Source organism: Molothrus aeneus, chromosome 12 (assembly GCF_037042795.1).
Source record: "Molothrus aeneus isolate 106 chromosome 12, BPBGC_Maene_1.0, whole genome shotgun sequence".
Lineage (NCBI taxonomy): Eukaryota > Metazoa > Chordata > Aves > Passeriformes > Icteridae > Molothrus > Molothrus aeneus.
Genome location: NC_089657.1, coordinates 21,181,328 through 21,242,275, shown reverse-complemented (window position 1 = coordinate 21,242,275; position 60,948 = coordinate 21,181,328). Strand labels below are relative to the sequence as shown.

General features: G+C 44.5%; 2 protein-coding genes across 5 annotated transcripts; both read left to right on the top strand.

Moving 5' to 3' along the window:
- Positions 1-10,953: 10,953 nt before the first annotated feature.
- On the top strand, positions 10,954-37,300 carry SUSD3 (sushi domain containing 3). The gene is made up of 5 exons (XM_066558079.1): positions 10,954-11,061; positions 24,324-24,512; positions 26,807-26,954; positions 30,202-30,369; positions 36,908-37,300. Exons 1-5 carry the CDS (start codon positions 10,977-10,979, stop codon positions 37,119-37,121), a joined length of 804 nt encoding a protein of 267 aa, XP_066414176.1. The 5' UTR covers positions 10,954-10,976; the 3' UTR covers positions 37,122-37,300.
- Positions 37,301-42,047: 4,747 nt separating this feature from the next.
- Positions 42,048-58,754, top strand: CARD19 (caspase recruitment domain family member 19). 4 transcript variants are annotated; one of them, XM_066558073.1, is made up of 6 exons: positions 42,048-42,139; positions 47,387-47,529; positions 49,394-49,547; positions 52,951-53,010; positions 54,604-54,675; positions 58,577-58,754. In XM_066558073.1, the coding sequence occupies exons 1-6, from the start codon at positions 42,121-42,123 to the stop codon at positions 58,648-58,650; spliced, it is 522 nt and encodes a 173-aa protein (XP_066414170.1). In that variant the 5' UTR covers positions 42,048-42,120; the 3' UTR covers positions 58,651-58,754. The 4 variants fall into 4 exon arrangements, with proteins under 4 accessions (XP_066414170.1, XP_066414168.1, XP_066414171.1 ...); XM_066558071.1 differs by lacking the exon at positions 58,577-58,754 and adding an exon at positions 55,386-57,948; XM_066558072.1 differs by lacking the exons at positions 42,048-42,139; positions 58,577-58,754 and adding exons at positions 44,563-44,655; positions 55,386-57,948.
- The last annotated feature ends 2,194 nt before the right edge of the window (positions 58,755-60,948 follow it).

The window sequence follows — 60,948 nt, the reverse complement described above, 5'->3', positions numbered from 1 at the left end:
TCTTCTTAGCTCAGCCTGCTTCTGTGCAGAGGGTTAGCACAGGGATTAAGCATCCCATAAATACTACATATGCCTTCGTATTAGTGCATAAATAAGATTTAAGCCACTAATAGCCCCTTTCTAGCTCTTCATAGAGCTGAATTATATATGCTGGCCATGATAAGACCTGAGAAAAAAATTTAATATGTGGCTGCAGCAGTTAAGTTCAACCAGGGGACTGAATTTTGATTAAGTGGGGATTAAAAGTACAATACCCATAGCTGCGGTGTCCTGAGCACATTTCACAAAATATGCCAAAATCTCACAATAAGCCAAAAACCTTCTCAGTGCATGAGGGATGTGGCCTGTGGAGCTGCACCAACAAATCTCCACTCTGCTGCTTGCAACCATGAACTAAAACCCACCAGGTCCTTCTGACTCTGCCTGTCAGGTCAACGCACTGGACCCTACCTGCCAGATAGACACAACATTCTTGCTCTGAGCATGGCTGGTGCAGAATTAAACCAAGCTGTGGTGCTCTGGGCTCTCAGGCACTGCAGGATGCCAAAGTTCTGCTGTGTTTGGGAGCTAAACCTCACAAATCTTGAGAGAGCTTTCTTGGTCCTTCCTGTCAACAGCTGGATAAACCTTTTCTTTGCTTCTCCAGGAGCTGCTGTCTCTCTCCAAGGTGCCCATCATCTCTCGCCTGAATTAAACTGATGTCTGTCATTTTTTCCTGCATTTTTTTTCTGTAAATTGGCAATCACAGATAAAGGGTTTGAACAACCCTGGATTTCTTTCAGGAAGATTTCATTAACAAATCAATTAGCTGTATTTAATCTCATTCCCACAAATTTTTCATTCTGAGTGTTTATTTATTAATTTTCCTATTAAAATGTGGTGTTATGCCTTCAGAAAGAAGAGCTGGTAAAGGCAAAAATACAAAGAACTGGCAAGGGAAAAAGGCAGTGACAGAGCAGACAGATGGGGCCAATATCCAATTATTTATTTCTTTCCTAGAGGTGAGATGCTTGTTGGTGAGTGGCTTATTTTGTAGATGGTGAGAAAGTGAAGTGATCAGGATGACAAATGACATTGAACTACAACTCTGAGAAACACAGCATTCCAGAAATTATCTGGATCCAGTTGATTCACCTACATCATCTCCACCTACATTTGAGCCTTTGGTACTGTACAAGCAATACCTGAGCTCTACCGCTGTCATCTTTGAGCTTGGACAAGACTCACTGTCAACACCAAGACTACACAAAATCAAACCAGTCAGTTAAGAGGTTTTATTTGAAATCAATGTCTCCATTCAAAATCATGAAGAAGGAAGTTGTGTTTTTGCTAAATGATGTGTGACCTTTTAATATCTCTGGCCCCAAATTGCTCACGGGTATCTAAAGGATCAGGGGTATTGTGTCCAGGGTCCATCAGGGTCAAAGTCGGCATGGACAAATCTACTAAGAAACAGGAAAATTGGGAAATCTGCTGTGTCTGCTGCAGACCATCAGCACCAGGGAATCTGGGCCAGGTTTTCACAGAGGCAAATGGGACTGATCCATTCAGATGGACTATTTATTGTTCGCCTTAATATCTTATAAAAAGGCTAGATTTCAGTGTGCTCATTTGGTTTACTCATCTTCCAGCCTCTGTTGGCTATGATGGGTTACACAGGGTTCATTGACTGAGGGTTTAGGAGAACTAGTGCCACCATATCAATGCCTGGTTGTGATCAAATAAGGGTTTTTGCTAAATCATAGAATCACAGTATCGTTTGGATTGGAAGGGACTTTAAGATCATCTTGTTCCACCTCCTACCATGGGCAGGGACATCTACTATCCCAGGGTATTCCAAGCCCCAGTGCCCAACCTGGCCTTGGACTCTCACAGGGATGGGGCAGCCACAGATTCTATGGGCATCCTGCGCCTGGGCCTCACCACCTTCACCGGGAAGAATTAATTTATTTCTTAAATCTGAACCCCATGAGTCCTCACGAGGTGAGCACAATCATATACATGTGTGTAAAACTGCCTCTAAAGGTGATGCAAGGGAGGGAATGTGAATCCCTGATCTTTTTTTTGTTGTGTTTTCATGGAATTCCTTGTCACTGACAGATGCTCACAGCTTCTTGAGAGAGAAAGTTAACAAAGCTGTGAGTTTCTTGTTTGATGCTGAAGCTGCTCAGAGAGATAAAATACAGTAGAGCAGTGAAAATGAGGGATATGTTTTTATGTCCATTATAAGCATCTTCAGAGATGGAACAAAGTAGTCACTGTGTGCTGGAGCACACTGGGACTGTGTGTATGTCCTTCTCCAACACTGATGTGGAGATGAGGCTTGTGGATTTGGGAGAGCACACAGCTTAGCCAGGTGAGGAACCTGTCTCCAAAGCAGATGTGAAGGAACATGTGTGACTGCCAGCTGCCTGATGCTCAAAGATATCCCAAGCTAGAGATGGCCTGCCCTTTAATAACCCCTTAGAGGATTTTTGACCTAGAACTTAGCCAATGATATTTTTCACTGTAAATTCTTTTTTCTTTTTTTTTTTTTTTTAATATCCATAATAGCTTGTGTCAAAGAATTCTGTACCTAAACCCCACTTTGGCTAGAAAGCTTCTTCCCTGTTTTGAAGCTGTAGTGCTGGCACCTTCCAGGTCTAGCCTGGGAAGCAGCACTGAACAGCTTCCCTGTAACCTTCCTCAGGACCCTGAGGTTGCACAGAACTCTCCTGCATGTTCCCAGGTGTCTCTTTCTGTAACTAAAGAGTCTGTTTCTTTGTTCCTTGCTGGGTAGCTCTGATCACATTTGTTTCCCCTCCTTGAGTCTCTTTTCTTTGGCCACACAGGACATGAGGTGGGTCAAGGGCAGATGCTGGGGCAGGGAATTTTTTTTCTCACATTTCTGTCCCAGACTGTTTATATCTGGGGCAAAGAATACTTGAATATTCTCTCTTTTCAGCATCTTGTGCCATTTTGACTGTCTTGAACAATAGTGATGTGCCAGGGCTTTGCTGGTGGGCAATACTTCCCTTGTTCAGTCCCTCAAGCCAGCTGGAAGAAGAAATACTAACCAATATCAGTCCAGTCTGTTTTGAAGTTGATGCTGGACATGTGTACGCATATCCTTCAATCACTGCCCTTTGCTAAATGAGCAAACTAACAATGTTGCAGAGCATCTGTGCAATTAGATTTGAATGCACCACTTAGAGACCTTGACAAATCCATTATGTGAACTGAAAAGTGCAAAAGGTTAAAATAAAAATTGCTTAATAGAATTGCAACAATATAGTATTTGCAGGGATCCCCGTGGCAGGGAGGAATGATGAGGAGGACTCCATCTTATCATAAGGCTAATTAATTACTTTATAATACTATATTATCCTATATTATATTACACTATATTACATTACATCTAAACTGAATCTGCCAAGCACTCAACTGCACACAACTGCACAGCATCTCGTGACTGTCAGCCAACAGTCCTGACACACACTCACTTGGCCCTGATAGGCCAAGGAAACAAAACACCATCACTTTGGGTAAACAATCTCCATATTGCATTCTACTTTTACACAAACACAGGCACAGCAAATGAGATAAAAATAATTTTTCCTTTCTCTGAGGTTCAGAGAATGTGAAACCCAGAAATATTCTTGGGAAGAATTGTGCCTTGCTTTTCTCTGTGAAGAGAAATGTGGCGACACAACAATCCATTTAAAATTTCACAGAGGAAATGCAGAGCTGGGAAAAGTACTGAGCATCCACCATAAAATAAAAGAAATCTTTATTTGCTAGAATGGACACTGGGCAGCTCCTTGGCTGGTGTAAATGGGTGGATTTCATTACAGCTCACTGTTAAATTAGCTGAGGATCCAACCATATAGCTTTGTTTGATCTATAAGCATTTCTGCTTCCTACTAAGATTGAGATAATCAGCGATTTACAGCACAGCTTTTGCTGTCCCTAGATGCACAGGAAACTTGAGCAGGATGTCCGCTCCATATTTGGAGCCAAGACCCAGCAGGTTTGCATTGGTCTTGGCTTGCAAATAGTTAATGTTCTCCCTCTACGGTGAATTTCCTGCCATTTCTCCTAGCACAAAGAAAACCTGACACTACAGTATTATTCCAATGGCTGCTAATTTTTTTTTGCGTGAGAGATCAATTTTGTGTCAAATTTGTGGCAGGTTAGCAATTCTTCCCTGATTTCTGAAGTATGCAGTAGGTTTAGGATAATAATGCATTTCTGTAAGTCTGTAATGAAATTGTCACTCAGGAACAGCACACTAACGCTTTACTATGCTCCTTAGAGAATGCTTCCTTTTGCTGTTTTGAAGGGATAAAAGCAAATCTAATATGCACCTCATGCAAGGGTCTAAAGCACTTGCTGGTGTCACATGAGCTCAATCCTCTTCTGAGTTATGCAGATCAGATCCCCAGATTTGATCACATGTGCCAACTTCACCACACCAACCTTACCAAGGCACCGTGGTTCAGGACAGGTTCTGAGCCGGTTTCACCAAGTGAGTGGTGTTTCTCTGAAATGAGGGAAATTTACTTGATATTCACCAGGGTATAGAGCAATAGGACAAGGGGAAGCAACTGTAAACTGAAGGAGGGCAATGTTAGACTGGATATTAGGAATAAATTCTTTACTAGAAGGGTGGTGAGGCCCTTGCACAGGCTCCCCAGAGAATCTGTGGCTGCCCCGTTCCTGGGAGTGTCCAAGGCCAGGTTGGATGGGTCTTGAAGCAGCCTGGGCTAGTGGAAGGTGTCCCTGGCAAATGTAGGGGGTGGAACTGGATGGATTTTAGGATCCCCCTAATCATTCTGTTTCTGTTTACTTGAGATTTATAAAATATAAAGCTCATCTCTGGTAGAGAATGACCAGGTATAGAATCAATATCCTGACATTTGTAAAAAGTAGATATTAGGAGAAGGAAATTAATAAATTAATTTGTAAGGCCATGTCTGCTTAACTGGAATCGTGCTGATTAGCCCCAAACAATGCTGGAGGAGATAGCTTTTGTGAGTGTTCACAGCAACATTATATCTTGGACTGAAGACACAAATGGTTGTTCTCAGAGTGTTTTGTTTTTCCAAGCTACTGACAAACAGAATGTGTATTGATGCCACTTGGCCTGTCACACTGTATTTATTCATTTCTATAAAAGAAGGAACAAAAATGTTCCCTCCTCAAATTAGTTTAGCATTTTCAGGCTCGGATGGGATATATCTGCTGTGTTTTTCTATACTATGGCACTGGACTGCACTTAATGGTAATACAAGAAAATAGTTCCTGGCTGCGGCCCCAAGCTGAATCCACCATCTCCCTAACACCTACTAGAAATAAGGAAAACACGCTGGAGTTTGCAGCAAGCAAGCAGGTCACGTGTAATCAGCCATGAGCCATCTTTACATGAGCACAGCAGAGCTCTGTGCCACTGATAACCCAGGGGAGTCACTGGAAGAGCCAAAATGGAGCTGGGCATGGGCATACAGCGTGTCCTTGGCAGAAAGGACTCTCCAGGTCCCTGCATGCAGTATTCCCTGGTACAGGACTATGGAGGAATAGAATGTAAGAAAATAAAGATGATAGTGCAGAAGGTAGTTTCACACCTGAGGAGTTGCAGCTGTACTAATCACCAAAGATTAGGAACAGGCCTGCCCTTAATAGGCCACAGTTGTGTCCAATAAGAAGACAAGTGCTACAAAAGAGTGGGTTAGCTGGTTGAGGAGAGAGATGGAGTTTGTTAGTTGTGTTGTGAAGGAGTTGGTGCTGTGGGGAGATGCCTATGAAAAATCACTGAGGAGGTATGGGAGCTTCACAATATGATGACAACAGTTGGTGGCCCTGATATGATTCTGACATGATCCTGTGGTGATTCAGGTAGTGAGCTGTAGAGAGAACAGTAAGGAGGGGATCCTGTGGTGGTTTGGGAAAAAGGACTTAAATATTAAGCAATGTGATCCCAAGGTGATTCAGGATGACGAATGCAGGCCTAAGAGAAATAAGATGGTGGAGTCAGGCAGACCAAGAGCCTGAGAGCCTAAAAATCCAGATGAGCTATAGCCAGGCAGACCTGGGAGCCTAGAAGTTGGGACAATGTATGGGATACCACCTCCAAGAAGAAGAGTGCTGGATATGAGGAGCAGACGCTACACACTTTGCTTATTTGGTGCATTGGAGCAAGCCCCATGCCCCCTGCCAAGGTATGGCCGCTGTCCAGAGGGGACCCAGGACAGTGCCAGGTTCCCCCTGAATGGCAGTGTGTGTAGCAGGACACAACGGGAAAGTTGCTACTACATGAGCAGACAATATGTAAGAGAAGTTTTCTAAAACCGTATAGTGGCCATCTCCACAGTAGCCTGATGTGATTCAGGATTGGGCTGTAGGGCGAGGTGCAGACGGAGATGGAGCCCAGCGTAGCACTGAGAGCAGCTGGGGATGCTGCCTGGTCTGGGTCTGACAAATTTTGACACCTGGAGTGCAGGTGAGCTGCTAGAGACACAATGAGAAATAACATATGGTTTGCTAAGTTGCTGCTACATGAGCACTGGAACAAAAGCAATGAGGAACTCTGAGAGGCAGAGCCAGAGCTGCACAGACAACATGTAAGAGAAGCCCTCTAAAATTGTATAGTGGCCATCTCCACTGTAACCCGATGTGATTGGGGATGGGCTGTAGGGCGAGCTGGAGATGGAGCCCAGCGTAGCACTGAGAGCAGCAGGGGAGGCTGCCTGCTCTGGGCCCGACAGATTTCGACACCTGCAGCACAGGTAGGCGGGGGACACAATGGGAAATAACATATCAAGTGAAGAATAGGTTGTTTTATCTACATGGGAAACAGAGCAGGGCAAGAGAGGCTTGCAGTGGCCAACTAATACAACAAAGAACTGTAAAAGGAAGAAGAAAATTATTAAAAGAGCAGTTGGAGCTGGGGACAGAGTAGCTCTATCATTCAGTATGGTGTATTCGTTTGCTGATGAAACATATGCATTTTGTTTGTGAATTGCAACTATTAATCTTCGATTAGGCATAAGTGTAAAAGTTTATATTCCATAAGCCTAAGTACACTTGACAGATACTGGATCGATGTTGTTCAAATTGTATAGCTATTGATAAAACTATGTAACTGTTGGTTTGTTACTATCCTAATACATAGCCTTTAACTTATTCTTGTGATTGCCTTATAAGTTGTACAGCTATTGATATTGTCAATATTCTAGAAGTGTAAGAGTTTCTGATAATATGAAATGTAAGTTTGAGTAATAAATCAAGGTCAGCACACAGACACGTTCCAGAGTTAAACAGAAATTACACAAAAGATGATTGTACTGGGTTTACTATCTTTTGCAAAGGGCCCTGCAAAAGACAGTAAACACAACATTAGTTTATGAAAAGCCTTAGGTTGATGTTCTTGCTGTGACATGTTGCCTGAACATTTGTATACTGTTAGTCCTAAGTGAGATATGTGAATATGTTATAATATCAATTTACTCAAACATATCTTTCCAGAGATGTTGCAACTTTGTAATTAAAAGAAAAGGGGGAATTGTGGAGGGATGGAATGTAAGAAAATATAGTGCAGAAGGTAGTCTCATACCTGGGGAGTTGCAGCTGTACTAATCACCAAAGATTAGGAACAGGCCACAGCTGTGTCCAATAAGATGATGAGTGCTACAAAAGAGTGGGTTAGCTGGTTGAGGAGAGAGATGGAGTTTGTTGGCTCCACTGTGAAGAAGGAGTCAGTGCTGTGAGGAGATGCCCACGAGAAATCACTGAGGAGGTATGGGAGCGTCACAATATGATGATAACACAGGACCAGGTTGGTTTCTTCCACACTGGAGAGCATCACTCCTCCCTGCTGAGAGAAGCCACACTTTATTCCCACATCTATCATAAAATCACAGAATAGTTTGGATGGGCAGTAACCTTAAAGCCCACCTCATTCCACTCCCTGCCTTGAGTGCTGTGTCCAGTTCTGGGCCCCCCAGTTTAGGAAGGACATGGAGGGGCTGAAGCGTGTCCAGAGAAAGGCAACAAGGCTGGTGAGGGGTCTGGAACACAAGTCCTGTGAGGTCCAGTTGAGAGAGCTGGGGTTGTTGATCCTGGAGGAGGCTTATCAGTCCTCATCACTCTCTACAACTCTCTGACAGGAGAGTGTAGCCAGGTGGGGGCTGGGCTTTTCTCCCAGGCAATCAACATGAGGATAAGATGACACAGCCTTAAGCTGCACCAGGGGAAGTTTAGGCTTAACATAAAGAAAAGATTGTTCACAGAAAGAGTGCTTTGGCATTGGAAATGGCTGCCCAGGAAGGTGGTGGAGTCACCATCCCTGGAGATGGGTAAGACAAGACTGGACGTGCCACTCGGTGCCATGGTATGGTTGACAAGGTGGTGTTAGGTCATAGGTTGGACTAGGTCATCTCAAAGGTATTTCCAGTCTAGTTAATCCTGTGATACTGTGAGTGAAACTTACAGCTGGGAGAGGAGGAAGAGGAAAAGTCGGGGGCAGAGTGAAGCCATCTCCCTGGGCCGGCAGCACACCACTGATCCAGTAATGGCAACAGAACTGACAACCCACCAGATCATCTCATGTCACTTCTAAAGGTCACACTTTTCTTTCAGCAATCTAATTGTTGAGTTTTTAGCTATCACACCTGTGCATGTGTGATCTAACTAAACAGAAGCTGAGGCTGAGAACTAATATTCTCCTTTTCAAGAGTTACAGAACAAGCAACAGAGTCTGCCGAAGGCTCTGAGCAGCGTAGGTAAACCCGGGAGTCGCTGCCTGGGTCTGAGGGGCTGATGCTCAGCTGAGCCAGCCTCAGCTCCTGAGGCTCAGAGAAGAAGGGAGTGGCAGCAGGGCCAGCCAGGAGAGGAGAAAGGGGATCAGCTTGCTGCTGCTGGAGGGCTGGAAAGCTGCCATCACCGGGCTGGGATCTGGGAGCATGTCCTTGTTTGGGTGGGCAGTGAGTGGCAGGCAGTCCACGTCTGGTGCCTGCAGCTGTCCAGGCAGCTTTGCTGGGGACTGTCACTTCAGTAGTCTTGTGCCCTTGGCATGCCTCGGGCTAACTGATAACTAGGATTAAAAGAAAGGCAATGTCTTAGGGCAGTTTAGTGAACTCCAACAGTTAAATAATCCCTAAGAAAAAGCAGCAAGTGTCTGGCTGAGGCTGCATGGCTTCCCCTAATGCTCAAGGTGAAACCAGCAGTATTAAAAATTATGAAAGCACTCACCTGCAGCTAGGGAGGTGCGTGATGTTCTGGGGTGTCATGCCACAGGGCTGCCTGTGGTGTTCCAGGACATGTGGAGCAAAACCAGTGCTGTTGCTGATTTGCTTACAAAGCAAATCTGAATGCTGCCATGAGGTGAGTGGAATTCAGGTGCTGCTGCTTAATTTTCTTCTGTAAGTGCCTGTAAGGAAAGATTTGACTTGCTTGTGTACACTTGTGTTCAACTTGAAATTGTAACAGCAGCTGCAGGGGTAGTGGCTTACAGAAAAAACTACTTCTCTGTCTTTGGTATTCCTCTGGTTTCACCGGACTTGACTGGAGGAGCTTCAGTTTCTTTTTGACTTAGATTGATTAATATTTGGCATTACTAGAAATACAAATCTAATTCATAAGCTGCTGCAGCATTTTCAAAAATGCTGGCGTTTTGCTATAATGTGACCAAGCATTGCTTTATGAGTGTGGTTTAGTGGTAGAAATGGAAATAGCAGTCCCTTATATCTGCAATATTCCTGAGGCCTCTCTGTCAGGTAAACTCATAGGAAAGAGTGCTATGGACAGCAGCACACTGAGCTGTCACCATTTCATGTGGGCATGATCTTGCTCTATTTGACATTTCCAGAAGAGCCTTAAGAGGTTTTTTAGTGTATTTGGATTTCGAGTACCTTGGAATTCAATCTCTCTAATCTGTTCCTGCAGACTATTTTTTCCTTCTAATTCCAGGTGAAAAAAAAAAAAATGAGAAGGTATAACAAGTGGAGAGAGTGTGAATAGCTGCAGTGCTTGGTGTGGGCCCCAGACTATAGGCTCAGCACCAACATACAGAGCTTCTTCAGCAGAGCCAGTTGTTACTCCTCTTGTTTTCTGTGGACACACAGTGCAGACCATTAAAGGCCTCTTTTGGATCCACTGCCAGTGTTAGCAAATCAAGGATGTCAGCAAACACTGCTGAGACCCAGACTCACTGTGGTAATGCTGCAAGGGCAGTACGTGGCAGGGGAGACATGGCCAGGATGTGACAAGCACAAAATGACACACACAGCATGCACAAGGCACTTGGGCTTTGCCAAGTAGCCTGTGCATGTTTGTGTGTGCCACCCAGCCCCGGATAGGATGATGGATCTGGGAACCATTCAGTGGGCTTACTTGCAGATCCCAGTGAAAACAAGCACAACTTTGTAGACCATAAACTGGATGTATGTGAGAGATTCTGCTCCTGGAATATAACCACATAAAGATCAGTATACAGTGTTTGCTAGACTAGACCCATGAAAACCAGACTGAGGTACCTGAGGCTCTGCAGGCTTTGAGCACCAGCCTGGCTGCATCGGGGGCTGATGGCAGGCAGTGGAGGAGGACAAGCAGAGGGTAGGTTAGGCAGGGCGGGCAGCGAGGGCCAGGCAGTCTCTGCCCGTCCGCGCCTGGCCGCTCGTGGGGCGCCGCGCGGGCCGGGGAAGGGCCAGGACAAAGCCCGGGGCCGTCAGGGGACGGCGCTATCCCCGGCCGCGAAGCTCCGGCGGCGGCCCGGCTGCGCCAGCCCCGAGTGGCCCCTCCTCTCGCCCCGCTGCCCCTCCTCCCCCGCCCCGCGGCTGTCGCGGAGGGGCCGCGGGGCGGGCGCCCGGCGGGGCTCGACGGGATGGGCCGTGCCGCGCTGCTCCCCCCGGCCCGGCCCCGGCGGAGGGCGGGCGGGTGTGGGTGCGGTGCACCTGCCGGGCGGCTCGGCGCGGCGGGGCTCGGCGGCGCTCGGCAGAGCCATGCCGGCCGCCAGCACACCCGGGCTGGACACGCCGCGCACCTCTGCGCTAGGGCGGGACAGCGGCGGCCCCCGCGCATACACAGGTACGAGCGTGGTCCCGCGTCGTTCCTCGCGCAAGTTCCCTCCTGCGTCGCAGCAGAGGGGAGGGAGGATGTCAGCGGGAGTAGCGCCAGACTCCAGTCAGGGTGCAGGATCCCTTCCGCGTAGGGATGCGGGGTGTGCAGGATGCGGTATCCCTGGACAGAGGTGTTGTATGTCCCCGGGGAGGGACGCGGGAGACCCCAGCCGGGGCTGCATTACCTTCCCACTCAGCTCCGGACCCCCGCGCCGGGCAGGGGCCCCTCCCGTCCCACTCCGTGCCGCCTCCGGCCGGTCCCTGCAGCTGCTCAGTGCGGAGGGGATGGTGATCCGCACCCTGAAGTTCTCGGGCACGCCTCGAGACGGGTGTCCCGGAGCCACCCCGGCACGGGGTGTCCCGGCAGGTCCCGGCGACCCTTGACAGCTCTCCCGGGGCTACACTCGGGAAGCCGAGCGGGGCCAGTGCTGGACCGCGGGTCGGGCGGAGGGGCCGAGTACCGCCGGGGCTGCTACACAGCAGCCGCACTCCAGAGCCGTCCGAGCGGCTCACCCGGGGGCTGCCGGGGCCCTGGGGAGGGTGATTGCTCCCAGAGAGGAGGCGCTGCGGTTCAATGATAGAAGTTTGGGGTTCAGTCGCTGGGATGGCCCCGGTACGGGGGACGAGTGCATAGGGGCAGAAGGGAGTGCTGGTTCTCAGAGACATCCCTCCTGGGTGTGTATCACCGGGCTGGGAAGGAAATTAAGATATCAGTGTTTTAATGGAATATGTTAATACATTTCTCATTGGTGGAATGAGAAACCAAGCAAAGCTTTTTCCTTCTTATCTTTCTGTTCCCTGGAGTTTTCTTACTCAATTCAATTACATAGACCATAACATCCTTTCAAAACCTCTTTGGCTTAAGTGGGTTCAATAATTTGGAGGTAATGTGAGGTGAGGGAGGGTCTGAACTGGTGGGACATGTTTGCTGCACAGGGCTGTGGCATTGGTGGGTGTCTGGGCCTGGAGGGAGCAGAACCATGGTCTGGACCTGCTGGCCCGGGCAGCAGGAGATGCATATTCCCAGCCACAGCCACCTCTGCAGTCCAGGACCAAGGTGAGATGGAAGGATGCTAGAGCTTGGTGCAGCTGCCGTGACCTGCTGATTGTGGGGGTTTCTTCCTCTTTTCTTCAGATCACAGAGTAGATGGGCTTTTCCCTGGCTTCAATGCAAGCAGAGCTGAGTGCTGCTGAAATCCAAAGACCTCCTTCTCATGTGCAGCCTGTCCTCTCATATCCTTGCAATTTATTTGGCTCGTGAAGTTCTAACAGACTTCATTAATGACCTGAATTTGTTGTGCCTATGGAAATTGGCAAATGTATTTTAGCTACTAGCTAAATGCTAGTAGCAATGCTTTAAATTGTATCTTCTGAATGTGCTTGACTGTTTAATTTGAATTTAATATAGAGGTTAATTTGAAAATGCAAAACAAGTTCTGGAAAATGGGCTTAGAGAATTAACTCAAACCCAAGTGTAGACCCTGTTGCTCTAGTCTGATAGTGTTGCTAATTACTGACTTTTCTCTTATTTAAAATAATGTATATTTAGCTGCTTTTATGTGTTGTGTCAAAGTCTTGTGGGGCTGGGTTTGCCAACACTAAAAGGAGTTTTGGAAGTGGCATGTCCTGTGTTACGCTCAGCTTTTCTGTTTCTGTGTAGGTTAATCTTGCTTTGCATAGATCTGTGACAAAACAGCGAGGAATGCTAATCTGCCAAAAACTATTTGCTGTTCAAATTAGAAATCCACCCTCAATTAATCCCTTGGATATCTATAGACCTGGCACCTCTGAGCCATGTCTCCAGCCAGAACAAAAAAGACCATTTTTTCCAAGCCAACTAGACCAAAACTGTGGAGCAGGAGTTCTCAGTAAGGTGCTAAACTGGAATATGCTGGGTGAGGGCTTGGCTGTGCTGCACTGGCTGTAGGACCAGCAGTGATGTTTGAGCACCCAGGGCTTTGCCAGACCTTACCTAGGTGTCGACTCTTCACCCTCTCTGTTGCTTCATGGGGGTTTTCCATGGTGCATTTCCACCTTCGCAAAAAAAACATTTGGAACTATTGAGTTAGGTGGATGTACTGGTTGCAACCCTAAGCAGTTTAGATAGCTAAAACGATGGCTACTTATATAATTTTAAATTAAACTCTTGTTCATCTAAATGTGACCATGTTATTTATACATCAATGTTTGCTGCCAATTGTTGCACAGTATACAGTATCTTTCATTGCATCCTGTCCTTATTGGTGATCCTTTTTGATGTTGACTACCCCCTTACATTATTTCAGACCATGAGCAATAAGGTGATAATAAAGACTTGCGCAAATAAACTCCCTCACATGTTCCTTCTGAGAGGATGAAAAAAATGTGGCAGGATTTCCATTTGAATTAACGCATGAATGAGAGAGAAATTAAAGGAAGTTCCTTAGTACAGCCCTGATGCCTGTAGTATTTAGAGGTCTTAGAGCTTCCTGACTCACAGCTGTGAGATTCAAACACCCTGCACTTTTCCTGGTCTTGCCTTCTTTTGAAGGACTCACAGGGATCCCACCCTCTGATTGGGGAGGGTCAGCAGTATGCTTCCCTGAGGAACTGTGGGAGCCTGGCTTACCCCGAGGGAAGGTCAGCAAATGTGTAGGGGAAGAGCACAACAGAGGTCTGGAGCTGAGAAGAAGCCTTCTGTACTGTGGCTGTTGTGTTGTCACAGCAGCGTTTACAGTGTCACTGCCGTGCTGTGGTAGTGTTCTGTGGACACTCATCAACCAGTGCTTGCCAGGCTCAGTAAATTCTCTGGAAAAGCCTCTGAGATTCTGAAAGGCTTGTGTTAGGTGACCTAAGCACTCTCCTGCCCTGTGGGAATTGCCATGGCTGCTGTTGTCAGCCTGTGCCACTGAGATACTGGTGCCCCTGAAGCTGCCCAGATTATACTGGGGTCTTTTGGGTGAAACACGAAAAAGAGAGAGAAGCACAAAGGCATATCATTATTTTTAGTCCTTACGTTGCTGAAGTGGGAGGCTCTGGCCCTCCAGTTATCCAGGATGCTACCTTTTTTTTGCTGTGGTTCCTCTCATTCCTTAATACCCTCCTGTAGCTCTTTCAGACCAGGTAGCATGTACTTCTGCCAACACAGAGATGCATTGACAACACATCAGTGCAGCCACAGACAGAGAAACAATTAATGCAGGATCTGGCAGAAACACTCATTATGACAGGTTTTTAATTAGTAGGTCTCACTGCTAGGCTGTTGTCAGCTGTTCTGCCTTGTTCTTCCACTTTCCAGGGAAGGGGAGAGGTTTTGTGAGGTGGGAAATGCTGCAGGCTGCAGTGAATGCTCTATTCAGACCCAATTGTGGAAGGAATTATCTAGCAGACACCACTGAAAGAAAGGGATGGGGTCTCTTGCTTAGAACAGATAGAAGTTGCAGTTTGCTGGAGGATAGGGGCAGGACAGCATGTTTTGGCTCAGTTGTAGCCTGGATGTTGGTGGCCATGGTGGGATGCCGGTACCAGGGTGGGTGTACCTATGGTGTGACTTAAGCTGTCTGTTCTTTTGTTGTAAGCAACTTTATTTTTTCTGGAGTTTCCTTGGCAGTGCAGAAACTGAAATTATGTTACTAAGAACTTACAGTTGCTCTTCCAGGACAGCAAAAACAAAGTTGTTCTTGGAAGCCAGGAGCGCTGCTGCTCTGCAGTATGGCCACATAGAATTTTATCACCTTGTCCCTGCGATCCTCAGATGTGGTTCCGTTTTTAGGCTGCAGAAGAAAACCTGGATCCCAAATTTCTATTTCCACAGGGCAGAAAGTGATACAACTTGTCATTTCCCCAGGGTTATTTCTCCTTTCTTGTTTATCCATGAGCTCAAAGTCAAACTTTGTATTAAGTAATGTAAAAGAAGTGACAGTTGCAGAATGTCTGCTAATCAGCTTTATCTCCTGTACTGCAAGGAGTTAATAATCTGGATGGTTAGGCATTTGCACCAGGCATTGATACTGCTTTGAGGGAAGGATTTTTGTGCTCGTCATTAAACCATTAGAACAGTACAAAATTGAGAAGGAAGAGAGCTTCTGGGTTTTCTGAGTCCTCCACAGTGCAAGATTATTCCCTCTTGGGAATAGTGGTATTCTATACACTATTCTCTATACACTGGAGAAGTGGTATTCTCCAAAGCTTTGTCCTAGCTACTCTGAAATTACCTAGGCTAGAGAGACAGACTATTAGTAGACATCTGAATTTCAGCTAATGAATGAGGTGAGCTGAATGCTTTGGATCCAAAACATTGAAATTTAAAAAATCACAAGTCAGTCTTAAAACACAGAAGCACCCCAATGACAGTGGATAACCCAGCATTTTCTGGGTGGTGTGGTCTATCTTAAAGGGCAAAACTGCTGCCAGTTTTGCTGTTCCCACTGTGTCAGAGCCAAGACATCCTTGGACCTTTCCCCTAGAAAAGCAGAGCATCCCCAAACATCACTGCAACTCTACAGCAAAGAGATTTATAACTATGATAGAATCGGCGTGATTTTGCTTACTAATCATGATTGCCACTGACTTTTTATGTGCACTGTAGAGTCTTGCCTTCAATATTATGATGAAGACAAGCCAACACATAGGAGAATTGTCAGTTTTTGTTTAGGCATTTTATTGACTCGCTGTCTTTGAAATGCAGCTGCAGATGAGCAACCATGTTATTCTAAAGAACAGTTTTGACTGGCCGAGTGGATCAGGATTGGCAGAGAGGTGATTTTGCAGTCTGCATGAACGTCTGCCTCTCATTTGGTTGTCAGATGACAGAGAGAAATGCAGAAGTTGCAGAATGAGCAACTGCTCCCTAAAATAAATCAATTCCTGTGTCTGCTGAGGGTCTCAGGGATGGGAGTTGAGCTGATGCCTGGATTACAAATGAGCCTTTGCAGCAGAGCACAGCCCCTGTGGCCCAGCAGCATCTTTAGGGGGGTCAGTAGCTGCTTGGGGGGGCAGCAGTCACAGCTACCTCAGCCCAGATTGGAGTGGTGGTGGCTGGTAGAAGCAGTGTTGGGGAAAGGGATGGGTTAACTGCTTGCCTTTCCTCCAATAGACCTGGAGAGATGATTCCATTGTTATTTCTGGGATGCAATAAAGCCAGTCACAAGGCAGCTCGTGTATTCCAGACTCCTAAGCAGAGTAGCTTTGATTGGGAATGAATTTGAGGAGAGGTCAAAATGGGGACAGAAGTTGAGTAGGGTGAAGGGATGGTGTACAAAATTCCCTGAGTGCATGTGTGGGCTGGGAACAGTGTGTAGGAGGATGATTTGGCCTGTGGGAGCTCAAAGAGCTGCAAAGGGCAAGTTTTGGGGTCTGATTTTTTCCTGTTCAGAAGAGCAGAAATCTGTGCCTTCATGTAAAAGCAGAATTACACCCAGGAAGGTTTCTGCTTACGGCCACAGTTATTTTTAAGATCTTTGCTAGTTGATTTGGGTCAAAAGAGGCATCTGGACTGGACACAGGGGTTCTACTTTGCTCTAAGAAGTGGTGCCCCACAAAACCAGGGGCAGTTTTGCACAGGCAGGAGAGCTCTGGTGCCCATTCTTCTTAATACCTGCAGAAATTTAGATTAGGACTAAGGTTTTGATTAATTTTAATCTGTTTCAGCCCAGAAGCTGAATTCTCACGTGTAGCCCCGAGTTCCCTAGCTATGTACAAAGGAAGGGCAGGACATGGGGCTGCCGTCCTCTGCTCTCTCGAGCTGTTTGTCATTCTGTGCATAACTCACCTGCAGTCCTTGACTTTTTAAATGGGAAAAAGCAAACACAATGCACTGGTTCCCTGTCCTTATACTGGCATTCTTGTCTGTCTTGGTGCCATCTTGCAGCAATTCCTGTGTGCAGGGAGGATGAAAGCAGGTGTGTATATTGACTTGTGCTGTTAATTGTTGCTGTGCCTGAGCAGTTCCTGGCAGGATGCTGCATGGCTCTCACCCAGCAGTTTGCAGGTTGCTCTGGTGGCCGTGGCCAAGCTGCTGGCTGCATGTCTCTCGGCGCGAAGCCCAGAACAGGAAAGCCAAACTCTGTCAGGAAAAGAACCAACCAGGGGAGAAGAAAAATAAAAAAATTATAAAGCCACAGAGATGGGTTTTAAATCTGGCTCTTGGTTTCTCAGCCCATGAATGACTTCTGTCACCATAATAAAAGGCATGATATTGCTAACTTTTTCAGACTGGTGTCTGAAAAACCAATTATTCACAGAAATTCTTGTTGACAGTTGTGGATGCTAGGTCACAGCTCTGTGGTGTGCATTTTGCAGCTTAAGACAGCAAACCAAGGACAGGATTAGCTTCAGATTGCTCTTGGGAAAGACTTAGGGAAGGTAAAGTGGGCCAGCCAGGGGGAGGGAATGCAGGTAAGGTCTGTATCATCCCGGCTTGTTTTGCTTAACAGGGTGGTTGGAAATTCCCCGTGAAAAACAACGAACCTGTATTCCCTCATCTGTTTTAAACCAGGAAAGTGGTTGCAAAGATAAAAGGTTGAAAAGTTTCTATATTCTTTACAGATCAGTTCTTTGTGGAAATGCAATTCCTATGTTTTAAGCTTTTTGGCAAAAATTAAAATATGACCATCAAGTAGCATGCAGATCTGGTCCACCTAAAATTTCACATTGGGGGTGGATTTTTAATGACTGAACTGTTTTTTGTCCAGCTCTGGGGCCTTCCTCCTTGAGAACTTTTTTGGTCAAGTAGGTCAGTGCAGTGTGGCCCCAGCCATCCATAGAGGTTATGCCCAGTCTGGCAAGTGTCGTGCAGAAGCAAGAGGCCACCGGCCACATCGTCCAGGCACATCTGCTCTTATCAGCCCTGTTCAGTGCCCCAGCACGTGCCTGTTGCTGTGCACAAGCCAGATCAAAGAGTTGGTGAAGGCAGATAACCCAGAGCCAAGCAAGACAAATATGCAGCCAGGCTGAGCTCTGTGTCTTGCAGCACCCAGGGCAGTGGAGGAGAGTGGAGCACGTTGAGGGTGGGCAGTGGGCAGGCAGGGATGCTGCCCTTCCTCCAGGGATGCTGCAGGAGGCTTCCCATGGGGCAGCACACAACCTCTGTCCTGTCCACTTTTCTGGTGGGGCATCCTTCATCCTTCCTCTATCCATGGCTCCTAACAGAGATGTGCTTTCCCTGTGGAAATACATCTGGGGTTTCTTTTGGCTTCTTCAGTTGCTGGCTTTCCAACTAGCGGATCACTTTGCACCCTCTGCAGAAATGTTACAATTGTTTATTGAATGAGAGATTATTCATTAGTAGTGGGAAAAAATAATGGTGAATGTTGAAATTATAAAAATCCAGACTTCACTGGCCCAATGAAGGACACCAGCAAGGATGTGCCCACCAAAACCTGTCTGAGAACAGAGGGCTCTGGTGGCAGAGGTAAAGTGCACACTTGCCCTGGGACTCGCATGTCTTGCAAGTCCCATGGTGACCTGAAAGAATAGTGAGGCCCTGGCACAAGTTGCCCAGAGCAGCTGGGGCTGCCCCTTGGATTCCTGGATCCAAGACCAGGTGGACAGGGCTTGGAGCAACCTGGGATAGTGGAAGGTGTCCCTGCCCATAGAAGGGGATGGAATGGGATGAGCTTTAAGGGTCCTTCCAACACACACCATTCTGTGATTCCATGAAAGCAATGCTGCCCAAAATGTGATGGATGTGGGAGTCTCAGCACCTGAGCCCTTGCATGTTGTAAATTACATGTGCCGAAAAATCAGTTTTACCTACTAAACAGACAACAGAATAAAATTAAGGAAGTGGGTAGGAGTGAGCCTGAGGTATCTGCTATAACAGGGGTAGGAGCAGAGAGCTTATTTGAGCATGGATTTCTGAACACAGAAGTAAACTCTCTTCAAATACCTTTTTGCTCTTTTTGCTCTCCTTCTTAATTGCATGGAAATTACGTATTAATGGGAGAACTAGCTTTTCTGAAAAAAAAGCTTTTTTACAAATGTTTTTACAAATGTTTAATGGTGGCCTGTAAGAATCATCAGATATTGGGTTCCCTCTATCACACTTTAAAAATAGTTTGATCAATAGAAACACGCAATGTTTTATGGGGAATATTTTCATTCAGAAATGCTAATATGAGGCAGGTGCCAGAACCGCATATTAATAAGCTGCATTTCTTTTTTCAGGTAATGTGCTGTGACAGATGTGTTCCTTAGGTACCTGCAAGTTTTACCCTGTGCGGTTGTCTAGATGTTCCTCTATGTGACTGACCCAGAGGAACAGTCCTGTGGCTGCTGTTCAGTTCTTGCAGGTCTCCATCAGAATTTGGGGTGTGAAGCTCCTGGAGCAGTGGTGGCTAAGCCTGACCCTGCGTCCTTGCAGTGATGGGTGTGCAGAGGCCTGTGTTTTGGTGCATGTGGTCTGTGCCACACCTGAACCACCAAAGCTTCCCCCAGGGAATAATTTCTTAGAGCCATACCTGTGTGTTGGAAGGCAGACAGATCTGTAAGAGCTTTCCCACATGTTCACAGCAGCTGCCCAGGGATTGCAGCACAGCTGGGGACCTTGGTTAATCTCTGCAGCTTCTATAGCCTGGGTCTCACCCCGCTCTCTTACTGTAAGTCTGGTATCATGCTTATACTAACTTCTTTAAAAGCCATGCCAGCATCTGGATTTTCTCGTGGGAGGATCAGATCTTGGTGGCCGTTTGTTGGTTTAAAAGCCCAGCCCCGGCAGCACTTGAGGCCAGCTCTGCAAGGAAGCAAAGGCATGGTGGTGAGGAGACCAATGCCAGGGCCAGACAGTTTCACTCTATGCAAGATGCTTTGCTACATCTGCTTTATTTCATATTTCACTTCTAGCTGCTTTTCTTTTGCTTTTTAACACAGCGAGCTCTTGAGAGCTCTTCTTTGAGATTGCTGTGGATGCTTAACATGCCTGTGATTTCAGGGACACCAGTTTCTGAGGTGTGCTTCTCTAGGAAAAGAGACTTACAGCAATAATATTGGTGTGTTTATTTTCTACAGAGTTGATAGAGCCTAGTGGTCTCTTTTTTTCTGGCATCTAGTTATTCCAGCATATTTTAGTGGTATCAATTCCCAACAGTAAGCAATATAAAGGGGTAACCTTTGTGTCTCTGGGAATAATGAGCCAAAGACATGGATCGCTCTCTTTCTGCACAGACAGCAAGTGGCAGCCTTGCTAGCATGCTTCCAGGTAATTACTTGTGTAGTTTAGATAATTTTGGTAGATACTTATGCAATGTATTTGATTTTACTCACTGTTTTGCTGTGGAAGGAGCACAGGAAATGTTTACCAGGCAGGCATGCCTAGGTTGCTCTCTCATTTCTTTTTCTTATCAGCAAAACATGAACCCACAGCTTGCTGACAGTGAAACCATATGTTTCCTCTTTTTGACAAATCAGTTTTGCAATACAGATAATCCTGGCTGTACACGAGAAGAGATATTTTGAATTATTTTAATTTTTACGTTACTCTCTATTTTTCACTGCCTGGAAATTATGTATGTGTTTATTTCTGAACCCAGAGGTTGGGTGCATTAAGAGTTATGGAGAACACTATGCTTTAGTGTCTGTCTTACTTTGAGGACAGTTATTTGTCATATGCAATAACCTGTTTGTTGTAGCCAGTGCAATTCTGCACTGCCAGACAGCAGCATCAGATTCAGAGATTTTCTGAACACTGGATATCCTCTCAGCATGAGGCCAAGCTCAGAATTGCGTTTGTATAAATCAGTTCCTGCTCTACAAAAAGCTGCAGAAATAGCTGCAGAAACTGGAATCATAGAACTGTAGACAGGAGGTTTTGGGTTGGAAGGAACCTTAAAGCCCATCCAGTGCCACCCCTGCCATGGCAGGGACACCTTCAGCTGGGACACTGTCCCAGGCTGCTCCAAGCCCCAATGTCCAACCTGGCCTTGGACACTGCCAGGGATCCAGGGGCAGCCACAGCTGCTCTGGGCACCCTGTGCCGGGGCCTGCCCACCCTAACAGACAGGAATTTCTTTCCAATATCCCATCTAAATCTACCCTGTTTCAGCCATTCCTCCTTGTCCTGTCCCTGCAGGCCCTTTTCTAAAGCCCCCCTCCAGCTCTCTTGTAGGCCCTTTAGCCACTACAAGGGGCTCTAAGTTCTCCCCTGAGCCTTCTCCAGGCTGAACAATGCCACTGCTTCCACCCTGTCTCCAGAGCAGAGGGCCTCCAGCTCTCTAATTAGGGGATTTATTCAATTTTACAGTTTTTCATTTTTACATTTCTGGGTGCCAGTTATGCAAACCAAGACCTGAACATAACATTGTCTAGATATTTATAAAAGAAATACAAATTTAAATGTTAATCTGGTCAGCACAAATGTTTGTGTTTTACCAGGCAGCAATGCAGCCTCAGACACCAGTCTCAGTTGAAAACAAAAATATAATTAATTCTAACAATAAAAACAATAATAAAATTCTTGATTGTAGTAGATTTAGTCTGATAAACGTGCCTGAAGAGTATTCAAAAAAGAAGTCTATATGGAACATCTGCTTATGTAAGTATAAGGACGGAAGCTTACTTAAACATGATTCTTTGGAGATGTAAGGGTAAAATTAGCCCAGCAGAAAAGTGAATGCCATGGCTAACTACAAAAACATTACAGGTGAAAGAAGTGAAGGACACTAGAGCTTGCAGGAAAGTTTTCCAAAAGCATTTTTAGAAGATAATTGATGATTAAAATTAGGGCAAATTTTATGCAGAGAAGCTGAATCTCAGCTTGGTTGAAATTTCAAAAGGTCATTCTGGCAAAGTTCCATCTGGGCATTTCAATAAATGCATTTGTGAAAAGCAAAAAGCAGTGACACATTTAAGTGTTTGGCTTTAGTGGGAAGAAGTGGTATTGAAAGTTCTTAAAAGAAGAACAGCATTTCTCTTCTGCAGAAGTGCAGGTACATGAAGTTGTTGATGAACTTTCAGCTCAGGTACAGAAGGTTTTGGATGTGTAACTCTCATTGAGAGGCACCTCTGTAGTTCCAGCCCCAAATACATTCATATGAGAATGATCATCTGGGCATGATCCATGATGCTGTTGCAGCCCAGGGCAAAGCATGGAAATACCCACATTTTCAGGGGATGCTGGCTAGTAGACATTTCTGTAGAGCTCAAGTGGAGCAAAAATAATTTAAAGCCCACAGCTGAGGAATGGTGCTGACAAGGTCACTGCCATTCAGAGGTTTGATGTCTTGGCAGACACCATCTTGGACAAGGACGGGGCAGGGAAGGTTCAAAACACTCCAGCAGCTACAGCTGCACGTCTTACTCGGGATGGTCAGTGCTGGATTAAATGAAATATGTCTTGAAAGAAAGGATCCAGTGCCAAATTATTTGTTCTTTGGAGAACAAAGAGTGAACAATGAGTCCAGGTAAACTGGCAGGTATACTGAATGCCTCTGCTGAGGCCGCATGTTGTGGCCCAGCAGGTGTGCATCAAGTCCAATTCAGCTCCAATTACTTTTTGCATCTTGTGCAGCTACAAGAGTCACCAATTAGTGAACTCTAAGAAATGTGGACTGATCTCTAAAAATAGCCTTGAAATTGTAAAATGAGAAAAAAAACCAAAACCAAACAATTATATGTAAAATCTTTATTTTACAGATTAGGACAATGTTTTCTCATGGTAAACCACAGAGTGATTAAAATAAAAAGAAAAGCCCAAACTCATAACAGTCATTTGGAGTGAGAAGGAAAATTGTCCAACTCATCCTGTATGCTCCAGGAATGGGATGTGGGCGGGAAGAGGTGAAGAGAAATCAGTCCTATAGAAAATATTTGCTCTCATTGAGGCCAATTTCTGCCTTAGTAAGAGGCTGAAAGAAGTGGCAAAACAAACAGAAATAATCAGCATGGAATTAAAGAGCTATGGTTTTAAAAGCTAGTGTTTGCTGCATATTTACTCAGTAGATTAGCTTAGTAATTGTCACTGGGACTTCTGTTTGGTCTTTTGCTGAGATTCCTTTGGGTTTTTTTTCCAGGGACAGGGAATTTAAGAGCATGAATTGGAGATAGATAGGTGGGACACCTGCCTGCTGTGGTATGATTTAGGGGCTTAATGACAATAATGACATGGGGGGAGTTTTAGCATTCAAAATAAAATACGTTTGCCAACAACATGTGGTTCTGTCAGGATGTTCTCAGGGAGGCTGAGAACTTCTTTTTGCCTGTAGACGTGCTTTTAATATTTTTGTATGTGTCATCATAGTGCTTGCAGCACTATGCCTCTGAGTTTTCTCAAGTCTTTGGAAAGCCAGTGAAAAATAGGGAACTTGGGTTCTAATGCAGAAGCAGTGCTGGTATTCTGTAAATGTTAAAAATATCCGAGTTTCTAGATTCTGTCAAAGCACAGACCCAGAAAAGTATTCTGTACAGACCCAGAAAAAGTATTTGTTACCTTTGAAGTTATCTAGATGTTATATGGTTTTTTAATCATCTCTCATTGAAAGTTTTGTTTAAAATTACTGTGAACAAGGAATGTTGTGACAATAAAACTTAGTGTATGAAGTTAATGGCTAACATTAGGTGGCCAAGAGGAGAACTGCTCCACAGCTCAGAGAGCAGCTGTATAAACAACAAAGCAATAGAAAAGCGGAATGAACAAAAATGTATTAAAAATTAATGAATTACTGAAAAGCAGAGTTTGTAACTCAAAAAGTGAGATAAGTTATATGTATATGTCTTTCTATGCTCTTCCCTGTGGTTTTGACCCTGCTGACCCCTTTCAGCCAAGCCAAACAGACATGCAGTGCTTGTAAAGATAAGAAGTTTCAGTCAGATCATGCCAAGATACTACCAAGTAGGCTGAACTGCATGATCAGTCCAGTAAATCTTGTGTGCAGGAAGACACGTAATGAATACTCCCAGCCAGCCTGAGTACTAAATGAATCAGAATCTAACAATACAGGGATCCATAGGGGACCGTGCCACTCAGAAATTACTTTTTATTAGTGTTTTTAGTGTTCAACATGTTCCAGTCTGAGCAGATAATGTCACAACATCAGTTGCTTTGTGCTGGGGATGAGGGCAGGGGAGCAGTTGAATGGCACTGATGGAGGGTAGCCGTGGGCTGATGCTTGGCAGAGCAGCCAGCATTGGCCGCCCCGAGGTCTGGTATTTGTTTTGACCATTAACTGTGACTGATTTACAGTCTGGTGTCAGTGAAACCTCAGTGGATGGCTTCGCTGTTGGCAACGGCGCTGCATTGTGTCTGTGTTTGCTCTGCAGGGCAGTGCAGCCACCTCCTCTCGCCGCAGCTCGGCTCGCTGCAGGTCCTTCATGGCAACGGCACCGAGGTGGGAACAGTGGTCACCTTCCAGTGCTCCGCCGAGCACCAGCTGGAGGGAGCGGCCATCGTCACCTGTGTTTGGGAAGGGAACAGCACGCAGTGGACAGCCGGAGTGCCCTCCTGCAAGCGTAAGGTTCTTCCCAAACCGTGCCCCTCCCTCTGGGATGCAGTGCGTTCCTTTTGCCCTGCCTATCCTGCAATGTTAGGATTCTTCCTAGATACCTGTGCAAAGAAAAATACAAATTCAATTTTCTTCAAAGTTGCCCCACTGATGGTAATTCCACTCCATATATGTTCTGACATGCCATTATCATGACACACAGAAAAGACTCTGTTGGATTCGTCCCTGATCTCATGTCACTGGTAGCACCTGGAATAACTGTACCTCTAGCTAAAAGCTGTATGCTTCTTTAGAGAATGTATGGGTGACTTGGTTTAGAGACAAATTTAGGAGAAAAACACTCTGGAATGAGTGTTTCCTCTGAAAAATAGGGTTCCAACAATCCCTTTCCACCAATAAGAAATTAATAGTAGTGGCTGAAAGTGAAAAAACCCAACCGTTTATTGACAAACAGATTGCCCACACGGCACGGGAGAAAAAGTAAATAAATGCTAGATATTGAACTGTCAGACCTTAACACACACACCCTCCTGCCCCGGAAAAAAAAAAAAAAACAACAAAATGCCAGAGCAAGATAAAAACCCACAACGGCCAGCAGGTGGGTGGGGAGAAAGATGACACCAGCTCCTGTCTCAGAGAAAAAACCAAAAGGTTCACGCAGCAGCTGGCGCAAACAGATGGGAACCTGGTGAATCTCTGTTGTTGGTCCCCTGGTGAAGCAGGTGTGCTTTCCCTGCCCGGCTCGGGCTTTTTCCCGGGTCTGGGGCCAAAAAGGAGCAGCCCCTCCCTCCGGCCGGGCCCAGCCAATTTCTTCTCCTGGCACTTGTTCTCACTGATCTTGGATCAAAACCAAACTGTCCAATTCACCTCGAAAAGCAGCTGAAGGATTGCTGCTGCAGCCTCTCCAAGGCCCAAAAAAAGCAAAGAAAAAAACCAAACAAATTTCTGCCTGGGCTAACAAAAAAACCCCAAACTAGCCAAGCAAAAGCCAGACTGCACCACACTCCCGGATGCTGGGGCAGTGAGGCTTTGAAAAAGCCCAGCAAAGGGCCCCAGTGCTCCCCCTTCCCTCGGACCCATGTTAAAGACACAGCATTCATATTGGGGCATAAAGCAGAGAATCAGGGAATAGACCATCATCATAAATCACCCCAACACTATGGGAATGACCAACTGATGTGCAAACATATTTGCGGACCTTTTATCTCCTGGCAGTCTTTTCTGACAATGTATTTGCTGTAAAAGAAGCACAGTGATATTTTTTGAACAATTCTTGGTTGTTGCAGCTGCACGGGAAATTTACCATATAGATAAATAGTGTCTGAATGACAACACCATTAACTATCTTTTAGCTGCGTTTCTGCTTATTTATTCTAAGGTTGCTAATAGTTTGACCAGAAGTAGACCCAAGGAAAACTTGGTACCTCTGAGCTTTGAGGTGCCTCAGACCTTGTATAATTTCAAATCCCCAGTGGATACATTGCTCTTACAGACACTTAGTACTCTCTCCCACACTCAGCTATTCTTACCTCTTCTTTGGAGATCCCATAAAAGAAAAAATGAGAGAAATCATTCCCCCAATTCCCCCAGAGGCTGCAGAAATATAATGCTTTGTGTGGAGGTCAGCTGAACCGTTTGTGATGCTGGTCATTGTGACATTGGGAGAACTAGCTGAGTTTTGAAGCAAGACATGCTTACTGCTCCAAGTGAGTTGGCAGAGATCTGCATTAGCTGTGCCACATCACATTCCTACTCCTCCTTTTGTCTGGATGACTCGCTTCCAGCATCAGATCCTTGTGAACACTCAGCCCTGCACATCACTTCTTCCATCCCGTATCCTTCCCCAAACAGAGGAAGACCTGTTTGCTGCTTGCCAAAGAGGATGTAATTACATGGAACTGTCCTTGCTCTAAATGGCTTCTTTAATCCCATTTACCTGTGTTAGTATTCGTTTCTGTAGCTTCAGTCCTTGTTAATAAAGAGTTTGCAGCTCATCTGCAGACTTGTGCTTTTAAGCTACTGCAGTGCTAAGGGCACTGTGTTTAATTAATTGCAGTGGTGAAATGCTTGTGAACAATTCATTAGTAACTTATAAACATGAGATTTTTACATAGTCCAGTTTGAGGCTTGCATAGGTCAAAGCTGAAGCCAAGATTCTCTGGTATCTTGACACATAGTAATGTGGAAGTCCTCACTGAGCAGAAGTGTGAAGCCAGCAGGCTTCAGCATGGTTTAATGAAAATGTGAAAGATAAATTTATGGTCTGATCTTAGAAACCATTCTGTGTTTGCTTTGTTGCAGCCATATCAAAATACGAGACTTTTGGCTTTAAGGTCGCAGTAATTGCCTCCATTGTGAGCTGTGCTGTCATTCTGCTGATGTCCATGGCTTTCTTAACTTGCTGTCTGATCAAATGTGCAAAGAAAAGTGAGAGGAGAAGAACTCAAAGGTATGTCAAGATGACAGTTTTAATAACTGTGTAAGAGTGTACATCATATGGACCCCATTGCTGTGATAACAAGTGCTTCAAAGGATTTGCTGCTTGCAGCACTGCAATGATGTTAATTACTTGAAATCCTTAATTTGTAGGTCAGGCTTTAGGCGTAGAAGGACTTGGAATTCCAGAGTACTTAGATACCTGATGCCTGTTAGTAACAGATAACCTCAACAGGCCTAGGCAGATCTGGATTTACCCAGGATTATGCAGAAGCTGAACACACAAGTCTTATTTTCTGGCACAGCATTTCTCTTCTCAAGTTATTGAAGATTGGCAATGTTTCCCCTTCTTCTCTATTTCTTTCCTTTTTCCCTTTCTTTCTTTGAAAACTGCTGGGAAATGGAATCTCCCTGTGTCAGAGCCATCCAAGGCCTCACCATGTGCTGAGCATCCTCAAAGCTGTCCCAGCATAGGGCTGGAAGAACAGAGGATTTTGTCTTCTGGCTTGGAGCACAAATTGGTGGATTATAAACAGGAATAGGAAAAAGTCAAATTTTCAATCAAGTTCATTATAAAAACTCAGTGTGGATAGTGTCAGCAGGAGCGTATTTGCCTGTAGGCTGGAGCCAGGCTACTGGTGCTCACGAGAGCACCCACCTACAGTCACTGCTGCAGAAAGCTTTCCACAGGAACTTGGTTTACCTCTCACTTTTCTTGCTGGTTACTCCCACCAGGCCCTCCAGTGGAGTGGAGGGAGACTGGGGAAGACAGTAGTGAAGGGTTCTATGCTGAGCTGTGATTTATCTGAAGCTGTGTGGGAACCAGCTGAAGGGGGAACTTCTGTCATTTGAAATCCAAGTGTAGCCAAAATAGAGATTTTCTGTTTCTCTTAAAAGACTTTTTTGTGTCAAAAAATGAAAGTCTTTAGTGTCAGTCATAATATTCAGGTTTTTACTGGTAGCATGAAATAAATTACTTTGAAATGAAAGGTTAATTGACATTTTTGGAATTGCCACTTTTCTTTTTGATAAGACTATTCATATCACAGTCCTTGTTATTCATTTATTTTAAATGAAGTTTTGTAAAAACTAGCCATTCTCATTATTTTGATGACTTGATATTTTTCCTCTTACAAAAGAAAAGCCCTTCACACTGGACATAATGACCTGATTCTGTCATCAGGCTGTAAAATTATTCCTTTTGCTGAGACCTTCTGAGTTCCCTGCTCCCCTGTGCTTCTTTCCCTGTCTCCTGAAGGAGCTGCTCCATCCCATTGGCAACAGAGTCCAGCTCCAAGGGGAAACCTGGGGGCACTGTAGGCATTGTGTATCTTATCCCTTCTGTCAGAAAGAATTGAAGTCATGTCCAAACTGTCCGTGTCATGGGAGAAAAAGTGACATAACCCTCTGTGAAACTTGTCAGGTGGAGTGGCAGCATCTCTGTTGGCCATGGAGGTGGAAAAGTGGATTGACTTCTGAATGCAGAAATCATTAATCTGACAAAAAGCTGCAGGCTTGATAACTTGAAACAAAATGAGAACTCTTGGGGAGGAAATAATGAAGTAAGTGTCTCTTAGACCAGATCTGAAAGATGAGGTAATCTCTACCTATGGAGCAGAGAGGATCTCCTCGCCTTGCCTGTAACTCTGAGGTCTGCATGTCTGCTTCTTTTGGCTCTTAGTTGGTCAACTGAGAGATCATCTCTGCCTGCAAACCTGCCTTGCATGATGTCTAGTGATCTTTGAAGTGCCATCTTGTGTTTAATAGAATCATAGAATCATTAGGATTGGAAAAGACCCTTAAGGTGAACTGTCAACACAGCACTAACACCATGTTCACAGCTAAACTGCCACATCACATGTGTTGTGAAGAGAAAAGGGACAAAGGCTGCTGAAAGTCCTCCCACCATTCAGCCTCCTCATCGATCTTGTCCACTGAGGAAGCATGGCTGCTGTTTTCTTTGGAAAGAGCAGGATTGCATCCCAAGAAGACAGAAATGGCACCAAAATCAGCGTCACCAGTTCTCACAATTTGATCTTCTCCCATCAGCCAGTGAAAGTGTCTGTGATTCTCTTTGTCTTGGACTTCTTTTAAAAACAAGAAAAGAAATGGTGGATTTTTTTTTTCTCACCTCAGAGTTGCAGAGAGCAGCATGAAAACAGCTCTGAACATTTCCAAAAAAGAATTCTGACATTGAGGGAATATGCCCTCACTGTTATGCCTTAACAAATGCAACACTACCTGTCTCCTTCATTTTTAAGTCAATGTCTTTGCAACCTGCCTGGTGATTTTGGAAACATTAAGAATAGCAGTGATGCAAAAAGTCACAGAAAATAATTTTTTTCCTGAAATAATTTATCCCATAAAATGGAGAGGATATGAAGTCTTTTCACACATAACAGGTTGTGGCCTGATGTCACTGTTGAAGGTCCATTAGAGCACTGAGACATCATCCCACCCTTATATAAGTTTTCTTACTACATGTAGTCTGGAAAAACACTGACTCAAATGGACATAATTCTTGGAGGTTTATTTCTTTCAACTATCCATTGGTGCTCATAAGAAAATCGTTCTCGTTTTCTTGTTTGTTTGGTTGGGTTTTTTTTTTTTTTTTGAGGATTGCTGGACAGTACTTAAAATAACACTATTTTGCACAATAATATTTATGCTATTGAAGAACTCCCTATCTTAGGGTGTTATTTAAATCTCTACAAGTTTGGCTTACACATGAAGTTCAGCACGTGTTTAAGTGCTTTTTTCAGTAAACTCGTGTCACAGACACGTTTTATGAAAAATCCTTTCCTTAGGATTTTTTCTCCTGAGAAGCTGAGAGACCTCAGGAACAAAATGTAAACAATGATTATCTGCTGCTGTGGAATGCAACAGGTGGATCTTTGATTGGTCTCATGTGGTTGTTTCTAATTAATGGCCAATCAAAGTCCAGCTGTCTGGACTGTCTCAGTCAGTCACAAGCCTTTGTTATCATTCCTTTTCTATTCTTAGCTAGCCTTCTGATGAAATCTTTTCTTCTATTCTTGTAATATAGTTTTAATATAATATATATAGCATAAAAAAATAAATCAGCCTTCTGAAACATGGAGTCAGATCCTTGTCTCTTCCCTGGTCCTGGACCCCTGCGAACACCACCACAAACCTGGAATGAGATTTAAGCTCTAGAGACTCAGGTCTGTGGTCAGATAACAGCTCAGCTGTACAGCCATATATAACAATACTGTTTCTACTGCTTGGTATATTCACAGAGAAATGCAGCTGTGGTACCAGCTGAAGACTGAAGAACTAGAGCACATGCAAGCTGCTTACTTTGGTTTTAAGGGAAGGAACAGTAACAACAATAATAAGAAACTCAGGATTCCTTCTGTATTTGGTGACATGACTAAGATGGTATATGATAACCAAGGCTTCTACAGGTAAGGCTGTTAAAATAAAGTAGGTTTGAATGAGCTGATGGGATCCTGGCTAAACACTAACCAGAGCTAAAACCAGCTATGAGAGCAGGTATATCAGTCTGTGCACCCTTAGCCAAAAGTCTGGCTGTTTTGGGTATGGAGAGTGGGCACTGCTTCTCATCAGAGATGGAAGTGTCATTAAAGGTGATTCTAAATAAAACTGTCCTGGAATTGCTCTTGGAACGGATGTGACCCTTCCTTATTTACACCTTATTCTCTTTTTCCACTCAAGTAAGAGCTGTTTAATCAAGTACTTTCAAGCAATTTCTATTCTTTAATTCTGTAAAATGAATAGACATGAAAGGTGAGATGTGGGAATTCTACTGACAGATTTCATGAAGACAACAAATGGCCTGTCAGTTTTGTATTTCACTTGCAAGTTGTTTTTTTAGTGTAACAAATTAGGCTAAGTTTCCTCATCCTGTGTTCATCTGGCTTACTGGGAACAGGAGAACAATGCAGGTACTGGGGAGGTGCAAACGTGGAGCTGGGCTGTGCTGGGAGGACTGGAATGAAAGGACACGTTACCTGTCTGGGTGATTGCTGTAGTACCATTTCCCCTCCAGTGTGAGGTGGGAATGTTGGCAGCCTGTGCCTGGAGGAAATCTCTAAACCTGGGTGCGTGTTGCTGCAGTGGTGAAGCTGTTACAGTATTGATTGTCCAAAGAAGTAAATACAGGCATGTGGCATGTTTGAAAAACAGCAGCAAAACTCAGGGTGGGCAGTCCCAAAGGAAAGATTCCATATATTTCTGCATATCCATGGTCAAGAACCAAAAGAGAATTTAACCAAGACTCCTCAGGGAAGGTTCAGGCTTGACATGAGTAGCCATTTGTGTACCAAGAGGGTGGTCAGACCCTGGAACAGAGTCCTGGAGCAGGTCAGTGTTGGTGGCCCAAACTGGCATTGCTCAAGGAGCATTTGGACAATGCCCTTAGTAATGAGGTTTAGTTTTTGGTCAGCCCTAAAGGGGTCAGGCGGTTGGACCCAATGATCCTTTTGAATCCCTTCCAACTGAAATATTTCAGTCTAGTCTAGTCTAGTGTAGTCTATCAGCACCCTATCCCTATTCTATCCTACCCTATCCTCTTCTTGTGTTAAAGTTTCAGACATTTGGAGGAATTGCCCAATGCATCATGAGATCTCTGAGCACAGCAGCAATCCTGCTTGGTTTTTCTAGGCAGGAGCTGTCTGAAGAGGCAGGGGATGAATCCTCTCCTCCCTGCCTTTTCCAGGGCTGTGGTACATGCTGTTTTCTGCAACCCAGCCATGGGAAGTGGCTCTGCAGCCCACTTAGAAGGGGAAGTTGAGATGAGTGCTGCCCATGTCTGACAAGGGAGTGGGTGGAGGCCTGAAAAATTCAGTCATTTTTATGATAGCTTTCTCTCTTTTCTTGAAGAAACTGTTCTGCTTCATATTCTTGTAGCATATGAAGTATCTGGAAGAGTAAGAACTCTTCCACCCTTGAAGAAGACTCTGTTGAGTATATCTTAATTTATTTTTGACTAGAAAAGCATGTAGGTTGTGCTACTTTTCAGACTTAATTGAATGGATTTTGAGATTAACATTTTGATTCAGTACTTGAGGGTCAAAATACTGTAAGAAGAGATAAAATAAAAAGCTGATTCTTTTAGGTAAGGCAATATAATATAAAAAATCAATTCTTTCAGGCAGGTAAGGTATTAACAAATGCAGGTTTACAAAACAAATAAAGGTTTACAGACAAATTTAAGATTAAAACACTCTAATCAGTTAAAGAGGGGCCTTAGTATGCTGACAAGATAATTTTCGCTGCAGTGAGGTGACACAATGTGGGTGCAGAGTGCTGATGTGCAGAGCTTATAAATAACAGAGAAGCCCAGCTGTGTGACTGTAGGGGATCCACTGTGCTGTTCTGGACCTGGCTGCCACAAAATGAGAACTTTCTCCCCTCATGTTTGAAGCATATCACAAACATTGTGAATATGCAGTTTTGCAGGAAAACATTGGATTTTAGTGGCAACTGCTTTAATTATAATGATTCTCATTCTGACTGCTTTTCTGGTTGAACAAATTGCTTTAAAATGATAAGAAATATGTGTACAAATACCCGGGATCATTAACTACAGAGTGCTGTCACTCCAGATGCTACCTCTTTCATTTGGATGTAAAGAATCATAATGAGGTGGATGGATGAACATACCAATTTTTAGCAGAAAAAGGTCTTATATGCATGAGCTGCAAGTATTTACAGCGTATTTGCTCCATTATATTATTGAAAACACTAAATAATGTTGAGCAGGGAAAAACAAGTTACAGATCATGGTGCTGCTCGGAGGGAGGTGTTTCCCCTGCGTTGCTTCTTAGAAGTTCAGAGCAGCAGAGATAGCAGTTTTCTCTGTAGTGCAGAGGTTTGAGCCAGATTAGCTGAAAACAAGGGTCTGTGTCTACGGAAGGGAGATTAGCTGCAGCCCTGGGCCACGTAGTTAGAGGAGAACAATGCCCATGAGCCTCCAAAGCAGTCCTCAGGGCAGAGGGCTTGTCAGCATGTTGGGAATGGCTCTCAGAGCCTGACTGCAAGATGTACCAGGATGTGTTATTTTTGAGTCAATTATTTTATGATGAAGAATAATGCCTGACCCTGCAGTAACTGTTCTCTGGAGCACTTGCTTGGGCACCCACCACCCGAGACAAACAGCTCTCTGCCTTCCCAGCAAGCAGCAATGTGGGAGAGCTAGGATCAGGCATCTGCCCAAGAAGACAGGTTGTCCTCTGCCACATGACCGGCACAGGGTAAAATATCAGTAAAGAAAAACTTAATGGCAGCTGTCCTTCCTCTGTGCCAGCTGCTAGTAGTGTTTGAGAGATGGAATGAAGATCACTGAGACGTTATGTTAAAGAAATGGGTGTCCAAAAGAAGAGTGGGGTCAGCTTAATGCTGGAGGGGCCTATGCTCACCCACTGCTCACGGTCAGCTGTAGCTGCTCCCCAGGTGAAGGTATTTCAGGGTTTGACAACCATTTCTGTGAGGAATTCTTTCCCAATATCCAACCTAAACCTCCCCCAAAATGACAGAGCTTAAAAAGTGCCTTCAGTTTTCAGCAAGGACGCAAAGCTTCACAGCAAACTAGTGCAACAGCCTCAGCAGAGCTGTTGCTGTAGGAATACAGCGTGAGGAAATGCAAATAAGCAATTGCTCTGATAAACATCATTGCCAGTTTTTAAATTTGTAAAGAATTGTCCTGTCCACTGCTGTAATGTACATCAATAAAATTGTAAGCATCCATTCAGGAAGAGAGCTGTCCTGTGCTTGTTTAAGTAGTTTGTAGCATTTACATTTGTTCTGGAAGTGAAGCCATCAGTTCCATAAAAAGCACGAGGAAATGCAAGTGTTCTGTGCCAGAAATGGGATCCTGAATCCAACTGGAACCACTTTAGTTCTGACAAAATATGCACAACCTAGTCTAACATTGTGAGAGCAAACAGTAAACCCTTCTGGCATGAAGAGACATTAAAGAATCAGGCACTCCTCTTTTGGAACCTATTTATATATCTGCATGTGTAGAAGATACTGTCCCAGGAGCAGCACAGATAGCAAGTGTAAAGAAATTGCTGAGAGCTCATTTCAGTTTGCATCATCTTCCTAGTGATGGTCAGAAATAGCCACACCTTGGCTCTGTTGCTCTGCTTTTCAGTGTAAAAGTCCTGTAACCTGTCCTGGAATAGATACTCCCTTGACTCAAGGGATGTGCTGATTTTTTGTAAGGGAGAATTGATGATCCAGCATTTTCCATCCTCAGGAGAGCTGAATGTAGCTGTACACTAACTCCTTTTCATTCTCTGCCAGCTAAGATGACAACAAGAAAAAAAAGTAGTCCAGCTCAAAAATGCAATCTAAAGAGAATCAAAGAAATTTGGTGTGGTTTTTTGTCTAGCATGGAAACATTTGGAAGAAGTTGGACATTTCAAATTTGGACTGCTTAGAGGTGAATTATTTTTCACAGCTCAAGTCAAGTTACAAAACATTCTCTGTGAAGTAGTTGATCTGACTGCAGAAGCTAGTCAAGTGGAAAAGCCCATGTCTCAGTAGGGTTAAAGTCCTCCTTTCAGCTATTCACACAGCTGGAACATATTACCAAGAAGAAAAAATCCTTCTGCAGAGAAGCAGGCTGGTATATTCTCCCACAGAAGATATTTTTAGTTGCTGAAATTTTTGTACCAGAGACCTTTCTGACTACAAGATGCTTTACCATTCTACCTGGCAAAAAGCAAATAAGGACAATCCAACAACAAAGAATTCCAACTGAAAAGATTTTGTAAAAAATCACAAAGCCAGCATGCTATTAGGAGAGGCAGCTCAGCATTTTCAGCATCACTGTGGGGTTTAATGCTGCATCGCATAGAGCATTCACTGATACAATTGTATGGAATTGATACAGTTCCCTACACAAAATGTTTGATTGCATGGCACCATGAAGAGAAGACACCAGCATAGGAGAGGGGCAGATTTCCTTTCCCTGCTTTTCCCTGCTTTTGCCCATGACTGGTCCAGCCTTGAGCTTCTCTGTTCATGGAGTTATTCTTTTTTTACCTCTTGTTTTTCCTGTGCTCTGTGTTCCCCGCCACCACCTTTTAGAGGCTCAGATCTTCCCAGTACCTTTCAACATGCAGGTTTCAAAGAAAGCTGAGACAGGGGAAGTGAGCTGTGGTTTCACCTTGGGGCCCTGTTAGAAGGGTAGGATAAACTGGCTTTTAAGTTACACCCATTTCAGAATTTCAGTCTTAATTGTCATTGCAAGAGCTAGAAAGGGGCATGTACAGCAACATGTGCTTTCAATAGAGCTGCTATTATTGTTTTCATAATGCTTTCCTGATTACCCCAGGGTCTTGTACAAAGCCACTAGGCATACAGCAAGAAAAAAATCCCCTCCCATCCCCTAGTATAAAAGCTGTTTTGAGAGGCAGTACCAGCACCAGGCAGCTTTGTGGCTGCGTTCTCACACATCTCGGATGTCCTGTTAACAGTGTTTTCCCTCCAGCAAGGAGCATCTCTCAAGTCACACAGAAGAATATTCTTGTGAATCCTCTAAGTCCCATTGACAAATGCTGTGATGGCTATTCTTCTCCCCTGATGGGAGTTCTAAATTTTATCTGTCAGATACAGTCTGTCCTTGTCAAATGCATCATGCACTTGGCTGTGCAGTGCCCAGGGCAGGTTTGTATAGCCAGGTAAGGGTGCAGAGAAGGGTTCTAATCCCTTGCTGTGGTGTTTTGAAGTAGCTCAGTTGGGAACTGGAGTTAAGGAAAGTTGAAGTGCTTGAAAAAACAGTCACGCTTATTCAGGACAAAGTACAGAGCTTCCAAGGATGAGAGGAGAGCAAACTGAAGACTGTGTCTGACTGAAGGTCATGCACACATAGCAAAGCCCACTGCATGCACAGTTGTCCCTTGGTGACACTGCAACCCGCTTAATAGCTCTTCTCATCCTCTGCTGAGGTGAAACCTCACTGCCTTTACTGTCCCTCTGATGTCCTCAGGGTTTAATCTATTGCAGGGAAGAGAGGTGCCTACTGTCTTACCCTACACTTATAGAATCACATAATGATGAAATGGTTTGGATGGAAAGGGGCCTTAAAGACTATCCCATTCCCCCCCTTGCTGTGGGCAGGGACACCTTCCACTAGACCAGGGTGCTCCAAGCCCCATCCAGCCTGGCCTTGGACACTTCCAGGGATAGAGCAGCCACAGCTACTCTGGGCACCCTGTGCTAGCAGATGTCAATGAAAGCTTAATAGTTCCTGTAATGGGAGGAATGGGTTGCTAAGCCAGGAGTACATTTCTTCTCCAAGTACAGTTTTAGCCAGTGTGGGTTCCTGAGTGGTGGACTATGGGTAATAGAAGTGTTTCACAACATAGAGATTTATAGGGAAAAACATCAGAGGGGGATGACTTCTGCCCAGGTGGACTGGATTTATTGCTCTATAACCAGCACACCTAGACTTGAGCTATAATCCTGGCAGAACAATTTGCAAAGACTTTTTTTTCAAAGGCTGTTTTGCTGGCCCAGGCAAAGCTTTTTTCCAGTCCTTCTCTGTGTGCTGCTTTGATTTGATTTTTATTTTGACCTTTGACTACCAACTCAAGAAGATGGAACCAAGTTCCTTATACTATTAAAAAAAATAAATAAGTGCACAACAGCAGGTATGTCAGAAAATTTTCTTTTGGCAGCGAGGTGTGCAGCATTACCCCATGTAGCTTCTGTTCCCTGATGGCAGGTCACAGTGGTGCTCAGTGCTCAGTTGGTACCCAGCAAAAAGGTACTTGAGGTCTTGTTGAGGTTTTACAGAGACACAATTATTTGCCCCACTGCTGCCAATTGGTTTTGATGCTGGGAGAAGCAATTTTTCATGTTACAGCACAAGTCATTTGCAAAACACCTGATGTGCCAATAAAATGCACAAATTCTGTACCTTCACCAGAATTAATGAAACAGAAATAACTTTACCCTTTGTGCTTACAGGTCCCAGGAAGAGCAGACTTGGGATGTCGTCGTTCCTGGGTGTTGCAAAGACAACAGTCACCTGCTGAAGGTAGCCAAGAGCAGTGGTGCACCTGGGGCACACACGGTACCGAGACACAACACTGCACTGCAGACGGTGAACTCCGTACACGTTGTTGAAGTCTACAGTCATAAGGATAGTTACAACAAACCAACCTGTCAGATACCTGGATAGCTGGTGTCTCAAATGCAACTGCTTCTCTGGACCAAAATGAAATGTTGATAGAAATATGTGCCTTAAAGACAACACAGAAAGTTCATTATTCATATGAACTGTAAGTTTTCTATATTCCAAGATGGTTATTTAAGAGAAATGCTTCAAGGTCTGATACAAATAAAGATATGAATATTGGGGCTGTCAGTCCAGAGCTGTTCTCTGTGGTGTGCTGTGCAGTGTGACCATGGCAAAAGCATAATGCCCTTCTGCACAGTTAGAGGGGTGGTACCCAGTTTGCATATTTGCCTCATATGAAGTTGCTGATAATAACTACACACCCCTCAGATTCCAATCTTCTCTGAATCAGTGGGTTTTTTAAGAATTTAGAAAGAAAAGTCCCCCATATTTTTACAAAGTAGCATGATAGAACTACAAAAAATTTGTTTTTAATTAAGTTCTGCATTGTTTTGTATCAGAAAGGTCTTTAGTTCATCTGCTCTGTGTTTAGAGACCATGTGAGACTGGGTGCAGCAGAGGCCCCTCTGCAGGTCTGCCAGCCTGTGGGAGAGGAGATGGCACATGGAGGGATGTGGTGTCATGCTGTGGCACACCTTGGGGCCCCCACCAGTGACCTCCTGTAGCTTCTACTGGTGTCCCAATGCAAGAGCAGTTGGTGTGCAGGTGGGGACAGCAGTGCAGCCTTCCTGGAGCAGCCAGCTCGGGATCACTGCAGCATCATCCCTATGAGACCTCTCTAAATAAAGGGCTGAGGTAGCTTTTGAAAGCCTGCCTTCTTTTCCTGTTGTTCATCTGTACATCATGTGGGGAAAAAAGGTGGGTTTTTTTCTTCTTTTGTCTTTTTTGAATAGTTAAGTAACAGATACAGTGCTTTTTCTACTGTTTATATGCAAATAGATGTATATACTACTTATAGTTCTTTTTGTTCCAGTTGAAGCCTTACTTAATACTGTCATCAGCCGTCTGTTTAATGGGTATCATCACATCTCTCTCGTGGGTAGAAACATGACCTTATAGCAGGCTGCAGTAATTGTTTTATGGTATATTCCCTTGGTATGAATCAGGTATCATCTCACAACCTGCAGTTCTGAAGCTTCAGTTTTGAAATTCAAATTACTGTAGCTTGCTGGCAAATGCCCTCTTCTATCCTGGCCATACTCTGCAGAGATCAAAAACACGTGCTTGAAACTCAGTAAGATGAAAGTTGCAGCAAAAGACTTTTTTCTTGTTTCTAATAAGCTCAGTTCTACTGTAGGTTGCACCAAGGTGCATCCTGCAACACACTTCTCACTATGCACTGCAAAAAGGAGAATGGATGCACTTCCCATCACTCCACCCAATTACATTCTCAATTCATCCAATTAGTACTAGCTAGTGTTTATCACGATATAGTTGTGCTGTGAACTATTCTGCCTGCAGTTTTCAGTTGCCTGTCAGACCCAGACAGCTTCTCTACCCAGCAGTGTGGGCAGCAGTTCAAGGGAGATGGTTCTGTCCTTCTGCTCTGCTAGGATCTCATCCGAAGCTCTGTGTCCAGCTCTGGGGCCCCAGCATAGGAAGGACATGGAGGTGCTGGAGAGAGTCCAGAGGAGGCCCAGGAGCTGCTCCAAGGGCTGGAGCCCCTCTGCTCTGAAGCCAGGCTAGGAGAGCTGGGGGTGCTCACCTGGAGAGGAGAAGGCTCCAGGGCCACCTCAGAGCCTCTTCCAGGGCCTAAAGGGGCTCCAGGAGAGCTGGAGAGGAACTGAGGACAAAGGGGAATGGTTCCCCACTGCCAGAAGGTTAGATGAGATACAGGAAAGAAATTCTTGTCTGAGAGGGTGGTGAGGGCCTGGCCCTTAGAAAATGGAAAAGGGCAAATTTAATAAGGGGAGAGAAGAGAACCTCAAAAGTACCAGAATGGGAGGCTTTCTCTGATCCCCTGAAGTGTAGAGCAAATGGTTAAACAAGTCCTTCACAAAGAAGATACAGCTCAGCCTAGGATTAAAAAGAGTTATAGGCATGGGAGGGAGGTGTTCTGCCCTACTGGCAATATTATGCTTAAGGTACACATGTGAAGGGTGGCCAAGATATCCTTGATCCTGCCTCTCTGTAGCTCTTTTGAATTTCCTTCCTCTTTCCATCTCTATGATTATGCTCACAGAATTCCATTATTTAGTTCTAGTGTTTTAATTTCATTATTTGGCTTTAAAATGCAATAATATGACTGCAAGTGAAATAAATTCCCTGTTGGGATGTTTGGGTCAACACTTTGTGTGAGGAGACAGCCTCTCTCCTGTTCTGCATGAGGAGAAGCTGAGTAATGTTGGATGGGACAAAAAGTGCACCCTTGAGCTGCCAAGGATGCTGGCAGCCATGGGAAGCACCCCAGAAGGCAGGTAAATTCACTGTCCCTGTGCCAGAGCTAAATGACTGTCATTTATTTGGGCAGCTAATGCAAGAGGCAGCAAAGTTACACCAAGATAAGGAAGCAACACCCAAACTGTTTGTGAAAGATTTGTGGCTTGGCTTCCTCTGGGACTGTGCTTAGTTCTGATGGCTGCACCCCCTGGAGTTAGCTTTATTGCTCGTGCAAATATAATTTATTGTCAGAAGGGAAGTAAGTGCTGTGCAGGAAGGAGACAAAAACAACTGAGACTCTAAAATAGACATTTAAAACCTTATAACCCTTAAATGTTTGCTGGCCAGTGATTCCAGCTGGATTCAAGCTCCTATTTCTGCTACAGAACACTTGCATTTCCTTGTGCATTTTGTAAAACTGATGACTTGCACACTGCTCACAGAGGTCTTTCCCACAGGACTTAAGCTGTATCTATGAGCTGGAATCTGCAGTGGCCTCTAACCTGTTGCAGCACGGGCAGATGGTTGGTTGCTGAAACCTTCCTGAAGTGCCCCCACGAGTAAGCGCTCCACCAAGCACACAGCAAATACCACACTCACACGCAGCAGCTGCTTATGTGAGACAGCGGAGGCAGGAAGGTTCTTTGTATAGGTTTCCAGTGGTAGCTTATTTCACCTACACTCTGAAAGGGTCCAGGGACAAACACAGGGAGATGTAGAGGGTCCAGGACCACCTACTGTTACAAAGGGGCAGAGCCAACAGCAACAAGCATCTGCCCCTGCTGCAACAATTACCTGACAGTGTGAGCGGGGAAGAAGATTACAGTGACCAAAAGGGAAACACAAGCGTAAACAGACAGGGGTACAGACAAACGAGGGTACAAAGAACAAAGAAACTGCTAGAACCTGTTAACCACATATGGTTAACAGGCAGTTGAACAGCCAATGGGCCAACAGGGGGTGTGGCACTGAGGTTGACTGACAGCATGTCACAGGAGTCCATGGGAGAGGTTGAAGTCCAGTGGACATTCTTCCAGGGCATAGGTGCAGGAAGTCCCCTAGCAGGTCCACAGGCCTCCACAATTCCCCTTTATTTATTAAAAAGGCCTCTCCTATGGATTTCTGTAAACATTTAACTAAAGAGGAAAACATAAACAAGACTATGACTATAACTAAAATCCCCAAAATCCCTTTTACAAAAGATAAAGGCATCCACCCATCTGAGCAGACCATCACACTGCAGCAGCTCTCCATCAAGGATGACCCAAGAACTCTAAGGGACCTACACTAACCCATGCCCAGGGCTTTACTTCACACAGGCTGCACACCATCCTCTCATTCATTCCTGGCTGTGGGGGTCAGATGAGGCCCAGAGCTGGCACAGGGATGACTTCCATGTGAAGATGTGTACCCGAAGTGGCTTTGTTCCCTTCCCAAAGCTCTGCAGAATGTCAGTTTGCCAAATCTGTCAACTGTTTATTTACACACCTATTTTAAGAGGAGGATGCTCTAACAACTTTATTTGCTTCCTATCTTCAAAGAATTCAATTTTTTGGTTTTTTTGTAAAAATAATTAGCTGAGTATTTTTTTCATGGGTACAATTTGATTTGTGCTTTAGATAAGGAGCCAAGTGCAGTATTGAACATGTTTGTGAAGCTGGTTGTTCATTCTCCAGAATCTGTGCAGTATTTACCAGGACTATGTGTGATCAGTATACACTTTTTCTACATGCCCATTATTCTCTTGTGCCAGGAATGAGATACACAATTTTTTCATTATCTGCATCATCTTCTTGTTTTACTTACGCTGTTAAAATTTCCAATGATAGGGTAGCATAGAGCAGAACCAGGGGTGTGTAATTCACCAGGTACAAGGTGAATATACAGGAAGTTAAAACTGACCAGGGGTTTCCAGACCTGTGGATGCTCCAGGCTATCATAGAATATCCTGAGCTTAAATGGACCCTGAGGGATCATCCAGTCCAACCCCTGGCCCTTCCAGACACCCCAACAATCCCACCCTAGGCATCCCTAGGAGCACTGTCCAAACACTCCTGGAGCTCTGGCAGCCTCGGAGCCATGCCCATTCCCTGGGGAGCCTGGGCAGTGCCCAGCACCCTCTGGGGGAAGTTTCATCCAAGTCAGTTCTGTTCCCATTTCACGGTTTGGCTTAACTGGTTAGGAATAAAGAGCTGGGAATTTGCAGCACAGCTTCTGCTTTTGTGTTTGGAGTCAGATAATTCTTTTCTTCATCTCCTTCTAGCCAACAAAGTAATCATACCAATAATCATACTCTGACTATATAAATAAGATTGGAAAATATCCCATTTTATATGCAAAGCAACTCTAGAAATTATTAGCATACACACAAAAAGCCTTCATAACTCTGAGCAAACAAACATCTTGGTTTTCAGAGCTAATTATACGTCCCCTAAAATCATCAGCAAATTGCTGCTGACTCCGAGGGACAGAGGAGCAGCCGCCCATCGCTCCCGGCGGAGCTCTGCCGGCTGTCACAACTGGACTCGCTCCCTCCCTCTTTTACTTTCGCTTCTCCCAGTTGCCCGTGACCTCCGCTTATCCCATCAAGGAGAATTGCACTGCGGCCGCCCCGCGTGGGACGTGTGCCGGGCACGGCACACACCCACCCTAAAACCGATGGATGATGTTCTACAGAAGCTGTAAGTGCACATTTGTAGCGAGGAATTTGGGCAAAACAAGGGTCTGAAAGGTGCAAATCTGTGGGAACAGGAGTTCAGAGACAGAGGGGCAGTGGCTCTGACGGGAGTGGCCAACCCGTCACTGCCTTCACGTTTTTCCCCCTTCTTAGAGCTTTTTTTTTTTTGTAAATTATTGACTGAAACTTACTGAAGGGAGCCTAGTGCGCTATCTGACCTTGTTAAGAAATACTTGATTGTATTTTCTTAAGCACAAAGAAAGACTGTTAGAGGAACTGCTTGCGCTATCTAGATTTAATTTGTTGCTAAAGAGATTCAGTCCTCTGGCAGTGGGAAAACAACAAAGCGTATTGTGATCCAACAGTTAACAGATAAAACACTACATGATAATGTTGCCAGGACAAGGGTGTTATTTAGTAAGTAAAATAGTTCACTTAAATAAACAAATCGGTCGCTTTAGCGGGGGGAAACAGTACTGGCTTTTGAGATTAGCTAAGCAGGAAATCAGTCTGCTGGGAAAAGAAACGTTGTGCAGGTCACTTCGCATGGCCACTAAATGCGGAGGCAGAACTCTGAAATGAATTAGAGTTTTGGAAGGGCACTGGGCTCTGTCAGGCAGCGGGGGTTCGCGGCGTGCCGCTCTCTCCGCAGCGGGGTGAGGGACGCGATGCGGCTTCCCCACCCGGCTGCGCGCTGTGGCTGTCACGGGTTGTGACTGTCACCATGGGAGGGCGTTCGGGACCAGCCCCAGCCTGGTCCTTCCCTCCCTAGGAGCACGGGCACGGCGGCGGCCTCTGCTGTGGACGTGTGGCTCCGCCAGGATCTGTCTGTGCAAAGCGAACCTGACAGCGATCCTGCTGCAGAGGTCTTGCGTGCCACCGGCATGAGGAGGAGATATGTTTAACCTCTGCTTCTTGTGTATTTATCTGAGTTTGCAGGACAAAAATATCTCCAGGCAGTGTGGCACTGTATATCGCAGCATTCCTGAGGGATTGATTTTCGTTTCCACTTCACTCACTGTGCTTTGAATCACTGTGTGCTGAAAAACATTTAGATTTATATTAGAGATTTCAGTCTATATCGCACTAAGATGACCAGGTTTTCTGTTTAGTGGTTTAGATTCTAGTAGTTTCAAAAGTTCTAAAAGCTTTTAAATTTAAAACTTCCAAAATTTCTAAAAGCTTCCAGGGAAACTTTTTAGTAGAGCACAAAATGCAGTGAATTCACAGAGGTATAAAGGGGTCATAAAAACAAATCCTCAGCATGACATTCTCCCACTGCTTCTTAGTATTAGGCAACCCCTCTTGCTGTAATGTTTTAATATGCATATGGAAGTGAATTGTAGAATACAAGAATGGTTTGGATTGGAAGGGACCTTAAAGATAATTTTGTTCCAAACCCCTGCCAGGGGGAGGGGCGCTTTCCACTGTGCCAGGTAGCTGAGCCCCATCCAAAATGATGTTAAAATATATCACAAAAGGAATTACAAAATTCCAAGTTACTTTTCACAAGATTTCTGTTTCTTTACTTAAATACATTGCCAAAAATCACACCAATGCAGGTGTGATCAAGGTCTCCATGTGCAATAATAATAATAATAATAATAATAATAATAATAATAATAATAATTTTAAAATGCATTTTCATGCTGTTAGGAAGATCTGGATTCCGGAGGGTAAATAGGATAAACTCAGGATGTATATACTCTACTAATCTTCTCAAGGATATGCACCGTGAATGTCACAGCAATTGACAATGCTTCAATCCTCTGCAGCATTTATCCCTAGCAAGGCATATTCTCTTCCATTCCTTGCTAGGTAATTAATTGTTGATGAAATTTGGGACAAATAGCAGGTTTTACATCCACAGATTTGCTTGTACTTTTTCACTCACAAAGTTAACTATCCCAACTAATTACATGCTTCACTGAAACTCTTTCTATGAGAGAAATTGTCCCTGCTCCTTGGGCTTGAGTCACTACCTGCCCAATGTACCTTACGTGTCCAGCTGCACTTAAATGCGTGTTGTGCTGCAGCACAAGGAAAATATAAATTCTACATGGATGTTGTGAAGATGTAGACATGGTATTTTGGACACTGTAATTTCTTCTGGAAAAGGAAATCGCGGCTTTACCAATCATGCATTAATTGTTTAAAAACTTGTGGCTGTGCAAGTGTAAATTCATGCTTCTACACGGGACGGGCTGGTGAGCACAGACGTTTGAAGAAATGTTTTACCTCGGAGGTCAAGGCGATGGGAACGCCGGTGTGGCCTACGGGGGCGCTCAGGGGGGACCTGCCCCGGTACCGCCCCAGTACCGCCCCGGCTGCCCCCAGCCCTGCGCTCCGCTTCCCCCGCTCCGCGCTTCCCCCGCCGCCTCCGGGCCCGGGAGGCGGTGCCCTGCGCGGGCCGCCCCACCCCGCCCCGCCCCGCCCCGTCCCGGCCTGGCAGGAAGGCCGAAGGCCGCCGTCCGAAGGCCGCAGCCCGCGGGCCGGGCGGGGCCGGGGCTGCCATGGCCGGTGAGTGCAGGGTCCGGGGATTCTCGGCGGATTGGTGAGCGCCGCTGCGCTCCCAGGCCCGGCCGGAGCCTCCGGGGCCGCAGCGCCGATGTCGCGGTGTCCCCGCGCCCCGAAGCGGTCCCGCCAGCGCGGTGGCCCCGGCGGTTCGGTGCGCGGCCGCGGCCCGGCCGTGGGTCGGGCTGACCGCCCCGGGGCATGGGCCGGCCCGGCCCGGCCCGGGCAGCGCTGCTGGGCCTCGCACGGGCGGGCCGTGGGACGGCGGGCGGGGCGGGGCCGGGCGCGGGGCTCGAGGCAGCAGGGGCGTGCGGAGCCCCAGCCTGGCGTGTCCGGTGTAGCCGGGCAGTGCCACGTTTCACACCCTGGCACACTGGCTGCCTGTTGTGTGGCAGCGAAGTCTGCTGTTTACTCCTAGCCTCCATCCAGCTCGCTGGTACTGTGCCTCTACACCTGGGGAGCACACAGGTTAGTTTTCCTGGTGACTCCGGTTGTTTTAGCCGTCTTTTGGAGCTTGGAGGATTGAGACTGTGTGTAACCTAATGTCGCACTCTAGTATCAAATGCTTTTTAATATTTTGCTCACTGCAGTTGTTGAAGTCTACAATTCCCTGATGGGTGGGTGTAGCCAGGTGGGTGTCAGTCTCTTCCCAAGCACCAAGTGACAGGATGAGAGGTAACAGTCTCAGGTTGCACACGGGGAGGTTTAGGTTGGATATTAAGGAAAATTCGTTCATTGAAAGGATTGCCCAGGCCTGGTATGGGTTGCCCATGCCTGGTACGGGCTGCCCGGGGCAGTGGTGGAGTCATCGTCCCTGGAAATGTTCAAGAAACATATGGATGTGACACTCCATGACTCCATGGTTTAGTGCTGAACATGGTGATGATGCTGGATTAATGGTTGGACTCAAAAGTCTTAAGGTTGTTTTCCAGCCTAAATGATTCTGTGATTCTCTTGACTTGCTGTCAGAGTCCCTTGACTTCTGGTAACTTGCCAGTAGCACGTGGCAGTGGGCGACAGTAGCAGAGGAGGGTGGCATCTTGTTTTTCACCTCTCTGTCATCCTTTCAGCCCAGAGGAACAGACCAGTTGCTCTTCATGGGTGCATTTGGTAACCAGTGCCATCTGATCTTCTCAAGACCATTTCTCTGCAGCCAGTCTTCTTAAATCCTTGCCATTCCTTTCTTGTGATCTTGAAAGGGAAGAGGCAAAACTAAATTAGTGTTAAGCTAACATTTTGTTGAGAGAGTCTTTTTCCTCTTTCCTGAAATGCTTCTGAAAGGAGTTCTTACGGACACGTACAAATGGTTTGATCATCAGATCCAAACCATCCAGGTTTTAGTTGCCAGCTTTTCTGTATATTTATGAAAATCACCCAGGAATTTTACAGGAAGTAGCAACTCGTGTTTGCACTGCACAGCAGATGCTACTGAGCTTTCTGGAATGGATGTTTGCAAGTTCAAGAGAACATCAGAGGGCTGCACTGGTTTTCATGTCTGTTGTATTTAAATTTATCTCCTTAATGATCCTGTTTGTTTGCTTGATAAACTTAAGACGGCTTTTAAGGGGAAAACAAACCAAAGATGAAACCATAATAAAGATACAGTGATGTCAGAGACAGTGTCCAGAGTCCTTATGTAAATATTGTTGGACTTATTAATTGGGAGTGTGTACCTGCCTGACTAAAGGTGATTGGAAGCTCCCAGGGCCTGGGTGTGGATGAGAGTGCTTGCATGTTGCAGCGGGGCAGGGAAGGGCTGATCTCGGCCTATAAATTTGCAATGCAGCTGTATTTATTAATTTACTGTGATAAATATGAAGTGGCAGTGCAACTCCTTAAGGCCCTGTGGCTTTATCCAGAAAGGCAGTGAATGTAGATCATGAAGAAATGTAGGCAGGGGATGGTGAAAAAATCCTGTTTGATGTTTCTTGTACAGAAAGCAACATGAGGGTTTTATGCTAAAAATAGTTAAGCAGAAACAAAATTACAAAGGGGTTTTTAGCAACCAATGTAACTTGAAAGTTCTAGTTTGTGTTGTGCCAGTGGCGCTAGTGACAGCTTTCAGGAGCCACACACCTCAGCACAGGCATATAAAGCAGAGTGCTTTATATGGGTTTGTCCAGCGTTCTGGCTGCTGCCAGGGTCTGGCATATCCCTTCCTCTGTTGGGAATTGTGTCTGACAAACTCCCTGTTTGAAGAACTTAAGAAAGGGTGTCCCTGATGTTTTTTTCTGCAGGTGCTCTAGCAGAGACAGTCTGGCACCTTATGGTCATGTATGATAAGTTTTTTTATGAGCCTTATTATTTCCAAGAGCAGAATGACAGCGTCCCATTGGATGGGAGTAGCATCTTGCAGGTGCCTTAAATGTCATAGTCTGATTTCATAAGTGATAGAGTATTTATCTGCAGTAATTCATTAACTTTAAGGCTGTGTTTGATTAAATATCCTTCAGAGCTTGACTTCTAAATGATTTATAGCCTTCTCCCTTTGGAAGGAGAGAGGCAGTAGGAGTGACCAGCCAGAAGTTCTGATTTGGGTAATTTCAAATGGATGAGTCTTTGAAAGCACATGGCAGTGTTATGTTTCCCTAACAGATAGTTCAGCTTGCTAATATTAGGTGGTGGTGATAATTTTATTTTAGCTATTTAATCACTGGTAGTGAAATGAAATGTATGGAATTTAAAATTGGCTTATTAATTAATTGCATTGGTTTCTTCTGTGTTATTTTATCTTTAGATCAGTCGTATTGTCATCGGCTGCAGCATGACATGTATTTCCTTACAAGCACTAGCCGACTGAATGAGCAAGTGGTTGATAAAATAGTTCTTCAGCTCAACAGAGTCTATCCCCAAATTCTTACCAATGAAGAAGCAGAAAAGGTAATTTGAGGAGTTTTGCTGTGTCTCTGACTGCTGTATTGCTTCTGCGGGTCACTACCCCAGCTGCCCTCTTCCTGACACAACTCTTGGTGCCACATGCAGCCAGCCTGCCTCACCTCCTGCTTGCTGACCACTTATGTCTGGCATCTCATGTAAGAGGAGCAGTCACAGGGCTGGCACGTTCCCTGTGCCAAGTGGTCGTGGGAGAGAATGCTCTCTTCAGCAGCAGTTTAATGCCACGGTCCCTGCTATGATCAGGGGCACACAGTCACGCAGCCAGTCCCTGGGCAGGAGGGCACCCATCCTGTGACCACATGCCTGACATGCCTGTCTCCTCCCACGAGGTGCTGTGGAGTGGCACACAAGATGATCTGTGCTGCATCCATCTCTGCCCACAAAATCATCTATATTAGCTCAATCAGTTTTGGTAACGAATTAATAATTTTAAGTATTGGTAGAGAAGTGGGGGGTTTTAGTCCCATTAGTAAGCGTGGAGCTGTGGGAAGTGGGTGGAGTTAATAATATCTTGCAGTGGTGCCACCATGTATGGAGGAAGGCCACCCTCCCTGATGTGAACCTTTCAAAAATGAGTAGCTCTTTCTAGGGAGAAAAAGCTTCTAATCTTGTGTGGAGACAAAATTAAAGTCAGCTAAGAGCTTCCACAATACTACTTACAATAGTTTGTACTTACCGTCTACTGGCTTCATGTCTGCAAAGAGTTTTGGTATATCAGTATTTGAACGTGAGGAAAAATAGGTCCAATTCTACCAGAATCAAACTTCATGGAGACAAATAGTGTTTTGTGGTGTAGAGCAGAGCTAGATCATTTACTGAGCCAGTCTTGCCACTTCCATCAAGAGTTTCAAAATAAACCCATAAAGAATCTGAAACATGATTTGTGACTTCTGCACTTAGGCAGAAATGAACTGCTTTTTAATAGATTCAGGCAAGTTTGTGTCAACTCTATTGAATGTTTAGGAAGCTTATAATCTCAGCTGTATCTGGAAGACCCTGTGGGAATTTTGTCAGAATAAGGAGTATTGTGTAAAATCTGTGGCATTCTTGTCCCCCTCAAGCAGCAATTGTTCCCAACTCAGTTTGCCTCAAAGGTTTTCCACTGTGCTGCTATGAAATATGGTGTTTTGCTGAGAATGGCTTTGGATTTTTTTTGAAATAAACTGAGAATGGTTTGAAGTGTAAAGCTAGAGATGCATTTTCCTTCTCTTTGTAAGGTCTGCTAATACTCATCACATTTAGCACTACAGAAAAAATGTATTTCCCACTGCAACTGTTTGCCAACCTGAGTAATGGGAATTTGTGCCTGTTGAAGTGGGTGTACAGCAGTTAATTGGCTGGAAACAATAAAAAACCATGAAATATGAAATCTTGGGATGATGAACACTCCAGTACTGGGACTAGGATAAGCAGTATAAAGTGCCTTTTAGGGGATCCTTACTAGGCAGCTAAGGGCAAACTTGAAAAAATCAAACTTTATTTCAAATTATAAGATTTGCTGAAATATTCTATCTACAGCTGCCAGAATTAAACTGTACAATAGCAAGTACCATCGCAGCTTGGATGCAGGGAAGATGTCAAATGCAGAGTGTTTTCACTTGACTGGGATAGAAAAAAGGAGGAGAGGCAGAGACAATATGCTCTTCATCAGACTCTGCTGACCACATGGAGCTCAGGGCTGTGCACTGCATGAATGTCCCTTTTAGGTTTCACTTTTTGGCCCATTCTTTTAGTAAATATCAAAGAAGCTCTATAAAGAAGCTACATAACTGGCATAGTGATGTAAAATTGATCTTTTCATCTGTCTTCTGTTTTAATCTCTTGTCTGATGAGCACTTTTCTCTTGCAGTTCAGGAACCCAAAGGCATCACTCCATACCAGGCTTTCAGATCTGTTAAAACACCTCCAAAAGAAAGGAGACAGACACTGTCAGGAGTTTTACAGGGCTCTGCAGATCAATGCTGAACAGCTGTATAATGACCTGCCAAGCAGGAAAATCTTGAGTAAGTTGACTTGTAAGTTGATTGAGTTGTGGATTTCCTCACCAGTGTATTACAAAACCTAATTTCAGATGTAGTGTAGGTCATTTAAACAACCTAAACAGATTATAAATAATACAAATAAAGAAGTTACTTAAATAATTTTTGGGGTGTACCTTAATTCCTTCTGACTTGAGTTTTCCAAAAGCTGTAAGGGGATTTTGTAATGTAAAATTGTAATTTCCTTAATTTTGTCTTTCATTTTGAAAGAAGTCATTTCTATCTACCCTGCACAAACTGGTGGAGGACCATTTTCTTGCCTGCATGGGGAGGCTGCAGAGTTATCCCATTTCCATACATGAACCCTTTTGAACTAGAGAAGTCTGGGCCCATCCTGCCTCAGAATCTCAGATGAGCCCCAGTCCCAACTGACTGAGCCTCGCAGCAACTTGAAGGCAATGCTTTGATCTGATGTTCACCTTGCAGAAGTTGGGCACTTTGGAGAACAGGCTCTTCAATCAAATTGTCTTGGATCTATCATTTTTATTTTGGTAGAGGTCAAGAAACAAGTTTTTCTACCAGGCTGACTAGCAGTTAGCAGACAGCCTTTATGAATTAAGAGCAGTTTGAGAAGTCTTGGTGTAATCACTAAGAAGAAAAATTTTAAGACTGTTTTGATGTTTAAGAGTTAAAGCTTTTTAAATGTTCAATAGCATATTCCACAAGCCATTTTTGAAAATGTATCTTTACAAGGAGACTTGCATAGGGTCTGTGGGATGTTTTCACCTTTAGCTAGAGCAGAAATGTGCTCATCCTTGCACATGACTTATGTGGTGACTCTGCGCTTTCCTCAGGTAGCCATGAGTAGGCAGGGTGAGGGTTTCTCATGTTCAGACTCTGCATAGCTAATACCTGTGCTAGAAGTGCTTCACGTTAAACATACAGCTCCTTGTGGCACCCAAAAACAGTTTTGCTGCTGCTGCTGCAAACTGCTGACTTCAGTAAACATGAAAAGTCATTAAATTCTCTGTTATCTTGGTACACTCTTTTATGTTACCATCCTCAGAAGGATAAGGATAATTTAAAGAACTGAGTTAAAACTTTACTGTGTGCTGAGATTCGGCAGTTTCTTTCTGTTGACCTAAGAAATAAATATTTAGATGATTGTGTTAATATGCTTGCTGCTTCTTAGAGTTCTGTAATTAAAACAAATGTCTGCATTCTGGATTGAATGGTTAAGAAACATCTGTGCAGCTTTTTAAGCTGAAACTGCAAACACCTTTATGCTTCAGGAAAAGCTCCTTCTGTCAATATGAGGAGTAACTTTTCATTTAAATGAACTTGGACATTTTCAATATCAAAGGCATTATCCTTCAGACTTCCAACACACAGAATTTGTTACTCGAATTTTACTTCTTGGAAGTGCTTAAGGGGTGTTACGGGCCAAAATCTATGGGGTCCTGAGCACTCTGGTCAGCAGAGGTGTCCCTGCTCATGGCAGGAGGTTGGTTGGAACTGGGTGGTTTTCAGGGTCCCTTCCAACACAAACCATGCTATCATTCTATAGTGCTCTTAGCAGTAGTTGTTAAATTTAGCACAAAGCATTTACAGAACTGCCACTAGAATTTGTAAATATGAAGAACAAGGAGAATCACTAACATGGGGCTTTTCTTCTAAATGCAGGCTGAGCTGAAACAAGCAGCATTACAAACAGCTGGAGAAATTATCAATGAGGACATAGATGAACCATCGATGGTTCATGGATGAACTCTGTAGTTCTGTAATAGATTACATGCAGCTATACATATGACATATGTATGCATGCTGCATGTAAAGATTTTTTTCAGCAGAGGAAATCCTTTCAAATATTTCTTTTTCATTTTTATGACATCTTTAAAATTCATGCTAGAACAAAATTTCTTTGCCTGAAGTGTAAATTGCCAATGAAGTGTCTGGTAATGTCTGAACATTCCACTAGAGGGGAGGTAAGGCACATGGTATGGGCAGCCTCAGAGCTGTTGAAGCAAATGGGTGTTTCCAAGGGACTCAGAAAATGTTTTTATTTCTCTCCATGCTGACATAGTCTTAAAGGATAAAGGCTTGGATCAGCCCCATGCAGTGATAGAAGTGGCAGAGATTTGTCTGTGCTCTCCTGTGCAGTGTGAGGATTCCTAGTTGGAATTTCTAGGAAGGACATCAGCTCCTCAAAGGGGCAGGCTGGGTGAGGCTGCGAGGGGCACACCAAGCTTATGGGAGCTTTGCAGCAGTCCTTGCTGCTCTGGTGACTCTCAGGCTTCACAGCAAAGGGCACCAGATGCTTCTGTCCTGCTCCAGGGCCATGCCCTGTCCCCCCACAGAGAGGGATATCCTTAGCAGGGGAGATGGATGTTCCCCTGTCGCTGTCTGGGTGGACTGGGCAGTTTTCGAGGCACCTCTCCTACATCCTGGTGTCATGTGAGAGAAGGAGAGCAGTTGAAACCAATCAGTCTTAAATTCTTCCCTATTGACAGCCAGATTCAGAACTCTTAATTTTTTTCCTTTCCTTTTTTAACCCTCCTAGCCCTTTGACAGTTGGACTTGGTGATCATAGAGGTCTTTTCCAACCTTTATGATTCTGTGATTGCATGACAACAAAGAGCTTTGGCTAAAACAGTGTTGCAGATCAGTGATGTGTTAGGAAAAGTCACTCTTCTGCCATGTCTGGTGACAGCTGTGCATCCCCCTTCTGCAGACAGCATAATCTCCACATCTGTGTGGCAAAGGCAGCTCTGAAAGGGTCTTTCTGCACAGACTGGAAACTACTGAACACCTTGTCCTATGGCCAGCCTCCTTTTCTACTAGAATTTGCAGAAAGATAGAGGCTGAAATTACTTGTGCCAAATGTTAACATGTAGAACCTACAGAGTTTTAAAGAATGCCTTCAGCTGAGACCTGCATTTAGTAAATAATCTACACCAAGAAGTTCTTTCTATGTGCTTTACCTGCTAAATACATCAATTCCCGGAGATTTGCTCAAAAACAAAGGATGGTGATACATTAAATTATAGAGATGTTTTGATATTAGTGCATCTGTTAACAAAGAGTTTCTATGTATTACAATGAAAACTGCTGGTATTGTGAAGGATTATCTCCTGCTTTCCTAACTTAGGAAAAAAGTGTAATGTTATTTATGTGGTCAGTGCTTAAGCTGATCAGAGGTGGGACTGCAGCTATTTGTAGTTGCATTCAGATGACTCTATGCCTGTGTCTTTTGGTCAGTCCAACTTTAACTCTAGCAATGGTTTACCATTGGAGGGGTTAATACTTTATGTCAATATTGGATATTTTTCTGAAATACGGTGTTTTGCACCATTTTGCATGTGCTGATTATGTTTGTTTGTTTGCTTGAGCTGAGTACTAACTTTTCATGTATTGCTTTTATTTCTAGAAACCCCAGATCCCACAGAGATAGACACTGACAAGGAGCAATATATGCTAAATGACAGGGGTAAATAAATCATACAGTGTCACCGGATGGAATGGCTTTGCAGATTATGATGCAATTTATTATATCATGTAATTTGCGCTGTATATAGCAACTACTTTGGCTTATGATGTGTTTACTGTCACAAGTTAAGTAGAACTAATGGAGGAAAATGTTCTGAGTTACTGTCGAGTAAACCAGTGCCAGGAAATTGAAGAGACTGTAGAGTTTAATCAATATTTACAATGGTATTACTTACACTATTACAGCTAAACTCTTAATTTCCTGTGATTTCTTCAATGCCTGAACAGTAAGGTCTATTCATTTTGCATAAAGCCATCAATAACTTTTTGATCTGGCTTTCAATTTTTTTCATTTTTTTTAAGCTCTCAGTTTAACTACAAGTCATTTGAAAGCAATGATGGAAAGGCAGGAAAAGCTTAAATATATTTTCCTTAGGAAAACATATTAATTAGTTTCACTTTCCTCTGTTCAATGCCAGATCACAGAGACAAATATTTTTTTCATGGTAGGATATTTTGAAAAGGAAGATCTCAAATAAAGATGAAAAATTCTCACCATTTATAATGAACTATTGTGTCATTTAAGTTCAGTATTTTATTTAGAGATTTAGATACAATAATGAGAGATTCAAAACACCTTCTGTGAATTATGCCTTTTTTGCAGTTTCCTGAGAAAAAACTGAAATAAGTAACAGAAACACTGTTTAACTCAATGCATATTTTTGTCTGTGGTGGTGGTGTTTCTGTGAATATTGAACCAAATTGCTGTTCAGAGTTTACACATTGCTGATGCTATCTGCAGCATAACAGTACAGGATGAACAGAGAAAGTGTTTGGAAATAAGAAAATGAAGGTGTTTTGGGTTTTTTTGTTTGTTTGTTTTTTTGGGTTTGTTTTGTTTTGTTTTTTGGTTGTTTTTTTCTGACCTGGCCTCAGACTAGAGATTGTTTGGCCACTAGCCACCCTCCTTGGGAGGTTACATGCCAAAGAACAACCAAATCTGTGCTCCTTTGGTGTTTCTCCAATGTCCTTGTCCATGCAGTCAGCTCCAGGAATTTGTTGAGGCAGTACACTTGACCTTAAATTGATAGGTGTAGCTTAATTGTATCTACAAGTAGATGTGTAGTTTAATTGTATCTCTGTTTCTAGTGAGATAGTAACTACAAAGAGAGTGTTACGTAATAAAGAAGCAGATATAAATCTTAATGCTGTTTTGTCAGTGGCTAAGTGTGAATTTGAAAGGTTTTATTGAACATCAGTACTGACCATCACCATTAAACTGTGTGTAATTCCAGGCAGGCAGTTTCTAGGAGGTTTGGTTTGGAAACTTTTCCTTAAATGTCGTAGTCTGTAGCTGGTAGGTGAGCAGAGGGGAACAGGGAATGGTGGCAGAGCAACTGTAGTAAAAATTAATTGCAGTCTAATAAATGTGCTTCACAGTACATTAGCTACAGAACATACAGAATTGTGAATATGTTAGCTTCATTTGAATATGCTTAATTATGCATATTGATAGCAATTGTTGATTTGTGAGCTGAGCTAAACTTCTGGTGCCCTGCTCTGTCTCAATGTGTTTTCTTGCCATTTTCTGTAGGCCCAGTGTTTTTCCTGGCGTGTTTCAGCGTGGCTGCAGGACTGGCCCTTTTCTGGTACTGCTGTAACTCAGGTGAGCTTCTCAGGGGCTTCTCCTGCCTGCCTTCCCTCAGCAGGGATGGAACGAGCTGGGCTCCTCATCTGACAGGGCTCCCTAACAGGGTGGGTCAAGGCGTCATCATTCATTAATGAGCTCCGGATGCAAATTGCACAGCAAACATGCTGAGGTATAAATAATGGATATTTTGCCTACAGAAGATGCCACCAATAGGGGCACTTTTTAAATGCAGTAGTCATGTGAACTCCTGTTGCTATAGCAATGGGTCATGATTCCCAGCAGTCATGGGACACGCCCAAAACCTTCTGGCTCCCACACCCCTTGGGAGCTGGTGGAAGCCTGGCCAGGGCTGGGGGATGCTGGCTGGATTTGCTGAGTTCCAGCAGCTACAGCTGCCCCATGCTGCTGGCTCTGGGTGTTAGCTCTAACTGCCACCTGACAGTCCATACTGGCTCCACACCATCCAGTGCTGTGCTCAGGGGTGAAGCTGCCCCCTTCCCTAACTGATCAATCTCCTCTTCCTGTCTCAGGAAGAGGAGATTGCAGCAATGAATCTGAACAGATTCCTTGTTTACCTCTCTTGGCAGTTGATTTCTACAAATTGAAGGAAATGGGCTTTCCTCTAGAGTTATTTTTAATTGGTTATTTTTTGCAGATGCTGCTTCCTAGATAAAATGAAATCTAACTGCTCACTTTCTCTTTTTCCTCTCATCATTCCATTTTAGAAACGCAAGTCATAGGAAGAGCCAGGAGAATCTTGGGTTTTTCTCCTATTATCATAGGAAGACATGTTAGAAATATTTGTATGTTGTATTTGGAAGACATGTCAAGAAATTAAGGAAAAGCTGTATCTTTGCTTGTCTGTACAGTACACCAAAGGAAGCCAACAGTGGATAAAAATGTCCTGTACTCATACCAAAGATTTTATTAACTGGCTTAATCAATAATTGCCTTGCCTCCAGATGTATTCAAAATTTCAGCTATAAATGTCCTTCTTTATGGGAATGGACCGTGTATTTTTGTAAATGCTTGAAGTATTTATTGTTTGTATAAAAAATATTTTTATTATAAGCTTTAAAATGATCTCTTAAGTGAGCATGGGTCTGAAACCATGTTTGCGTATGTGTTTTCTATACTGGAATGAAGGATCACAACTGTTTGAAAAACTCTGGCTTTCCTTTTGTGAGAAGTAGTTTAAGAAAAGAACTTAAACACATGCACTCAAAGCCCTTACTAAGAAATGGATCTCCATCTCAGAACTGTTTTGTCTAGACCCTTTATAATCACTGCCTGAGCTCAGGTGTACTGGCACCTGTAAAAAGTTTATGGGTGCCAGTTCCCTTGATGTGTGCCTTGTATTCATTGTGTCTTCTGATTCCCTGTTGGTGCCTCATCCCAGTCTGCCTTGTTCCCAGTCTGACACAGCTGCTGGCCCTGGTTTGAATGCCCTGGAGCTGTTGCAGGCTGCTTCCCAGCCCATGGGCCGTTCCAGGGAGTGGAATGTCTGACCTGAAGCACTTCAGACTACCAAGAAAATGTTCCAGATTCATTTAGCTTTCCCTTTCCCAGTGAAGTAAAGGGAGACTACAGAGAGACCTGGACACATGGGAGGGCTGAACAATCACCAACTCAGTGAAGTTCTACGAGGGAAAGTATCAGATTGTGCACTTGGATGGTGCAACCCTGGATGTATGGACAGGCTGGGGAATGAGATGCTAGAGAGCAGCACCATGCAAAGGGACCTGGGAATCCTAGTGGATGGAAAGTTGGATATGAGTCAGCAGTGCCCTGGCAGCCAGAGGGGGCATCCCTGTTCTGGGGGGCACCAGGCCCAGCATGGCCAGTTGGGCCAGGGAGGGGATTGTCCCTCTCTGCTCTGCACTGGGGCAGGCTCACCTCGAGTGCTGGGGGCAGTTTGGGCATCACAATATAAGAAAGATATTAAACTACTAGAGAGCTTTGGAAGGACACTTCCAGGGATGGGGCAGCAACAGCTTCTCTGGGCAACCTGTGCCAGGGCTGGGGGAAGAATTCTTTCCCAGTATGGTACAGGAAATTTTACTATGGCTAGGGCTACATTTTCCTCCCTTCCTGAGGTTGCTTGAGATGAGGATATCTCTCAGGGAAAAAAATGATCCAGAATGAGCTATGCCAAGGGTTAGAGCTGGAAGGAGGAAGAAAAAGTGAGTCTAGGTTCATCCTAGTGTTAAAGGACCTAACAGCAAAGAATAGAAAACAATTTGTTCTTTCATTAGTGCCAGTTATTAATATGAACAATGAATGTCAGGCTGCTTATACAATTGGCATGTGCACAGGCTGGGAGACATTCTTAGAATATTTTTCTTTCAGAAGCTTGCTTCTCTGCAAGCACATCTATGCAGCACATATGGACAGAGATAATTCCATTTTCAGCTCCTGGAGGAAGCACATGTGCACCTGCATGGGAGTCAGGTCCTTTTAGGCAAACAGTGTTACAGACTTGGGAATAAATCAAGCAGGGTCTTGGATGAAGCTGTTTAGCTGCAGAATTCTGGTTTCCCTGGCAAGTCAAGAACAGCTTGGCCTTTGCTGCTGAAACTGTGCTGGTACTGATTTATAAACATGGTTCACACTTTGTGCAGGGAAGTTGTCCTGGCTGGGTTGTAGGTGGTTCCATGCCAAGGGTGGAGACCATCCTGGTGAACACTGTGGCTGCCATGCTGTAGGCAGGAATTGTCCAGGAGCTAAGCAGGTACTGGCCTGAGCCATGGAAATGGTTAAGGCTGAGTACGGGACTGTCTGTGTGCAGAGAGCTGGGAAACAAAGTGATAGATCCTACAAAGAATTTGCACAATTCTCTTTAAAGCCAGACTGCTATTTAAAGGACTTGGTGAAGGATGATGTGCCTGATGAGCTGGAGTGGGAATGGAGTGATGATTCATTCTGGGATGCACTGGGCTGCTTTACAGCTGCTGGATGGAATTGGAAGTTACAAGTGCCTTTGCCAAGACAAAGTTATTCCTTTTGTTTCTTTCAATTGTTGTTATTTTTCTCATATTGTAATAAATTGAAAACATATTTGATCAAAATGTGCCATTGTGGATGCTTTTCCCTGCCATTCTGTGTGCACAGATGTTACTCCATGTTATGCCATGCCTTGGCTGTGCTGGCAAGAATCAGTTTGCTGCACTTCACAGGGCCTGTGTCCTGTATTAATTTCTCTGAATTACATCCTTTAGAAATTACTGTATTTCTTTTTTTAATGGGGTGAAGCTTTCAATTAAATTGAAATAAAATCTGGGAGAAGAATGCTGCTGTTTTTCTTGTAGTTAATGCACTGCTCTTCCTTGCAGAAGCACCCCTTGGTTGTTGCCCTCCTGTGGCTGCTGACTGACCCCTCCTGGGCTCTTGCCTCTCATGGCTAAATTTTTCTGGGTATTTGCACCAGGATTTTTAACATTTTCACCCGATTTCAAAATTGCAGTTTTTCTGCTTAGCTTGTTTAGGGATCTGGAGTTAAACAGGGCTCATCAATTCAAAGACTGGGTGTCTTTGGGTGAATCCTTGCTTTTGTGTCATTTTGGGAGTTCCAAGGGTCACTGCCCATGAAGCCTTGGAGGTGCACTGGTGCTTGCTGTAAAGGGACTTTGACACACAGTTCATTTGAAGTGCTACTTGGGCCACCCAGAAAGGGACTTCATTTTGTTTCTGGCCTGTTCCTTTGGGTAAGGGGGAACTGCTGGCATGGGTGCCTCTATGAGCAATGTTGAGCATCCCATCAAAGGAACTTGTTGCTGTAGCAGGATAATCATGGGATCGTAGAATTGTTAAGGTTGGAAAAGAGCTCTTAATATAATTGAGGCTGAACCACCACCATGTTCACCATTAAACCATGTCCTAAAGTGCCATATCCACATGTTTTTTTAAACACTTGCAGGAATGGTGACTTCACCACTGTCCTGGGCAGCCCATGCCAGAGCTTGGCATTGGATTCTGTTGAACAGGGCCTGAGTGGTCATGGAGGAGCATCTCTGAGATAACTTCATCAGGAGAAGAAACTTCATCCTGTGCCCTTTTGTGGACTGACTCCCTGATGAGTGGGAACTGGACTTCCCCCCTTGCCCACTGGTTTGTAGCCCTCTGGGGAGAGGAGCAGCTCTTAGTGGGAGGCTGTGCTTGTGCTGGTGCCTGTGCTGGGCAGCATGCCCCAACCCTCTGCCTCTGCAGGAGCAGCCTTGTGCCAGGTGCCAGGTGAAGGGACCAGAGCAGAGCATCAGGGGCATCACCAAGGTTTGGATATGAGTGAAACAACAGCCTGATGAAACTACAAAATTATAGGATTCAGGAGAGGGGGTAATTTTCTATCTTCATGTCACCCACTGCATAGAGATGTTATTAGAGCCAAATGAAAGAAAGAAATCAGAGGCAGGAGATGAGACAGCTATGCAGCAGCACTGCTCCAGTTAATTCAGTCCCATTGCTTTGGCATAAAAGAACATTTTAGGGGAATCCTGAGCTGCCCTTGCTATTTTGGAACACAGGCCACTTTACACTGTTGTCACAGGGAAACACTTTCTGCCGTGGTGCTGTTGATAAATCTTTAATAACATTGTGTCTAGTAAAGCAAAAACCTTTCAGACTCAGTCTGTGCTTCACAAACTGGTAACAGGTGAAGTCGGGTGCCAGCAGCCAGAGTGCCACTGCACATGAAGCTTGGATAAATCACAGGCGAGACATGTTCTCACAGCATGATTTACAGCAAATCTTCTCCATAGCAAAATATTTCATCACTCTCAGGTGGCTTTTGTTTTCCTTTTTAGCCCTGGATTTAGCTACCCTGGGGGTCTCCTAGTGCTCCAGCCCTGTGGGTGCTGGCCCAAGGGTGCTCTGTGCTGTCCTGAGGTGCCTCAGTGTGCCAGCTGCAGGGCTGTGGGGTCCCCGGGGCTGCTCCCTGCTGAACACTCCGCTGCAGCAGAAACAGAGAGAGCTGACGTTGTTTTTCCTCTGTGGGCTCTGAGCTAATTTATTTTAAAAGCTCCCAGTGAAGGCTGGAAAGATGATGCCTGTGCCTCTTAAATATTCCTGATCCATAATGGTTGCATAGAGCTGGATTTTGTTTCACCTGTGCCTCTGGAGCTGGCTCACAGCCAATTTAATGCGGCTACTATGCTCTGCTTTGAAAGAACTCTGTTCTGCCAGGAGGTAGGGAGATAACTAACATCAGATTGGAACCAAATTCACAGTCCAGGTATAACAGGTAAAATTATAGCAGAAAATAAAAATTATTATTAATGGTAATCATTTAGATAGCAGATTTCTATGAAAGAATTGCACTGATATCTTTCAGGGTATTCCCAAGCTAGGAGTCCTGTGAGATACAAGTGAAACTCATCTTGGTGATCTCAGAGTCAATAAGAAAACAAGTAGGAAGTAAATTCCTCATTCTGAGCTGGATGAAATTCAGCCCTGGATGAGTCTAGGCTGGTCCTGACTCTGGAAAGATGAACAAGACACATCATGCCATCACACCCTCTGTCTGCAAGTGAAGAGGACATGCAAATTAAGCAAAATATTATCAGTGATATCAGGTTTGAAGATTGCAGGACTTCTGTGTGATAACCAGGGTCCCTTCAAGAGGCTATGAGGCATCCTACCAGTGCAGCTGGGATGTGGGCTTTCAAACCTGTTTTTCTACTAGCATGGAGAAGAAAGAATTTTTATTGAGTACGAAGGAGAACAGTGACCCACACAGGCACATTGTGGCTTGCTCCCAATGTTCCCCAGTTAGTGCACTTCATACAGTTTGTGAAGTTCAGTCATGTTCCCAAGTCATGTTGCCAGGATTTGAAACTCTACAAGGGATGAAGAGGCCTGAGGGCTCTCTTTCCTGAGCAGTTCTCTCCCTGGCATGCCTGGTGAATCATGTTTTCTGACACAGAAAAAATTGACTCCTATTTCAGGGTAAAGACACATAGCTGTCTCCCTCCATATCTTCCACAAGTCCAAAACAAATCTGAAACATTAGGCCTTCCCAGGAGTTTAGACTATTTTCATCCTTCCCGCCAGAAATCTGTGGTAATGTTGAGTGGTGATGAAACTGATTTATTCTCAAATATTTTTGGTACCAGTGAAAATGTTTTGCAATGTTTCAGTAATCCTGGTGTAGTGCTTCCTAGCATGGCACCATATTTACACTCACCTCTCAACTAGTTAAAACTCGTACCATTAAAAAAGGGGTGGGGCAACTTCTAGGCTGGAAGACTGGAAAAAGAGGAGCAGAAAACATCAGAAAGGAGGCTGAATGAAAAT

What these genes read in the sequence shown, in the direction of transcription:
- CARD19 (XM_066558071.1), top strand. An exon ending in GCCAAGCAGGAAAATCTTGA is followed by an intron (nt 49,548 to 52,950) that starts GTAAGTTGACTT and finishes TTTTATTTCTAG; the next exon opens with AAACCCCAGATCCCACAGAG. An exon ending in CTGGTACTGCTGTAACTCAG is followed by an intron (nt 54,676 to 55,385) that starts GTGAGCTTCTCA and finishes ATTCCATTTTAG; the next exon opens with AAACGCAAGTCATAGGAAGA.
- SUSD3 (XM_066558079.1), top strand. Translation starts at nt 10,977, where the DNA reads ATGCCGGCCGCCAGCACACCCGGGCTGGACACGCCGCGCACCTCTGCG. An exon ending in CGGAGTGCCCTCCTGCAAGC is followed by an intron (nt 24,513 to 26,806) that starts GTAAGGTTCTTC and finishes GCTTTGTTGCAG; the next exon opens with CCATATCAAAATACGAGACT. An exon ending in GAGAGGAGAAGAACTCAAAG is followed by an intron (nt 26,955 to 30,201) that starts GTATGTCAAGAT and finishes GTATATTCACAG; the next exon opens with AGAAATGCAGCTGTGGTACC.